We start from the raw sequence: 71334 nt of genomic DNA, 5'->3' as shown, positions 1-71334 counted from the left end.
CCACTATCACGTCTGTGCTACATAACAATAGGGGAGAGAGTGCCTTGAGTAGCTCCACCCTTCCTCCCACGTCAGTAGGACAATACACAGTGATTAGCCGCAGGTTAACGGTCCCCCATTCCACATCCACACACAGCAACCTCCCATTTATGACCCTCTGAATACTTTTCAATTTGAATGCCCATCCTTTGAAAAGAATGGCCACGCCAGAGGCTCTGTTGTTATTGTCCCCTGACCAAACAGAAGGCCATTTATCCCACCTATCTTCAAAGCTTTTATACCTCTCATGATAGGCTAAAGCACACTCTTGCAACATCAACACATCTCCCTCTCTCTGCTGGAGGTAATCAAAGACAGACTGGCATTTAACTCTGTCATTGATACCTCTGGTGTTAAGAGAAATTATGTTTAGAGCCATATTACATAAGAAAGTGGAACCAGTCTTTACAAAACACATTTCTCTTCTGTCTCACCTGTTACCTTCTTCTTTTTCTTCTTACCAGTTTCCTGCCAGCCATCCTCTGAATGAGCCTTCATCAGGGTAGCAGCAGTAAAAGCGTTCACAGAGTCCATTTCAAGGAAGGGGGTAGAGGGAGGGGTGGAGGGGTTCCAGCTGTCCCCATCACCATGCTCTCCTTCCTCCTCGCTCGGGGAGAAAACAGAGTCATTTTTCCTTTTCCTCAAGTCCAGCTCCTGGGAGCACTGAGGGGAAAGGGGTGCAGCCGATGCACCAGTCTCCTCTTCCCCCTCACCCACCAGCTGCTGCAGATCCTCCGTGATGGACTGGAACTTGAACTTGAACTTTATTGCCATATGTAACCGGTACTGGTACAATGGAATTCTTACTTACAGAAAGTCTCTCGTTTGTAAAACAAGTGTAAAAAACAAAACAAAGTGCAAACAGTGCATCAAGACAATGTACAAACAAACAATAGACAACGTGCAAGTAAACATGCAGACAGTTTGAATGTAAACAATACAGACGTGTAAACAATGACTGGAGACGTACAATAAATAAATTACAATGAGGTAGATGGTGATGGTGTAGGTGTGGTCCGAGGGGGATGGCTAAATGTGTTCGCCAGTCTCACTGCTTGTGGATAGAAGCTATTGAAGAATCTAGTGGTAAGTGACCGTATGCTCTTATATCTCTTGCCTGAGGGCAGTGGGGTGAAGAGCTCATGCCCGGGGTGGTGACTGTCCTCTGTGATGGCCAGAATTCTACCACGGCAGCGGTCCTCATAGAGCTTTTTAATCTCGGTGAGACCGCAGCCGATGATCTTCTGGGCCATCTTGACCATTCTCTGCAGTGCCTTTTTTTCTCGCGAAGAGGTGTTGCCATACCACACGGTGATCCCATTGGTGAGGACGCTCTCGATAGTGCAGCGGTAGAAGTTCACCAACACATGTATTGGCATCCCCCATCGCTTGAGGCACCTCAAGAAATAAAGGCGCTGCTGAGCCTTCTTCATGATAGAGTCAGTGTTCACAGTCCAGGTTAGATCTTTAGAGATGTGAATTCCCAAAAACCTAAAGCTGGTGACTGTTTCCACTTCCGTTCCATCAATACTGAGTGGGCTGTGAGTGTGTGGCCTGTGTCTCCGAAAGTCCACTATTAGCTCTTTCGTTTTCTTTATGTTCAAGTCCAGGTTATTGCTATGACACCACCTAAGCAGCTGTACAACTTCATCCCTGTAAGTGGACTTGTCATCATCACTGATCAGTCCTATTATAGTGGTGTCATCGGCAAACTTAATGATGCAGTTGTTGCTGTGTCTTGCTGTGCAGTCGTGAGTAAATAGGGAGTACAACCTTGGACTCAGACAGCAGCCTTGTGGGGTTCCAGTGCTCAGGGTGAGTGGTGTTGATGTTTTATTGCCTATCCGCACCACCTGTGGTCTCTCAATAAGAAAGTCCAGCAGCCAGTTACAGACAGAGTTGCACAGACCTAATCCCCTGAGCTTTGTCACCAGTTGACTGGGTATGATGGAATTGAATGCTGAACCGTAGTCCACAAACAGCATTCTCACATAAGAGTTCTTAGTGTCCAGGTGTTCCAAGGTTGTATGCAGAGCCAGGGAGACAGCATCATCCACTGATCTGTTGTTCTGGTAGGCGAACTGCAAGGGGTCCAGGGACTCTGTGATGGAGGAGTTGATGTGTGACAACACCAGCTTCTCCAGGCATTTCATCACCACAGATGTTAATGCTACTGGGCAGTAATCATTCAGGCATGTCACTTTTGTCTTTTTGGGGGTTGGAACAATAGTGTTTTTTTTAAAGCAGGTGGGGACCATGGACTGTGACAGGGAGGAGTTAAAGATGTCCGTAAACACTGTGGTCAGCTGGGCTGCACATGTCCTCAGGACGTGAGGTGGTATCCCATCAGGCCCTGCAGCCTTACGGATTTTCACCCTGCTCAGAGTCTTCTGCACGTCCTGCTCTGAGAGTTTCAGAACAAACTCGCCCTGCACACTTGGGGTCTTCTCAGCATTGCCCGTGTTCAGAGCATCAAAGTGGGCATAGAAGTTTGCCCGCTTTGGATCATTGTCCTGCTGCAGAACCCAAGTGCGCTTCAGCTTGAGGTCACGAACAGATGGCCGGACATTCTCCTTCAGGATTTTTTGGTAGACAGCAGAATTCATAGTTCCATTTACCACAGCAAGTCTTCCAGGTCCTGAAGCAGCAAAACAGCCCCAGACCATCACACTACCACCACCATATTTTACTGTTGGTATGATGTTCCTTTTCTGAAATGCTGTGTTACTTTTACGCCAGATGTAATGGGACACACACCTTCCAACTTTTGACACACAAAAGTTCAACTTTTGTCTCGTCAGTCCACAGAGTATTTTCCCAAAAGTCTTGGGGGTCATCAAGATGTTTTCTGGCTCATCAGTGGTTTTCGTCTTGGAATTCTGCCATGCAGGCCATTTTTGCCAAGTCTCTTTCTTATGGTGGAGTCATGAATACTGACCTTAACTGAGGCAAGTGAAGCCTGCAGTTCTTTGGATGTTGTTGTGGGGTTTTTTGTGACCTCTTGGATGAGTCTTCGCTGTGCTCTTGGGGTAATTTTGGTCTTTAGAAATGGCTTTATAAACTTTTCCAGACTGATAAATCTCAATCACTTTTTCACACAGGGCCATGTAGGTTTAATTTTTCCCTTAATAATAAAAACCTTCATTTAAAAACTGCATTTTGTGTTTACTTGTGCTATCTTTGTCTAATATTTCAATTTGTTTGATGATCTAAAACTTTCAGTGTGACAAACATGCAAAAAAAAAAGAAATCAGGAAGGGGGCAAACACTTTTTCACACAGCTGGCTCTGTGGCGCAATGGAGAGCGTGTTGGACTTTTAGGCCTTGATAGAATGAAGTCATTCAAAGGTTGTGGGTTCGAGTCCCACCAGAGTCATGTATCATTTTTATTGAACCTTTCGAAATCCTCTAGGGATTGGTGTTGATCAAGTCAAATACAGGACTTCTTAAGAGTCCACAGTTGAAAATGAACCAGCAGCCACAAGAAAGAAATTAGCACTGGACTGTGATCACATCACTCCTGTCCTGGAGTCTTTGCACTGGCTTCCTGTCAACTTCAAAATCCTCAAGCTCAGCTATAAGGCTCTCCATAGCTTGGCACCTCAGTACCTGTCTGGGTTATTGCCCTACTCCCCACCTCACAACCTTCGCTCTTCTAATTGTGTTTTCCTATCTGTCCTCCAGTCCATCTGGACTACACTCTATGGGTGACAGGGCCTTCTCCTGTTTTGCCCCAAAGCTCTGGATCTTTATCCCCAAGGATATCAGTCACCTTCTCTAAACTCCTTCAAATCCAGACTCAAAACCCTCTTCTTTAGAAGAGCTTTTAATGCACTATTCTTTACCCCTCTGTTCCTACTGTATTTAATACCACCATCTATTGTCTCCTCTAACTGTGTATTCTCATCCTGCTTATCTTGTGTATTTTTTTAACTTCATTGTTGTCATTCTGTAAAGTGCTTTGAAAAGCCACCTTTAAAAGCGCTATATAATGTAAAGATTATTATTATTATTAATAATGAACAGTGCATTTAACACTGAGCACATGCGGTCCTTCTTTGCAAAGGATTGCAAAGGTTGGGAATTAGCTTTTCACTCGTGTTGTTGAAGACCGTATCCTGGCTGTGTTGCAGGAAATGTCTGGATGCCATCACCGGATCAAGGAGAGGATCAGGGTTTTGGGAAGTCTTTTTGATGCCTGACACTGTGTGTTTCCTGGTTGTAACGGGTGTCATTCTGGACCAAAACAACAGAGAACACCATTGAAATCGCTGAACTGCCTAGCGGACACTTTGTCACCTTCTTCTGACCTGTAATTAATGTGATTCTCTGAAAACGTGGCACGTTGTATCTGTGCTACCTTTATGGAGGGTGACCACACTCATAAGGATCATAGATTCGATCACAAGCATCTAAAAACGAGAATGAGAAAATGACATCACGCTATAAGGCTGAATGGCACGAATTCTCCTGTTCCTTCTGCAGCAAATGTGAGTTTTTTTGCTTCTTAACACTGAGATAGTTGGAGATATTTGGCAGCTGTGGGATTCCAACTCAACCCTCAAAGAGACTGGAGCTTTAATCCAGCTCTAAACTAAAAACTGGGTGACTTGTAAGGGCTGGTAGGAGAGGAAAATAATAAATGCTTCTTTTTTGGTCTTTAGCTACTAAAAGAAAGGAAAAAATATTTGATTATTATTTATTCACCAGTTGTTTTGATCAAATTATTGTAAAGCAGTGCCATATTAAGGTATAATATGTACATGAACGTCATGTCTGAGTCGATGATGGCAGCTGAGTATCGCTGGAGGACAGTTCATCATGAGTGGGTAAGCCTGCATAATGAGGGAGAAGAGATCGGCCTCTCTGATGCAGTGCCCAGTGACACTAACCTTCTGTCCTACTGTTCTCTGCTAATGTAGAGGGTGAATGCTTATTTAGGTGAATGTAAGGTTTCATTCTTGTAAAATATTTCCGAGCACTTTTTTTGTTGCTGAAAATTAATCTTGTGCATTTGAATGAATTCCGATATTGTCACCTAATTCTATACATTGTTTCATCAGACTAGAACTTTTATAGGAGCTCAATTGCATTTATGAATTGCATAGTGATAGTATTTCTTTCCGTTTAAATACTTCAGTCAAAAATGTAGAGAAGGTGCTCCTGTTTTCACCATTATAAGAACTGTGATGCACCAGTAATATTTACTCTCACAAAAGTATTGTAATTGTATTGTTCTGTTCTGTAACAATCTTGAGTAACACAAACCTTCTGTTTTACTGCACTACACTTCTCCAGAGGCCAGTTCAGCACACAAGGATCCTCAGTCAAACAAACACTGCAATCGCTTGATAAAAGCCATTCCTCATCCTTTCTCTTAGTATTGGTGCAAGTTTTGTATCCAAAGAAGGCGATTTGACAATGAAAGGTGCAATCATCTTAAAGAGAGTCTTCATGAAGGCATGCACAGCTTAAGGCACATGAAGCTGAATCCGTGAGCTGATTGACACAAAACAATGTCACTTCACATTATCCGCAAAGCTGTTTTGCTTGTCTGACCACCTCTTCGTACTTTACAGTGAGCGCATATATTTCAGTTTCTTCTTTTGTATTTTCCTTACTATTTTACTGTCCCTTTCCCCCATGTGGAGATGTATCCACTGCCAAAACTGCTGTCTGATTATTTAAATTATCTGTAAAACTGTTACATGACTTCATCTAATTGTAAATTTATAAGACAGTCTGTGAGACATTTGTGAGAGTAGCTGAATCCCAGGGCTGGTGTGGAATCACACACAGACAGGTCTTCTGTGTGATCTGAATCCCACTGCCCAGAGCTACAGACTGGTCAAATGGTCACTATTGTAGACACGACCATCGGACAATCGGCTACAAATAATCAATATACTGATCATATTGTCACTACTGGTGTTTATTACATAAATACTATATATAAATAATAAGATAATTCCACACTCAAGTGTGTTATAAAACATTTATAAACATTTTGGGAGGCTGACATACAGTAAAGAAAGTAATACTGAAGGGCTGGAAGTCCTGGAAAGCGTTAATAGAACCTTCTTGCTTTCGACCTGGAACAGAGCCCACAACTGCCAGATCAGTGACCCCTGAGCCCAGTTCACAGAGAGGAGAACCAGGGGCTCTTCTATGTCTCTAAGAGGGCTGGGAGGAAGGATAAAAGGGGGAAATGTGACATGAGTCCAGGCTGTTCTGTCTGATATTGTTCATGTAGCAGCACTGATTGTCTGAATATCTTCTGGTTCTGGATTGTGAGGATAGAGAGCAGTACGGAGTTGAGATCCTGTCTGAGTGTGAGTCTGAGCAATGAATCTGACTGAGAAAAGAATAATGATTTTTTATTCTGCCTGAGAATTTTCCTGAGAATTTTTCCTGAGAATTTTTCTTCTTTTCCAAGTGGTGTTACATCCCCTTCAGATACTCTACACAGACTGCCAGAGAGAAGAGGAGCGAGAGATGGACAGATAAGAGCACACACAGCAAGAGACACATACGTCTTGATTTACTTTGAAGCAAGTGTTCATTTCTTTTCAGGAACAAGTTGTTTTTGAACTTCAAGAAATTCATACAACTTCTGAAAGATAAAATACAAATCTTGCTTCTCAGGACAGAAGAAATGCTGCAAAAGAATGCCAGTGATTTGTGAAAAGCAACGGGAATGTGTCCCTCTGCAGCTGTTAAACAAAGGGCTGGTGGGTCAAACGCACTCAGGGACGTGCTTCAGATTGTGATGATGTAAACATAATCTCCGCTAAAAATTGAAGGGATTTCTTCGCAAACCCTCTTGAATGTTGCAGGAAATCTTCATGTTTTACCTGTGTGCAACTAAAACAAGTAAACAATTCAGTACCTAAGTCAATGTCCAAGAAAACCATCCTCACGTGTGGAATTTTTCTTTAACTGGCTGTTGGGAGAATTCATTTATACACCCGTTGTATCCTTAGCAAAAATATTTTAAAATTAGAACACAGATTTGTTGGAGAACTTGACAATCCATGACAATCATTATTAAATGAGCATTATAGAAATGTGCGTTGATATTTTTAATATGTACCTTAATTGTAATATATATATATAATTGCTTTGATATGGATGTTCATTTGAAGGAATTGAAGAAACTATGAAGGATCGCAGAACAACCAAAGATACATTTGGGCATCTGCTATTGGTAAAGATTAACGAATACAGTAAGTGTGAAGCTTGCACATACACGAGAGAAAAAGATCAGTTTAAATTCACTTCATTAGACTGACGGTGTGTATAGCAATGGATGGTTCCGATACATCGACCTCTGGGTTATGGGCCCAGCACGCTTCTGCTGCGCCACTCTGCTGACAGCTGTCGTAGTGTGATTCAACACAACTGCTCTATCTTTGCTTTCTAAAAGTGCGCCCGAGATGAAAAGTTTCAACGGCAAACACAGACGTCACTTTGAGCACTTGGTCTTTTATAGTACGAATCATCACACGCTGCTCTACATGGGCGTGTCTTCAAGATCGTTGAGAACCAAACCTTCTGCTTTCCGAGGCAACTGATTCTTTCCTTGTTAATTCACAAATCTTCAATGGGAATCAGTGAAACGAAAACCAAACACATGTACACACTCGCGTCCAAGCCTGAAAGAAAAATGATGGAAGCATTTGAGAAATAACAAGAGTAGTCTGAACAGCTCCAGTCTATCAACTGCTCTACAAAGTGATCGCTACTTCCACACCCAGTTTATAACGCTGAAAATGATTCAGGAAGCACAGCAAAGTTCTAAAAGCAGTGGTTGAAAAGCGTCTAGATACATAAAATGACAGTTTCTCAAAAGTAAAATCTTAAGCTTTTAAATATTGTCATCCATATATTTTCGTTTTTCTCTTTTTTACATAACACGCTTTCGAGAAATAGACTGTCTTGTAATGAAGGCTGCATTAGAAAATGTGTGTCTAAATTAAAATCGGGTTTATGACTTCTGCGTTTTTCAGCTTTCTTAGCGCTTGGGTCTCGATTCAGATATTGCAATGAAAGCAACAGGGGAGTAAGTTTTCCTTTTCTAAATCAAAGGTGATCTGCTCACAAGGAAGTATAAAAACTTCAGCGTTTACTTTTTGAAGACCGCAAATTGTCGAAACACTATTGCTTCATAAGCTAATAAGTAAGGTTTCTGAGCACGCATTGTATTACTAATGCTGTTATTAATAAAAAAAAAAAAGCTTAAATTCACATAATGGAATTTGGACGGCTCAAAGTAGTCTATTCTTTGTACAACTTTACTTGCCCGCTGAGTAGAGTTTAAAGCAACGGCAGCAGAAGTAGCAGTAATAGCAACAACGTGGTTAGAGTGTCACAATACACTCTATGAAATTATTGCGGCTTCAGATCGTTTTGTTCTGTTGAAGCTGCCTACAGGCTCTGAATTGCTGACATTGGCTGTGATCTTTTTTCAGGTTTCATGTAATTCTTCACATATTTGAAATATTTAATTCGGGTTCGCCTAATACACGGTGCAAACCGTACCTGCAGCACAATGCTGTGGCACATGAAGCCGTTTTGTTTATCGGTTGTAAGGATTTAGGAGCGTACTACAAATCGAGCAAGCGAAAAGAAAATTAAACAGGAGTCACTTTTTGGATTGCTAATTCATTGTGCTCTGTTCGTCTAGGTTCAAATCCTATCCTTGTCATGGTTAAGGCCTGAGACGTGTGTGTTTTTTCTAAACGGTGTTTGCATTTGTTTCCTCTTTACTCCTGTAAACTCAGGATTTTTTTTTTCCTTGGTGGCAACAAAACGCTTCTGTAAATGGTAGACTCTGCTTTCAAATTAGCTGCACCAGGCATTCGGATACAGAAAAACACAGGGATTTAAAATTCAGGAATATGAATGGCCAATTGCTTACAGCTAGGGTTTTTACGTTTTCTTATTTAGCGATTTGTGTATCAATCTTTTAACAATTCATTAAAATGCTAACAATATGTAAAATCAAAACAACAGCACCGTTAAATGCCGGGGAGACAGGTAGTTTTTTTTTTTCATCAGATGCCAATCTCTAATGCTGTGTGTGAGAGCTTACGTACCTTTCCTTTTCTCACATTTTCTGACAACTATTCCAAAGGGGCACCCTGTCAGCTCCTAATACTTTTTAAAAGTCTGCCTGCATGTTTGATTATTGTCGTTTTATTTAGAAAAAGTTCAATATTGATCATAACTAAAGAAAATTAGGATCACGAATAAAAAAAGGGCTGAAGATACGAGTCGCTCTTGAATCAGAGCTGGGCGACACGGGCTTCTGTTCTGATATGATTGTACGAGAAGCAGGAGGAATCTCTTCTCTCCTATGGAGCATGAGCTGAATCAGGAGTGAGACATTTCGTATGCTCGTGCATATGTTAACACATGACCTACATCGTAAAACTAAATTAAAAACTAACATTAAGTTGTCAAAGACATTCATTTATATACAAACAAGAGACAGACATAGTAATGATTCTACATTAACTTGTCCTGCACTGATCAGACTAATTGAAATGTATGAAAGCCCGTTTCCGCCAGGGAGTTACAAAAAACGCGCTATGGTATCGCAGAATTCCGACTAAATAACTCAGAATTGCGACTTAGTAACTCAGAACTCCGACTTTATATCTCACATTTGCAACTTCGAAATAGCCCATATTTCATTGTCTGTCCTTTTGTTATTGTAACGGATTCGGGTTCTAGCTAGCAAGACCTGGGTTTGAGCCAATACAGTGAGGCACGAAGTAGGGTAGGAGCGGCGAGGGCACAAGCCCTAGAATCCGAATTCGTTACAATAACAAAAGGACAGACAATGAAATATGGGCTTTTCGAAGTCGCAAATGTGAGAGATAAAGTCAAAATTCTGAGTTTTTATGTCGCAATTCTATGATTCTAAGTCACAATTCTGAGATACCATAGTGCGTTTTTTTTACTCCCTGGCTGAAACGGGCTTCCATTGGTTCTCAGTGCTGCGAAGCAAAAGCAATCTCTGGAAAATCAGACAAATTATTATCAGATCATGTCAAAAGCTGATCAGTATTTCTTTACTGGGAAGCAAAGAAATGCTTGTATTACACATTTTAATATGACATGCAATTACACGTGAAAAATAGTAAAATTATTTTCATTGCGGTACATGTTGATAGAACAGCCCCCACGATAAAGGAAAGTGTGGACGGACGTGTCGCATGTTCCGTACTCTGTCTGACAGCGAGTTTAACACACTTTCCTCGGAAATTAGAAACTAATTGAACAATAAATTAATCTGAGCAAATTTTACACGTGTGGGTGATTTAATTCTGTCGAAATTGCGTGGAACTCTGCTGGGGTCAGATACACACGGGAAAGTGTTCAGGCGGCTTCACGGAGTCCCGCCTCAGACTGGAATCAGGTTCTAATTAGACGCTGAGAACAATCCGGGTCTCTGTATGTAATTGATTGTGTTGATTGAGTGGTAGTGTGATCAGGTGTGCGGTAGCAGGTCCTGCCAGTATAAAAACCTAGTCACCGCGTTCACATTTTATGCTTTCTTGCTTCAACACAGTTTTGTGGTTTACTTATTTTACTCCTGTAGCATTTGAACGGGACGTTAATTTGGCGATGCGCTCGTTTCTCTTTATGCTGTGCCTGTACACAGGGGCCGGGCTCCCCGCACTGGTCTCCGCCGGGCCGGCTGGCTGGGACTCTCGGGAATTGGCGCTCCAGGCCGACCTCCCGGCTCCTGAAGTCGCAGCCCAGTTGGAGGACTTGAACCTGGCAGATGCGCCCTCCGAAGACCTGTCTGCAAGCGAGAACGACTCGCAGTCCTTGGCTCAGACTTCCGCCGCCTTCCCGTGTCCAGAGACGCGTACTCGCCCTACTTCGACAAGGAGAAGATGAAGCCGGCAGCCGCCCCTTACCCGCCTACATCAAGAGCGTCCTGTTTCCTCCCCAGCGAGGGCGGCAGCCGGCTCGCCCGGCCATCGGGGGCACCCGAGGAGTGGCTGTGTGGTGCGACTCCAGCAGGATGTACGTGAGGGTCAGTCGGCTCCTGTTCGGCTTCAGCTGTCGGCCATCGGAGGTGACCTTGGGCAACTGCAGCGTCAGCCGAACCACACGCAGTTACTTCTACTTCATCTACGGGCTTCACGAGTGCGGTACCGAGCGATTGGTAAACGGGTCTTCATCTACAGGCAGTGTATCCATGTGAGCTGTAGGGCCAGTGTCGGGGTTGCCTTTCCTGGGAATACCCCTTCCTCTGTGACCTTGCAGGTTGTCCAGGGCTGCCTGGTGTACTCCAACACTCTCCGCTATGCCCCGCCCTCCTCCAGTGCACCTGTGCATCGCTTCATTCCCTTCTTGTGCCGGTCAAGTGCTCCTACAACAGGTAGGCAGGGCTCTGCCGCTGCTGAGAAGCTGCTGGGAAAGTGTCCAGAAGCCCCTCATCCCCTCTGTCCTGCAGGTTCCACTACTCCTACAAGGTTGGCTATGTCCCCACGTGGGCCAGGAGAAGGACCTGAAGAACAAGCACAGCTTTGTGCTGCTCACCACCAACTGTAAGCTCCTTGAGCGAGTGGCTCCTCCTGCCTGCAGGGGGTGCTGTGTGCAGGTGTAATGCTGCCTCTCTCTCTCTCCAGCCCACTGGGTCCGGCTCTCTCCTAAGGATGAGTACTTCCTGGGTCAGCCCATGTACTTCCAGGCCACTGCTTACTTTGCCACAGCGGAGCAGAGGCTGTACATCCACTCGTGTTACGTAACGGAGAAACCAGACCAGCACTCGCAGCCCCGTTTCCCTGTGATCGACAACTTGGGGTACGGCCCCTTCTTGGAGGGGAGGTGGGCAGGAGCCCTGAGAGCCTGCAGGGGTTCATCCTTGTCCTCGGGTGCATGGTGGACAGCAAGGCAGATGGCTGCCTGTCCAGGTTTGTCCCCTCCAAGCAGGAGGATGTGCTCCGCTTCACAATTGATGCCTTCCTCTTCCAGAAGAAGCTGTCCAGGAAGGTACTGCTCTCAAAGGCTGCTCAGCCTTCTTGCTCTACTGATCCATGGTCTGCTTTCACATCCATGATCTAGATGTGAACCAGACTGTGGCAGCTGTAGTGCCTAGAGCTGCCAGCTTGCCTTCACTGATGGCAGAAGGTCCTTCTCTGTCCCTCTATTGGCCTTGATCCCTTAGTGCTGTGACCTTCCCTCTTGCAGCATGAAGTGACTGAGCTGTACATGCACTGTGTCATGGCTGTGGCTCCTGCTAAAGCAACACCAGGGACCAAGTCCTGCACCTAAAACGGAGGCTAAGAGGTACTTCTGCAAGGAGCCTGCTGAGGGTGCTCTGGGACATGGCTCCTCTCCTCCAGGTGGGAGGAGCTGTATGGTGACCATGAGGTCTGTGCCTGCTGTGAGTCCAGGTGTGCTGGCAGCCGGAATGAAGGTGGGTCTGGTTCTCTATCCCTTGTGGATGCATCTCTGCCCAAGAGACAACCATGCTTGGACAACTAAGGAATGATCCCGTGCTGGAAAAAGGGACTGTTTAGATAAGTAGACTGTAGGTCTCTGGGTATAGGAGATCCCTCACTCCTGGGTGCTGCTTGTCCACAGGTACCAGGAGCCTGGTGACCAGCAGTTGGGTGGCTGTGGCACCAGTAGAAGCTCCTCTGGATGTGGGAGCTGACTGGACTGAGGATGAGGAGGGAGACCCTCAGAGCACCAGTGAGGATGTGGAGGGAGCAGAGGACTTTGGAGATGTTGGCCAGTGGACAGGTAGGGTCTGGCAGGAGGAGCTCCTGTAGGGGTGGGTGTCCTGCAGTTCAGCTGGATTGTTCTCCTTCTTCCTCCCCAAGTGCTTGAATGAAGGCACCAGCCTGGCCCTTGTGACTCTCCTGCCTCCACTCGCCTTGTAATGGCAACATTTCAATAAAGCTGTGAAAGACCCTTCTGCCTGCCCTTGTTTCTTTATGGTTTGGATGGGTTGGAGAGATTCAAGGGAAGTGAGACCCATTAATAAATTGAAGTACTGTATTTGTGGGGGTTCCACTTTCAAGAATGCTTCCTGTATTGCTGCCAATGAGGACTGAAAATGGCTGGAGTAATAAAGCATTGTACTGGGGCAGATGGCCGCACTATTCCTTTGGCAGGTCATTGTGACTTTTTTTTACTGGGGGAGAGAGAGGTGTTCAATATACTGGAAATCCTCCCGTTTCCTAGAGGGGTAGTGGTTATGGAGTGAGTTGCTACTGTAGTGCCCAGTAAGAGCGAGATCTGGTGTCCTACTCTGGGCTGCACAAACTGACTAAAATAAACACAAGGAAGGAATTGTCAACAGGGGCTTGGTGTAAAGTAGGCCTTCCTTCCTTAGCAGAGGAACAATACTGGTGTGTGAACATCAGTGAATAATGGTGCAGTTAGAATCTCGGAGGTCTTGTGTTATGGGTGTTGGTTTCACAGCAGTGGTAGTGGACAGTCATGAGAAGTACTAGGATTGAGACTGGAGGTCCCAGCACTTGATCCAGAAGACAGGTGTTCACAACCACCTCTATCAGCAGCACAGACTGTGTAGATTGAGACTGACTGCTTACTACACAAAGCCTCTCCCCTGTTTCAGTGTCCCGTGTCATGGATTTCAAGTGAATCCTAGTTTTCCTTTGTGACAACCTATAATTTGCACAAATCATGATGGCCCACTAAGGCTGTCAATTTTTAGCCCTACTGCAGTGCCCTGTTAAAGTTTCAAGGATTTAGAACAAACTATTTTATATAATGGTTCTGAAGGTGGCTTCTCAAAGCACGTGATAGAATGCCAATTAAAATACACAGGATAAAACAATTCCAATAGACTGAGGAGAAAAGTAGAAGCAGAGGGGTGAAGAATAGAACCAGTTAAGTAAAGGCTCTTCTACAGAACAAGGTGTTGAATCTGAATTTTAGTTTAGGCAAGGTGACTCTGCTATCCTTGGGTAGTGAGTTCCAGAGGTTGGGGGCATAACAGCAGAAGGCCCTGTCACCCATACAGTATATATCATTCATTTAGACCATTTTGTAATTGAACTTGGTTACAACTTCTACATTAGATACTCAAAACAAGAACATAACTCTTAGGAATTAAATTAATATCAACTGGTTGGGATAACAATTGAATTCTCAAGCTGTAATGCATTGAAGTTGAATACTCATCCAATCACTGGGGATTCAGATCTCCTGCGGGCACAAAGAAACAGTTGCAGGCTGTTGCTGTCCAATCCGTGCTGTCTGGCTAGGGGCCAGGCTGTGCTGTGCTGCTTGCGACGGTGCACTGCTGATGCTCACTGACCGGCTAGTTAGTGTTGGCTTTAACTAGCAAAGTTTGCACACAGGAGAAAAGATGACTGTGAGTCCCAGCAAGTCAGGAAGAGGACCGTTTCGTTCCTGATGAAGAGCTAGTTCTGAATAGTGGTTCAGCTGTCCACAGCTCCGACCTGTTCACGAGGCCTGCTGCTGGTTACTCTCTGGCAACCTCCGCTCTAGACTCTTAGAACAAAGGAAAGTTCTGGCACTCAGACACACTGGCCATTCCGTGGTTGTCCGGGCTGAGTCTCAGAATGGTCAGGAGGCGTGCTGCGAGAATGTCCTGCCCTTGGGAGCCTTTCTGCTCCTGGGCCGTCCCACCCTGGAATTGTCTCACACCCCTGGAATTCTCCTTTGAATTCCCTTTGGAATAGTCTTGGAGCTCTGTGTTGCCTGTTTTTACCTGGAGGAACTTCAGCTTGTTCATTGGCTGAAAGTTCCATGGGCATCAGAATCCCACGTGGGTTACTCAGCCCTACCAGTCCCTGATTGGTTGATCAAGATGAGATATGAGTCACTTACTCCTGACACTTAGGAATGCAGTCCAGATGTTCATCTGGCACTCCCTAGACAGATAGGCGCCAATGGATGCCCATTGATCATGATAGCTAGGCTTAGCTAAATGCATCCCCATTTGGGAGCTGTCCCTTATCAAAAGAAAACATCTTTAAATCAGCCTGCATGAATAGCTTGAAGAGAGAGATGGGGCCTCATTTGGGAAAGCACAGCAACACTTAATTCTGTCTTATTAACAAGCATTGCCGCTACAATTAGTAGGAAGAAAGATACAATGTTTTGAAAATGTAATATGTTTTAAAGGATTAAGGGGAAAATAAATACTATATATACGCAAACTAATTCAACTGAGCTCCTCTAAAAAATATAGCCTGAAGAATTGCCAAAGCACAATGTATCAATTTGGGTGACACTGGGGGAAAAGGATCACAACATTGAAAACCACTAGGCTTATTTTCAACAGCAAAATTTGTGCTTGATAATATTTGACAAAAAAAGGAATATTACACGCACGGAAACCAATATTTACCACTAGGGTAGAATGCAGCATAGAACAGTTGGATAGAAGGTTAGTGTAACTCTATAGTGCATCACAGAGGTCAGTCTCTTCCCCCTCATTATGCAGGCTGACTTGTTCACAGTGAACTGTCCTCCAGCGATAGTCAGCTGTAATCACTGATGCAGACATGATGTTAATACTCTGACAGCATCTTGGCTGATTTGGTTAAAGGGTTTTCCTATTAAACAGGAGATTCTGCGTTCAAATCCCACCAGTGTCTTTCTTCCTGTCTTGTCTTACAAAATGTATCACTATGGATGATTACATGCAGCTTGATTTTGTTTAATGCAAGTTTTCATTCCCTTTCTGATGGCTCTCTACAGTAATTTTTAAAAGTACTAATCGGGATGGATTACTGTACATATCCTCAATTAAGGGGAATATATAAGTAGTGACCATCCAAATTGCATTTTTGTGTGAAACACATTTCAGAAAATCGAAAACCAATTTTCAAAACTCACAATAACAAGACAAAGGCAAAACATAAGTTCACTTGCACTTTATGCATATTTACCACAACCTTGCCTTCTGATCATAAAAAGTCTTAATTTTAATGTAGCAGTTTTAAATGGGACATTCAGAACATGACATATGAGAATATATGGTTAACCGAGGATGAGCAAAGGATGATCACACTTTCTGCTTATTGCTATGAACCTACCCCTGGTTATAAAAATGTCTCAAAATTCTGACACTGAGGTGTGAGACAAAATGTAACAGGCTCTCATAATCCCGAAATACAAGAAATTTTACTGTAGCGTTTTATAAATTTGACCCTGTGAACATTGCATGTCCCTCCTTACTCATTACCAAAACATCTCAATGTCCCGGCACTATGTACATTTGTAATTACAACACTTCACTGTTTCATTTATGAGTTGTGACATTGTGAACATGGCATGTTAAAGTATATAGAAAATCTAGATCAGAACAGGCTAAATGCAATTCCTAGTGATTTATCATTTTCTTACTTTCTAAATGAAAAAAAATATTTTTTCAGTGATTATGACACTTCAGTATGACATAAAATATGCTTCAATGACAGAATAAATAATAATAATAAATAATCATGGAAAAAATACCCAAAGTGGACATTCATAGTTGTGATTATAGAATGTTAGATATCGGGTGGGTAGCTGCGTCAGCATGCGTAGGCTGCAAAGGAACAAGTAAAGGACTATTCCAGCTGAAAAGAGAAGAAAAGAATCACAATGTTTCGGCTGTGGAGCCTTCTTCAGGTGTCCGAAAGACAGGGCAGTAAGCAAAGATAATTTTCTTTTTATCTTTGCTGAATGCAGTTTATCGCTGATGACATCAAAGACATTAAGGACATTAAGGAGTTTTTACGGCTAACAGCTCCACATCAACTTCCTTTCATAACTTTCATAACTAACCTCATCAGATCCTTCAACTCTTTTCTTGGGTGAATATGGTTTTCTGGGGAGTTGCGATGTTGGGCATACAGTAACTGGACATTTCCCGGTGATTCTGACACGTGTTAAGCACTCGCATTTCCTGCAAATATTAAAATGGTAAAAGTTTCGCTGAGAAATCCAATCGACCTTTGCGAAGACAATGTTTACATCGCAACAGAAACCCGTCCTTTGGTGGACTCAAACCACCGACTTTTCAGTTAACAACCGAATGCGCCACACAGACGGAATGGTGGATTCGTGTCTCACATCACAACTTTCCGGTTAAAAAAAAATATTTTTTTGCCAGCTGGCAATATTTCTTCTGCACTGATAATCAAGAATTGAATTTAATTTCTCGCAAGCTGTGTGAATTTCTTGAAATACAAGTTTTCCAGAAAGGAAATGAATACATGCATTTAACGAAATCAAGCCCTTTGTGATAGTCCGAAATGGTACGTTATGTACCACAAGATAGGAAAAAAAACATGATTGGGATTTTAAGCTACTGTACGTGACCTATGGTACCAGACCGGGGTAAAGTTAGCTTGAAGTTCGAAAACGATTTTGGCACGCCTGTAGCGTTTACACGAAACCTCTTAGAATCGCGAGAATACTTGCTTTGTGCATAAAATACATTGTGAATGCTTTCTCAGCCTTTACTTTTTCGTTTATATTACATTTTTTTGGACCAAGCACGAATATTCTTTTGTCCATATCTTCGCAACGGAAGCACAGAACGCCTTCAAACCAAATGCATTTTAAAGACCACGACGTGGATATTTCCACAGCCTCTACATCAAAGTATCAGTGAGCTAATTATCTTTTTTTAAACCTCCGGTTTTTCATCGATGAGTAATTACGCACTAACTGGAACCCGGGGGACCGCTGTATACACAAGTTCACAACGCGAGAAATACTGTTCAATACGGCTTCATGCGAAAAACCCGTATATGACCATAGGAAGCATAACTGTGCAGTCTCCAATTACCCAGACTGTAAGCACGGGAATAAAGCTTTGTCTGAATTCTGAAACCCTTCCTTTACGTCCTGTTTTCATTCAGGTAAGAGTCAACTATATGCAAAATACTACTGACAGCAAGAAGATTAAAATATTCTTTACTCAGCAGCTTATTAAACACAGCTCCCATGATGTTCAAACCGATTTTTTACACAGAACACTGACACAGCTTTGCGTTCTGAATCTCTTTTTCTCGTGTGTTTATTTAATGTGGCACAATGTACTGGGATAGGGGTATTCTGTTCACAAACCAATAGCATTTAAACCACAGCACCCACAATGCTGCAAGTAAGTGTTTTGCACACTAAGCAGAGAGCGATGTCTTCCTCGTTAGTATAGTGGCAAGTATCCCCACCTGTCACCCGGGAGACCAGGGTTCATCAGGACATGCATTGAAGTGAAAGCAGGATGCGCTGCGACATCCACTGTGCAGACCCGCCACACTAAGAGGTGAGTGGGTCTGTTCGATCACAGCGCTAGGCGAATCCCTAAACAGTGTGCGTGGCAACAAACGAAACGGGCCTGTTTCCGCCCGGTTTCGATCCGGGGAAATCGGGCCCAGTAGTGGCGGGATCTGTACAGTGCATGTCGCAGCGCTTCAATGTGCTTCCTGATGTCCTACCCCGAGTGCAGAAAAGACAGCATCCACAGCAACAACAGCTCAGGTCTCTGCACAGGAGCTAAGCTGCCCTCATCTCCTCTGCTCTGCGGCTCCTGCGGAGTGGAGTCCTGCCTGGAGCCGTGTTTGCAGGCTGCGGCTCCCCGCGCCCTGTCTGTGCGTCGTGTCCAAGAGCTCCTGGGAGGAAGAGAGAGCCCTCCCACTCGGGGGCTTTTCCACGGTCTGTGTGAGGAGGGGCGGGTGTGTCCAGTAGCTTATCGAGCGGAAGCCTGGGGCGGCGGAGAGCTGTGATGGTGCAGACCTTGAGGTGTCACCTCTTTGTCTGCTTTCCCGCCCCCCCTCCGCCCAAACTCTGCTCCAAAGTATCCCGGCAACCCCTCACACCTGCACTTGTCACAACCTAAGGTGCGGTCATGAGACACCCATGGGGTGTCGTTCTGTTCTTGCTTATTGTTTCCTGCCCGTCGCAGGCAGGAGTCCATGCGAGGAAGATAAGCTGGACAGAGCTCAGAGGGCGCAGCTGGGTGGCTTTCCTTCTGAGTGACGTTCCTGCAACACTCTCCCGCTACTCTTGGTGCGCTCATGCCACAACACAGGAAGGCTGGAGCAGGTGGCTGTGGGCTTTGCGCACCGCCGAAATAGCTCAGTTGGGAGAGCGTTAGACTGAAGATCTAAAGATCCCGGGTTTCGGTATTTTGTTTCATCGCGCCCTTTGTTCCTCTCTCCAGCGCCCCCTGCCTAAAGTGACGCGTCCCTTTCTCAGCCCGAAACGCAAGCGAGACACCAGCAACGGTCCCTTCAGGTTTCCGTAGTGTAGCGGCTATCACGTTCGCCTAACACGCGAAAGGTCCCCGGTTCGAGACCGGGTGGAAACAGCCTCGTTTTGCACGCTCCTGTACTTCACAGAGGTCTTGAGCGACCGCTCATTTCTTCCGGTGCCTTCGTGCACTCTTGTACCAAACGCACGTTCCTTCTGTACGCGGAGCCGATCATTTGCAATTGGGCTGTGCCGACAGACCAGGACGAGCTCTGTCGGCTCAAAAGCAGCGCAGGACCTGCAAGAACAACAGAAAGATTAGGATCCAGCGGGGGCCTCTTAGTGAGCCCAAGAGCTCATCAAGAATCGGCTCCAGAAACAGGGCTGGGCGCATTGTTCCATTCTCCGCCCACTCTCGGTGTAAACAAGTCCCTCCTGGTCTCTGCTTGAAATGCACTTTCCTGCGTTTGCTTTGGTGTAACTGGCTTCCCCTGCATGGGCGAATGTGAAGAAGATCCTTAGTAAGTCATTAAAGAAAACCGAGAAGAGGTCGGAGTGGCCTCTGTCGTTCATCAACGATCCAGTCGGGCAGTACTCCTCTGTAAAGCGCCGTTCGTTCACATCGATTGGCTTTTTTTTTGCCTTCATTTGTGCGAGTAGTAAAAGCAGACGCCCCTATTCTGCCGTGACCCGGATTCGAACCGGGGTTGTTGCGGCCACAACGCAAAGTACTGACCACTATACGATCACAGCGAGTTACCGAGACACACGCGGCAGGGCGGAAAGGGCTGTGCTCTCTTCGTGTGACATAATTCGGAAAAGTCCTGACGTTGCATTTCAACTGAGCCCCAGTATACATCGACCCTTTGACACTCTGAGTGACAACTCTCTTGCGTGTTTTCTCATATTTATGTAGTTTGCTTGCATGATGCCGGGAACAGCATGGTTGTTCGCTGCCATATAGTCTAGCGGTTAGGGTTCCTGGTTTTCACCCAGGCGGTTCGACTCGGTTTTGCCTCCTGCTTTCCAAAAGATCAGCACCGTGTACGAAAGAGCCGCATTAAAACTACTCGAACGTGCAAAACGTGCATAAAGAGGGGGCGCTTGTTTCCAACCGAAACTTCTCGCGTGTGAGACGAGCTGATCATCGCTGTGGGAGGGTTACTCTGGTAGACAGGGCTGACCTTCGGCAATAGGATTTATAGTCTCCAAGATGATATTTGCACTTTCTGGAGAGGCGATTTTCTCCACTTCAGTAGCCCGATTTCGTCGATTGCGTGGAGAGGGCTGTAGAATGTGGTGCCGCCTTTCCTGCTCCGTCCATGACAGGCGTGCTGGTCTCTGGAGAGAGAGCACGGTCCATCAGCGCACTCCAATAAAGGCACTGGAAGCAGCTGAATCGCATTGGCGAAGCTCAGCGCTGGGCCGCTGGGCACGCCTTACCACCGTTTCCGTAGTGTAGTGGTTATCACGTTCGCCTCACACGCGAAAGGTCCCCGGTTCGAAACCGGGCGGAAACAGACATCTTTTGTCGCCAGGCACAAAAGGGGATTGGGGATTCGCCTAGCGCTGTGATCGAACAGACCCACTGGACCCACCTCTTAGTGTGGCGGGATCTGCACAGTGCATGTCACAGCGCATCCTGCTTTCACTTCAAGGCGCGTCCTGATGTACCCCAGTCTCCCGCGTGACAGGTGGGGACAGGTGACAGGTCCTATACTAACGAGGAAGACATCGCTCTCTCCGACCCCCGGCATCGTGTCCCGACCCACCGTGCTGGAAGCCGACGCGTGCTGTGATTCCTTTACGGAGCAGAAATGACAACCGAGGAGCCGAGAGATCATTTCAGCATTTCGCGTCTGAACGGAAAACACAAACGACCAACTCGGAATGACTTGCCTTTGACGCTTCTCAAAGCGTTCTTTGTGCATCGAACAGACCCACTCACCTCTTAGTGTGGCGGGATCTGCACAGTGCATGTCGCAGCACTTCCTGCTTTCACTTCAATGTGCTTCCTGATGTCGAGTCGTGTGCCGTGCGGAGGCTCTGAAAGGGGGAGCAATGAAAAGGTGCACGACGCTGTGAAAGAAAACAGAGAAGTGAAAGGCAGTCATTTCTCTAAGGAGGTGAAAGAAAAGCTACTCCCCGTCGGGGAATCGAACCCCGGTCTCCCGCGTGACAGGCGGGGATACTTGCCACTATACTAACGAGGAAGACATCACTCTCTCCAACCCCCGGCATCGTGTCCCGACCCAGCATGCTGGAAGCCGACGCGTGCTGTGATCCCTTTACGGAGCAGAAATGACAACCGAGGAGCCGAGAGATCATTTCAGCATTTCGCGTCTGAACGGAAAACACAAACGACCAACTCGGAATGACTTGCCTTTGACGCTTTTCAAAGTGTTCTTTGTGCACGACGACTGCGCCGCCTAGCAGATACAAATGGGTTGTACAACTTTGAACTAGCAAATGGAAGAGGGCTAAGCCCCCTCTCTTTTAGCCCAGGTTCGATCTGTCTCCCAGAATCACCAGGGCGCACACACACACACACACCCGTGCCGTTGAAGTGCTCTGCTTCATTTCTAAGGGCAACTCAATTCACTCCTACCCCGAGTGCAGAAAAGACAGCATCCACAGCAACAACAGCTCAGGTCTCTGCACAGGAGCTAAGCTGCCCTCATCTCCTCTGCTCTGCGGCTCCTGTGGAGTGGAGTCCTGCCTGGAGCCGTGTTTGCAGGCGGCGGCTCCCCGCGCCCTGTCTGTGCGTCGTGTCCAAGAGCTCCTGGGAGGAAGAGAGAGCCCTCCCACTCGGGGGCTTTTCCACGGTCTGTGTGAGGAGGGGCGGGTGTGTCCAGTAGCTTATCGAGCGGAAGCCTGGGGCGGCGGAGAGCTGTGATCGTGCAGACCTTGAGGTGTCACCTCTTTGTCTGCTTTCCCGCCCCCCCTCCGCCCAAGCTCTGCTCCAAAGAAGCCCGGCAACCCCTCACACCTGCACGTGTCACAACCTAAGGTGCGGTCATGAGACACCCATGGGGTGTCGTTCTGTTCTTGCTAATTGTTTCCTGCCCGTCGCAGGCAGGAGTCCATGCGAGGAAGATGCGCTGGACAGAGCTCAGAGGGCGCAGCTGGGTGGCTTTCCTTCTGAGTGACGTTCCTGCAACACTCTCCCGCTACTCTTGGTGCGCTCATGCCACAACACAGGAAGGCTGGAGCAGGTGGCTGTGGGCTTTGCGCACTGCTGAAATAGCTCAGCTGGGAGAGCGTTAGACTGAAGATCTAAAGGTCCCTGGTTCGATCCCGGGTTTCGGCATTTTGTTTCATCGTGCCCTTTGTTCCTCTCTCCAGCGCCCCCTGCCTAAAGTGACGCGTCCCTTTCTCAGCCCGAAACGCAAGCGAGACACCAGCAGCGGTCCCTGCAGGTTTCCGTAGTGTAGCGGCTATCACGTTCGCCTAACACGCGAAAGGTCCCCGGTCCGAGACCGGGCGGAAACAGCCTCGTTTTGCACGCTCCTGTACTTCACAGAGGTCTTGAGCGACAGCTCATTTGTTCCCAATGTATTTCCGGTGCCTTCGTGCACTCTTGTACCAAACGCACGTTCCTTTTGTACGCGGAGCCGATCATTTGCAATTGGGCTGTGCCGACAGACCAGGACGAGCTCTGTCGGCTCAAAAGCAGCGCAGGACCTGCAAGAACAACAGAAAGATTAGGATCCAGCGGGGGCCTCTTAGTGAGCCCAAGAGCTCATCAAGAATCGGCTCCAGCAACAGGGCTGGGCACATTGTTCCATTCTCCGCCCACTCTCGGTGTAAACAAGTCCCTCCTGGTCTCTGCTTGAAATGCACTTTCCTGCGTTTGCTTTGGTGTAACTGGCTTCCCCTGCATGGGCGAATGTGAAGAAGATCCTTAGTAAGTCATTGAAGAAAACCGAGAAGAGGTCGGAGTGGCCTCTGTCGTTCATCAACGATCCAGTCAGGCAGTACTCCTCTGTAAAGCGCCGTTCGTTCACATCGATTGGCTTTTTTTTTGCCTTAATTCGTGCGAGTAGTAAAAGCAGACGCCCCTATTCTGCCGTGACCCGGATTCGAACCGGGGTTGTTGCGGCCACAACGCAAAGTACTGACCACTATACGATCACAGCGAGTTACCGAGACACACGCGGCAGGGCGGAAAGGGCTGTGCTCTCTTCGTGTGACATAATTCGGAAAAGTCCTGACGTTGCATTTCAACTGAGCCCCAGTATACATCGACCCTTCGACACTCTGAGTGACAACTCTCTTGCGTGTTAGTAGTATAAAGCGACACCTTTCGTCAAACTTTTGACAGGTACCACGCCCCCTTTTCCATCCAATGGTCGTCCGCGGTGTTTGGTTGTCCCGCCCCCCAGCCATCCAATGGCGTGTTGTTATTTGTGCATGTCCCGCCCCCTCAGGAGCCAATGGTGTGGTTCGGAACCCCCACCGGCCGGTCGCCCCGGCGCCTCGGGGTCCCAAAGCCCCCAGCCGGCGCATCCCTGGGTGTGTGCGAGTGTGTATTGGTTCGGAATGGGGAGCATGTCTGCCGCGGGGTTGAGTGTGCTCTATTATAACCCTAGGAAATTGGGCAGTTACGGCGGCGCAGGGGGTCTGTTGCGGGCCGCGAGATCCCGGGGTGTGCGCGGCGCCAGCCGTGGCCGGGTGGTCGAGTGGCTGTCCGGCCAGGCTGCTTATACGCTGCACAAGCCGGCGCGCGTACGTTTTAAGAGAAACAGGACGCTGGTGTCCGAAATGGACTGGCAGTGGCAGGCCGACTTGGTGGACATGAGAGAACACCACGCGTTCAACGACGGTTTCTGTTACATCTTAATGTGTATAGACATGCTGTCTAAATACGCTTGGGCCGTGCCGCTGAAAACCAAGACTGGTGGGGCCGTGACAGGCGCTTTCCGAAATATACTGCAAGAGGGGCGTGCTCCTAAAAAGCTACAAACGGACGAGGGTAAAGAATTTCTTAACAGGACCCTCCAAAATTTTCTCAAACGTGAGAATATTGAACATTTCAATACGGCCAGCGATGTGAAGGCTAGTGTGGTCGAGAGGTTTAACAGAACTATTAAAACAAAAATGTGGAGGTACCCGACACACAAAAACACCTTTCGTTATATCGACGTCCTTTCAGATCTTATTTACGCTTATAACCATAGTTACCACACGACTATTAAACGAACCCCGGCTTCTGTTACGCCCGACAACTCCCTTGAGGTGTGGAGAACGGTCTATGACGCGCACTTTAAGAGAAAACCGTCAAAGTTTTCATTTAATGTGGGTGATCGCGTGCGGGTGTCCAAAATAAAGGGAGTGTTTGAGAAGGGATATGAACAGACCTTCACAGATGAAATTTTCATTGTCAAAGAGCGGTCCGCGGCTCTGAGACCCTATTACAAACTGCAGGACTACGCAGGCGACAATATTAAGGGTTCCTTCTATGCCGAAGAGCTACAGAAGATAAACCCGGATGTTGAGAACGTCTACCGCATCCAAACGATTTTAGCAACCAGGGGTCGTGGCAAAAACAAACAGCTTTTGGTAAAGTGGCGTGGCTGGAGCGATAAATTCAATAGTTGGGTGAAGGCTTCTGAGGTCCGAGACATATAGAGGTGGTGAAAAATGAACCCCAATGGTTTCTATGTGACGCTGGCCAGTAATTCATCCTCAAAGATGTTTCCAAAGAACACTAACGCCTGTTTCACAGAGCATCTGGCAAAGGCGATTGACCTGGACGGGGGCTGGGAAGTGGGCCTGGTCGAACTACACTATCCGAATACACTAAACACTTTTGATGAAGACAAAGTTTTTCTGTTCATCAGCGAGGAGCTCAAGACTATCTGGAGCTGTACCTTACCGAGAGGGTACTACGGCAACATCGAGCAGCTCTTGCATGAAATGAAACGGGCTGCTGAAAAATCCAAGTTATCGGCTGTAAGTCTTAAATACAACCCCATTAGCCGGTCGGTAAGGATTGTTAGTGATAAACGGTTTGTTATGCAGCTGCGTAATCGCCTAGCGCGGATGTTGGGTTTCAATTCGGGTGTAGCGGGTGTAAAATCACCGCACCCCGTCGATATGACTGGCGGATTTAACACCATGTATATATACACCGATATCATAGAACACCAGTTAGTAGGCAACGTCTACGCACCGCTTTTGCGTTGTGTGCCCTTCAGAGGCGTGGATGGTGAATTCGTCACAGTATTGTACGACAAACCCCATTACGTGCAGGTGAGCATCGACCATTTTAACAACATCACTATTGAAATAAAGACGGATCAAAACGAACACGTGTCATTTGCATTTGGAAAGGTCATCGTCAAGCTGCATTTCAGACCTGTGAAAGCGTCAAACATCTAAAAGGATGACGGTCATCAAGAGCTAGGGGATCCTTCTCTGTATACGCACTACTACAAACAACAGGCTGGTTATGGATTACCAGGATTTTCAGGGCTACCGGTTCAGTACGGCGCTGGTATCGGGGGTATTTTCAGAGCGCTATTTAGAAAAGCCGTGCCTTTTCTGAAACGCGGGTTTGAAATAGCTAAGCCGCACATGGCATCGGCAGCTAAAAACATCGCCAAAGACGTGGTCGGCAACGTTACAAGCGCGGTCATGTCTAAGGTGGCTGCACATCAGCAGGAAGGTTCGGGTCTAGCATACATCCGCAGGGGTGTCAGTAGAAAAAGACAGACGTCATCATCCCACCGTCGGGGGCCGCCGAAACCTGATAAAAGAACGGCTAAGCGCAGACAGGCAACTCATAGAAGCTTCAGGTCGACCAAGAAGAGCGTGACACACCGCAATCAACGCGACACGAAACGAGACATATTTTAAACATGGCTTTTGTTCACGGCGGGTCTGCAGAATGCGCCAAGTCGGAGCTGGACATATTTCAATTAGCACCTACCCAAACAAGCGTCGAGAAAAGCTTTTACATAGAAGTTCCACCCCTCACGGCCCTCACGGAAAACGCACCTCTGGAGTTCTACGTCGCAGGCAACGGTGAAGATTATTTAGATTTAAACAACACGCTGCTCTATTTGACCTGTAAAATAACGGAAGCAGACGGTCGGGACATTGATGCGGCAGCCCGTGTGAGCCTGGTGAACTACCCCATCGCTGCCATCTTCAGCCAGGTTGACATCACCGTAGGAGACCGATTGATCAGCCAGAGCAACAACTGCTATCCTTACAGAGCCTTTATAGAGTCGGTCCTGAACTACAGTGAAGAGACGCTGAAGACGCAGTATTCAACAGGTCTCTTTTACAAAGACACAGCCGGGGAACACGAGTCCACAATTTTGGATGGTCCCAATCAGGGGTTCCGAAAAAGAGCATCATACACGGCGCAAAGCCGAAAACTGGAGCTCCTGGGTCACATTCACGCTGACCTGTTTTTTCAGGACAAACTACTTCTGAATGGCGTAGACCTGAAAATAAAACTCACGCGAAACAGAGATGCTTTCTGCTTAATGAACAACGCCGGAGAACACAAACTGAGCGTACTCTCTGCATCTTTGTTTGTGAAAAGAGTCAGAGTGTCACCCGGGGTCAGACTGGGACACGCCGAAGCACTCCTGACGGCCAACGCTAAATACCCCATAGACCGCGTACAGATGAAAGTCTTCAGCCTGCCAGCAGGGAGCCGTGTGTGTAACCAAGAAAACCTCTTTCTCGGGCAGTTACCCAAAGTGGTCATTTTGGGGTTTGTGGACAACGCGGCATTCAGCGGCAGTTTTACCCAAAACCCCTTCAATTTTAAACACTACAACGTTAACTTTCTGGCTCTCTACGCGGACGGGGAACAAATCCCCACTAAACCGCTTCAACCAGACTTCCAGAATGGACATTGCGTCCGTGAATATTTTAATCTGGTGGAAACAGCCGGGAAGCGTCTGAAAGACAAACCAGTTCTGGTGGACCGCGAGGAGTACGCGCGCGGTTACACATTGTTCGCTTTCAACCTCAGCCCCGACGACGAGTGCACAGGACATTATTCACTTATCAAAACGGGTAATCTGAGAGCTGAAATACGCTTCGCGCTCCCGCTACCCACTACAGTTAACATGGTTGTGTACGCGCTGTTCGACAACGTGATAGAGCTGGATATGAGACGTCAAGTCATTTACGACTTCAGCTAAAAAGCACTTGGAGACCACACAACCTGCACATAAAGATGAACACCAAACAGCTGGAAGACATTCTAACCCGAGACCGCTATACCCGAGACAGTTTTCTAGGCGTGTTCCCCAGTGATGCCCTACCGAGCGAGAGACTGGCGCGGCGCCCTCTGAGTTTAATAGTTAATACTCACCCACACGACCGCCCCGGTGAACACTGGCTGGCTATTTACTTACCCGACGACGAGGGCGCAGAATTTTTCGACTCCTACGGATTTTCACCCCAAGCCTTTTTCTTTCCCAAGAACATTAATGATTTCTTAAACAGAAATGCTAACTCCATATTTTACAATAACAGATAATTGCAAGATTCTTTTGCAGTGACCTGCGGTCTACACTGCGTCTTTTTTCTATACCATAGATGTAAAGGTTTATCTTTTAGAAACATTTTAGAACTTTATTCTACGGATGCAATCCAGAATGACCGCATGGTGGAAATGTTTCTGAAAAACCGACGTCGTGTCGTGAGACGGAGACCCCTGTACCCTTTCAAGCCCTTTGAAAATACGAATGTTCAATTATGCGGGTGTTTACGACAATTTAAAACATGTCATAAATGTTAATCGGTCGTCTAAAATAAAAATGAAATCGAACCATTTCGACGTCTGTGTGGTTATTATTTAAAAAGAACACAAAACATGGATGAAAATCAACACAATATTTTTATTATACATTCGCTGTTACAGCGCTCAAGCTTTTTTTAATACATGTTACAGACAAACCATTTTTAAACATATTGCGCACGCTTTTTAATATACATTTCAAGTCATTTAACACAAACACACAGACCCAGAGAAAAAAATGTTACAAAGACAGCCATGTGGGTCTAGGTATTAATGATCGTCTCCTTTCAGCGGTTATCTTAGAGACCGGGTCGACCGTCGACAACTCTACCGGTTGTTTTAAAGTTTTGGCCGACGCGGCACACCCCGGCGGGGCAGCCTTGAATTTTTCAAGTAGCTCTCGGTTACCAGCGTTGGCTAGCAAGGTGCCCGGCACGTTGATTTCAGCCATAGCCTCCATGAACACATCCCAACCTTTTGGCTTCTTACCGCCAGCAACTGCTTGCTGCTGCGTGAGAGCCCTGACAAGATCAATCATGTGAGAGCCCTCAACGGGTGCCCCCTTGTACACAAATTCCCCCTTTTCATTCCAGGCTATTAGTGGTTCATTGCGGGCCATGGTCTTTAACAATATCTCGGCATTTCTCCGGAACCTCTGAGACACGCTGTCCAAAATATACTCAAAGTCAGCCTCGCTCGATGACGGCGGTTGCGCGAACGTACGTGATAGTTCGGTGGGTGCATTTTCCGGTAGTACAACGGTTAATGTCCCCTTTTCGGAAGTCTCCTGGCGTACTAATGTCAAATACCGTTGCAACACCTGGCTGTACAATTTCACTTTTTCATATTCGGCCAGATGCGAGTTCTGCAGAATGTCACGCATTTCATCATCCAGGCGACGGGCGGTTATTTTTCTTACATCGCTTTCGAACCCAGACCGCTCTCGGAGTCGATCGAGCTGTTTCTGAGGTACCAGGTAGATTTTTTCAGCGTGCTCCATTATCGAAGTTGTAGAAGCCCCGTAATCAGTGGTACTGCAATACTCAACAGGGCCCCGATAAAACCACCGGACTGGTTCACCAAGAGTCTCTTTCTTTTAAGAGAAAGACCCTTTCGACTCAAAGTCTTTATAAGCTTACGCTTTCTCTTCAGGGTCCCAAACTGCTTAGCAGATAACGGTATGTTCCCTTTCAAGGTATTCAAGACGATTTCAGCTATGGCCTGTACAAGATCATTTGTAGCCCCGCAGAGAATAGCTTTCCGCTGTTTGGGGGTGGCTTTTACCAGAAAATTTAAGAGAGTCAGGTTTCTCCGAACGCGTGAAGACATGACGACGCCCCGAACGTGTTTTTTCGACTGAGTCGGTGGTTGTGAGATCACCGACTTTTAGATTTTTTAAACACATAAGCCGTGGCTACATCTGGGGGGAAAAGACCTGTTCGCAAGCGATAGTCATCTGGGGTGTCGGCATTTAAATCCACCAACAAGTAACCGAAAGGTTTTTTAGTAGCGTCATCGAACGCTTCCAAAAAAAAAATTGGCTTTACCGGGGTACATCTGCCGGGACAGGGTTGTAATCTGTAGTTTATCTCTAGGGTTTTTAAACAGCACCATGTACTTTGTATTTAACGCGATGGTTCTACTTTTCCGGCCTTGACAAAACACATTTTGGACGATATACATGATGCTGAGGTTTCGGTGGTGTACGTATTTGGTAAAAGCTTTTTCTATCTCATTATTTTCACACGCAGACTCCATCAAATCATCCACTATAATCAAATTTACTCTACCCGGCGGCAGTAGCTGGTCGTCGGAAAACGACGTCGGTAGTCCTTCTATAAACTGAATGTATGGAAATTTCACAAGCAACTCGTCGTATAGAGGTTGCCAGCAGCTGTAACACCAGACTATGTTTTCGGGTTTACGAGTCATAACGGTATCACCGCTCTCCAAGAGCTGTTTTATAAAATAACTTTTACCGCAATTCGAGGGTCCGGACAAAATGCACGAAAAAGGGTGTTTTAACCTGACATCCATCGTGTTAATATCCGTAGGGCAACGATGTCAAATTTTCTTGCAGCACCCGCTTGTCGTACACCACCTTCTGGGTTTTCTTTAAGGTCCGGGTCTCAATGCGCCAATCCTTTTTAACACGCACGATCATCGGCTGTTGAATAGAAATGTGTTTAAATTCCCGGCACTCTGCATAAGGGTTAACGCCATAGTCAAAAACCAAGTCCCGCAGACTCTCAAAGTTAACTTTTTCACAATTGTTCACATTGAGCGTAATGCCTTTTACCTTTAAACAGGCTTTCCCTCCAGACAGTTTGTACCCGTACGACTTGGGTCCTGTTGACACAAACTCGGTGATGTGTTGACCAGCATCGATTTCGCTGGTCAACACACCCAAGTAGTCGCCCAGTTCCGGATTCCACTCACCCTCCCGGCTCACAAAGATAATGGAATCTGTGTCGTGGTACAGACAACGGCCTTGCAAAGCATTTAGCAGATTGTATAACTCCAAGCGGGCACAGGCGGTTGTAAAGCTAGCGATGAAAATGTTAGTGTTTGAATGGCCCGTATAGTGGTGTTTAGTGTGTTTCCACGTAACACAGGCTGTGTTTTCATCGATAAACTCGCAGGCTGACACCTCATGATATGGCGTAAATAAGTACCTGAACAATTCATCGGGGTTTCTCACAATGGTGGTCTGTGGTAAATTGTCTCTTTGCCCATACTTGCCCCACAAACTGTTCAAGGCAATTTTTGAAAGCTGTCTTTTGGCCGGATTCTTTTTAATGTTGCCGGGGTCCAGCCGGACACCCTCTTTTTCATAATATTCGCAGATATATCTTTGTTGTTTCTCGACATCTGTACACCACTCTGGAAACCCCGAAGCTTCCTGCTTCCCTTTCAGATGCAGTTTGATGTAGTCGGTAAAAAGATCGTGTGAGGCCTTTTCGAAATGCCAAATTTCGTAAATTTTACACACTCTATACCCCAGGTCTAAGGCCTTCTGTAATTCGGGGGTGCACCAGACACCAGTCAAGGCGCGATCTTCATCACCGTGCTCACAGGGGGTGGTCTGTTTTGTTTCAGCACACGTACGACACAGCGTGAAAAACAGTTTTTTGTCAATTTTGGTTGGAAGAACTGGAAAGTACAAACGTCTGGGTGGGTAAACTTTCACCTTCGCTAAACCGAAATACCGTTTTAAATCTCCAAAGTTGTTATATATTATTCGGGGATGCCCCAGTGGGTATTTTTTAGTTTTGTTCACAAACGGATACAGACTGGTTAAATCATAGTAATGAATTTTTTCACCGGGCTGCGCTGTGTAATGCAAACAAATAGCATTTGTTCTCCCCGAAAAAGCGAATCGCGCGGTTGCAGAGGCTCTGGTAACTGCGCAGCTGTTAGAAATTTACCCAAGTCTCCATTTTCAACAAGCATGTCTCTGAACTCATGCTCCCACAAAACACGCACGTTAAAACCTCTAATTTTGAGAAAATTAATTTTAACCATCGTCTTTCTGTACAACCAGCCAAAAGTAGTGTTTGTCAGCGGATTAAAATCGTTTTCACAATAACAAACGCTACAACCGTGAAAAAAGCAACCGTTGAACTCAAAGGCTGTCGGCACTCTGTCAATTACAGCATAACCATCCAGAAAATATGGGCCAACCTTGAACTCACAGGCCGTGGTTAACGTGTGTTGGATTTTAACGGGCTCTGTGTGTTCGATGTACATAAGCCACTTTAACTAACCCCCCCCCCCACACACACACACACACACACCGCATGTCTCCAAAACATCTCAAATTATCTCTAATACGTGATTTTAAAACTTTAAGACCAATCCGTTAAAGTATGAAGAACAACACCCCATCATTTGTTGCCTATTAATACCTTAAAGACTTTTACGCTTGCGATGTGTGGAAATTTATCTCAAACTTTCGAAAAAGCTGTCGCGAATGTGTTATTAAAAATAAACTGTGTCTTATTACATTATTTTAAAAACTTTAAGACCAACCCCGTGTGTTTAAAATTTATTTTCTGGGCAAACCCATCATTTGTGTTTGCGTTGTGTGTTAATACTTTTAAAGTTTAAAACTTTTAAACTGATATGTGAATACTTTTCGCTCTCGATAAAACAAGGGGGGGGGGTCATCACAACATTGGTTGTGATGCGTTTTAAAGCATCACAACCAATTGAAAAATGTCTTGTGTTATGTAGGCGTGGTTACACCATTGGCGCATATTCTTAAACGCTCCGGACTGACAGGGTCGCAGCGCGTCCTTGGAGCTGTCAGACACCGCCCCTTGTTAGGAGCTGCGGAGATGGCTTCTTTGTGTGGAGAAACAACGGGGTCTGCTACTCTACAAAGTGAAGAGGTAGGCGGCTAAAATATTTTTTCTGATCGTGGAATTGTTGTATCGGTGCTTAACGTATGTCATTTTAATACTTGGTCTTCTTTTTAGCAAAACCCGACCCCACCCTCTGCACCCTGTGACAGCAGCGGGGGTGTGAGTTCAGCTGGGGTACCAGATGTTGAAGAACTGCCGGATGCTAACGATGATACCACGCTACAAATGGTAAATATTAAGGAAAAACCTTAGCTCAAAAGTTTTTTAAGCCTTTCTTTTCTTTTTCCTTTAATAGAATAAAGAGGATGTGGACGGGTCAATCTTCAGCCTACCGGCACAACTGAATGTTTCGTGTCTATGCTTGTGTGTTCGGCCAAATGTTAATAAAGCTGATGCCCAACCAGGTTTAGCTAACGATGTCCCTAATGAGCCCGATGTTATGTCCCAGATTGTGAAAGCAGTAGTTTATTGCATCTTCAAACACTGTTTAAAGAGGGTCCTTGTTGATGACTGCCCGGCCTGTTTGATTGACCATCCTGGGCAGCGGGGTCACACATGCCTGTCTGTCGGCTACACAGATGGGTTTGAAGATGTGATGTTTGCCGCTTTAGAAATTTATAAGTCTCATAGTTTAGCCTGAATTTTATCGACTGTTCTGTACACCGCCAGGTGTCTGGGTTCGTACACCATTAGAAATGACACTGAGCGGTGCATAAAACAGTTGCTGAAAAATATAATTGAGGACCGCTCCCCATACGAGCATGTACACACCATACTTGAACAGCTGGATGAAAAATTAGTAGATGTGACTTTTGATGCGTTGCAAAAGAAACACTATTCTTATTTTTACAGACGCAAAAAAAAAGATCTATGTAAAATGTGAATACAGATTTCACTCTGTTTTACAGACCCGGGTGTGCCATCGTCCGAAGAGTGAAGAATTTCGAATGTATACGTCTGAATGCTTACTAAGAGTGCTTTACACACTTCTCTCTACAAAGCTTGATATGCAAAACAAAGAGTCGAATGCTAATATCCTTAAATTTGTTAAAGAGATAGATGTGTATGTCAAGAACTTGAGTGAAATTATTGCAGATCTGATTTTTTCAGATCAGAAATGGAAGCCTGGGGTGTAGGGGAAGCCTACAGTGTGTATTCCAAAATACAGTGTGTTTTGCACAGAACCTGTGGTAACACCATCCCGCTGATTACGCAGGCAAATGTTTTTGCTCTGCTAGATCGGATCGCCCAGTGTGGTTCGCATGGCTTTAGACATGGGGAGCGGAAGGGGGTTATGAATGCTTTTTCAGATGCCTCAAAGTTTCTCAGCAATGTTGGGGTGGTGGTTACATGTACCGAACTAATTTTCCGCACCAACATTTAATTGTTGAATGCAAACAGGAGCCGGTAACGCGTGTGTGCTGCGTTGTTTCAGTGTTTAAAACACCTACTGTTGAAATAAATCGGTTCACATTTCACATGGTGTTTGTCCTGCGAGTTCTTTCCGTGAGACTTTACGCAGTCAGTGTGTGTGTGCTTACAACCCTGCTGCTTTTGAGACACGGCTTGTGCAGCGTATAAGCAGCCTGGCCGGACAACCACTCGGCCACCCGGCCGCGGCTGGCGCCGCTCACACCCCGGGATCTCGCAGCTCACACCAGACTCTCCATGCCGCTGTAACTACCCGATTCCCTAGGTTTATAATAGAGCGCACTCAACCCCGCTGCAGACATGGTCCCCTTCCAAACCAATACACACTTTCACACACCTAAAGCGAGGGATGCGCCGTCTTTGGGCTTTGGGACCCTGAGGCTCCGGACCGACTGGCCGGGGGGGAAGGCGGGAGTTCCGACCCTTAACAACACACCATTGGCTCCTGAGGGGGCGGGACATGCACAAATAACAACACGCCATTGGCTGGCAAGGGGGCGGGACAGCCAACCACCGCTGACTCCCATTGGCTGGAAAAGGGGGCGTGGTACCTGTCAAAAGTTTGACGAAAGGTGTCGCTTTATACTACTCAGAACACATGTAAGACTTACACACAGCTTTTAATATGCTATAGTGAATTTGCAGGTATCCTGGGGAGGGAAGAGAACTGATATTAAGGAAATACATATTTAAAGGGGATGTAAGTATTAAATGTGTTTTGTCACATCTGGGTGTTAACTGAATAACTTTTTAGCATTATTTATTGTGTTTTGACTCTATACTTGTGTTTCTCAGGAGACAGCAGAAATATTGATGTTTACATTTATATTCACATATAAATGATATTGACTTAGGTACTCCACTATTTACTTGTAGTTTGACTGGTGTCAAAAGTTGAAAATCTCTGCAAACATCAAGATGTCTAAGGACGTGGAAAGAAACTCAATCACATTTAGAGAAGGTAATGTTTAGATCGGATTAATTCGAAGTGTGTCTCTGGGTGCGTTTGATCTACCAACGTTGTGTTTAACTGAAGGACACCCTGACTGAGTGTGCCATAGAAACTGACATTTTTTGTATTTTTTCTACATTCACAGATTTTTGGCTAAAGTAAAAAAAAAAAAATCATTGTCATTTTCTTGCCAGCTGGCAGTAATTCTTTTGCACTGATAAGAAAGATGAGCATTTTATCTTTCGCAATGTGTGGATTTCTTGAAAAACAAGTTGTGCCAAAAGCGAAATGAAAACTTCATTTAAACATAATGCAGAAGCATATTGTCTGTAACAATAAACTGAGGGTGAAGACAGGAAGTAAGGCACTGCTGGGATTTGAACCCAGGATTTCCTGTTTACTAGATAGACATTTTAACCAACTAAGCCACAGCGCCGGCAAAGCACTGCCCTTTTTCAGCCAGTTGGACACACTGCTCTGTTATATCTTCGTTCGGTGTGCAGTGAGCCTGCTCACTGAGCAAGTTGAGAAAGGATGTGAAATGGCTTTTATCCGCCAATTTCATTACCAGGGAGCTTAATATGCTTTTGATTATCTACAGGGTGTCTAGTGCAACACAGGCGATGGACTGCTGGGATTTGGAGCCAGGATTTCCCGTTAACTAGACAGGTGCTTTAACCAACTAAGCCACGGCGCCGGCAGAATTCTCCTCTTTTACTGCCGCTTGGACACACCGCTCGGAGACACCTGCGTTCAGTAAGCTGAGTCGGCTGGCTGAGCATGTTGCCTCCTTTACATTCGGGCCCCGACACTAAGAGAAACGTACAGAAATGGCTTTTATCGGGCACTTTTCATGTCCAATGCGCTTGACATCTCCCACGGGCGACAGAGTTCGACACTTTTCCTTTCTTTCTTTCTTCTTTCTGTACTCTTTGATGAAAAAAAAGAAACGAGTAATCATGTAAGGGAAAATGTCTTTTTTCATGGAGAAAACGTGCACCAGGAAATGTTGTGTTTAGAAGAAGTGAGTTAACATGAAAAGTGACCTAATTTACCGGAGCAAATGCTCACCTAGCAAGGTCTGCTTTACTACTAGAGAGACGTAGAGTGAAAGACGTGATAATTTCACGCCATTGTGGAACAAAACGCTATTTTCTTTAAATTATAAATCAATTAGAAATTCAGAGCGACACATAAAGGCTTTGTCTGCTTAAAAGTGATGATTTTTAAAAACTGATAAAAATTTGGAAAACATGTTTCTCACGTAGAAATTTAAGATGGGGGTGGGGTATTACTAGTAGTGGCGCTGAACTCACCATGGTGCAATTCATTTATGTGACGGACTAGTGGTTTAATGGATAACGCGTCTGATTTCGGTTTATTAGATTGTCGATTCGACTTCTACCGGGGTTGTGTGATTTAAATCAGGCTCCTCAGAAATAGATGTCCGTTATGTAAATAGACCGCACCTGAAAGCAAACGTTGGGTCTGGTTTCCTTTCTTTCCTGCATGAAATAGCAAATCGTTACAAAAAACACCAGCTAATGTCCAATAGCGTTAGTCATTTAAGCAAACATGAATATACTGTAAGGTCTTGGTACATGGGAGTGGATTTCAACCACAATTAAAAAAGGACAAATTATAATTACAGGCTTCAGACACTTTTTCATACAAAAGTGACCAAACACTCCCTAACTTTCAGGTTTGCTTGAACCTGTAACAAAAAAAGCAGTCTGAAACTTCCATTCTCTGATGTCACTGTCTCTAAAGCCGGACGTGATGTTTCACGGATGTGTAGTATGCCTTTTCTCTTGTCATGTTCATGATGATTCGCTGAATAAGCTCCTGACTTGGTGTTCTGTAGTGCGCTGTTACTTTGTTCGATTACCTATGTGGTGTACAGCTAAAACCCGACTGCGTGGTGTAATTTCCAGGTTCAGCACCAGCAGCACCTGCAAACTCATCAGCTGACCTTGACGTGATTTGAACATGCAACCTTCTGTTCTGTAGTCAGACACGCTACCATTGCGCCACGAGGTCGCTCGCCACAAGTGCTTTTAATTCCCCCAAAGAGAACAATCAGCGTCCCTGAAAAAGATTTTTTTTCATTCTCTCCTGTGTGGAGCGCCGCTCTTCCAACGAGGGTCTCTTCTTCCCCGACCACAGATTATTCTTTCCGCCCGGCTCTCTCACAGAGAGCAGACACACCGTCTCCACTGATGTGTTTACTACATCTATAGATCTGACCCCCTACAGCCCCGATATTCCTGGACAGGATATTTACCACCAGCCTCGTGAACTTCTCATCTTGACCTCTCCCAGGAGGAGCACAATTAACACAGAATCCTCTCTCCATTTAGCAAATAACACAAAACACTGTTTACCTGTCAAGACAGAAAACCGGGCTGCTCCAGGTGAGGCTTGAACTCACAACCGCAGCATGACTCCACTAATCATGTCATTTTACAAAGCCTGAACCTGGAAAGAGATTGGAAGCCGAAAAGTTATGGTGGGCCTACTCTTTCAATTGTTCCGTCAAGTCTTTTATTTGGGAGTACTTTCAATTGATGTTAATCCTTGTCCCGATACACGTTCTGGGCCATGGTGCATCTTGAATAATGTTCTTATAGGCTTCAGTTTGGAAAAGTGCGCTCTTCAGAAGCTACCAAAACCGCTAATGGTTACATAACACTTAATGCAAAAGCAACGTTCGGGTTTGAAAAAAAATATTACTTGCTATGAATACAAACACTGTTACAGGAGGCGTGTTAGGGATATTTTAGCTTAGATCATCAATTCATCTTACATTTCTTCTCCATCTATATCAACAGCGTCATTGCTACTGAGCGCTAAAGGCAGGTCCTGGCAATACAATCTTCTTTAGAAAACATTTTTAAAACTATTTCCACTACCATACGTAAAGTAAAAGATAGCGATTGCACGCAACGAATAAAATCTCTTTTCCAGGGATGTTGTAGTTAGATGCAAATTACAATAGAAAATGTATCAGCTTTAACATTTTCTTTTGGATTCACAGGACAGTCAGCATGAGTCATCAAAGAGCCTGTAGTGGCAAGAAGTTTAAAAGCGCACAAGTGATCTGTCTTTGGTCAAAGGAATTGCTGGAGCAGTAGGATGCAGAGCAATATCTAGCAGCTGTAGACGATGTTTGGGGAAGAGATAATTCTGTTTTCAGCACAGGGAGTGAGAATGAGCTCAGTCCGGCTCCCAGCAGAATCCATTCTGGTTTGGTTACTGTCAGACTGTGCGTCTGAGGCTCTTTGGATCGCAACGTGAAAAAAAAAGAACAAAAAACATTTGCTCACATCTTGTGATTTCCACGAGAGAAAGAGAAGATATCACTTTAAAAAAAATCAAAACTGAAGATTTGGATCCGGGACCTCATACTTGTTAAATGATTAAAATAATAATTATGAAAATATCATGTTGTGTTTCTGCAACATATCGTGCACAGTATGCCATTTTTTTCTAAAAATACAGTAGATTGTACTTAATAAAAATGTACAATTCACCGCTGATATAAACAGATTTGTGCTGTGTTTGCCTTTGTTAGCATTTGTTTAAAAAATAAGTTCACAATACGATAAAAAACACAGAAAGCACAAACGTAATAATATAATGATACAAAATCAATACCAAATCATAAAGCCAATTAAGTACCTATCCTTTGAAAACAGTGACATTTGTATCTACTTTTGAATTACAAATCAGACAGCGTAGTCCCTTAATTCAAAGATCAGATCTTGGCCAAAACAAGACAACCAGATGTTAGCTGAATTCGGAACAAGAGCCACTGCTTCATCGTTTATTGAGCTTTTGATCAACGTCTGAGTGAAAAAGATTCGCTATTTTAACTATTTGATTAAAGTTCACAAAAGCACCTTTCTTCGAGCTGGAGTCGAAACAGCTACTTAAGGATTCCTAACTGTTTCTAATACAGTCAGCCGCGCTACCAACTGAGCTATCGAAGGGATTTAAAGTACTCCTCTCTGGCACATATTACCCTACGTAGTGAAATATTCCGGGTACTTAAATTCCAGTTCGACATCAAGTTTCCAACTCGTTTCCTTAGTCTTGTTTACCTTGAATTTAAGCCACAAACCAGGATTCTACTGTATAATCTTCCGGGGATGTTACAAAATGTTTGATGGGGCATTAATCATTACAGGCGGAAATTCACTCCTTTTTTTTTCTCGATGCATCATATTAAACATTTCATTTGGATCGAGAAGAGGATCACCATGAGAAACAGAACAAACTGTTTGATTCCGGCTTTATTGGGAGCTGTATCACAGCTAATGCATGTAAAGCCTTCAGTATGCGATAGTGAGAGTTCAGTTATGCCAGGGAGTGGGAGTGAAGAGAACTGAAATTTAGTAAATTCATATTTAAATAGAGTGTAAATCATCAAAGTGTTCTGTCACTTAAAACTTATTACAACACTACCAGGAGTGGGGATTGAACCCACGTGGACATTTGTCCATTGGATCTTAAGTCTAACGCCTTAACCACTCGGCCATCCTGGTCTCCAGCTAGGTGCTGTTCAGTTGTTTAACATTTAAATATGATTCAACAATTAAAAAAAATTAAACCAGCGCCCTGTCACAGAAACGTACCCCGGTCACCCGCGCAACAAGCAGGGGTACTCAGCACTATACTAACGAGGAGCACTTGTCCGGAGCTGAGCGTGAGCTCTGTTTACGGTCAGCAGTCATTTCCTCTTTTCCAAAGACATTTTCGCCTGCTCTCAGTAATTAATGTCGGTTTGAAGTCTGTTCCTGTTGTCTCCACTCTTGACAAAGAGCAGCCTTTCGTAGGAGACTCCCTCTCTCAAGAAGTTTGCCATCACCCTGCAAGAGAGAAGAGCCAACCGGGATTAACAGCTTGAAGTTCGAAAAAGATGTTGGCACGCCTGTAGCGTTTACACGAAACCTCTTAGAGTTGTGAGAATACTTGCTTTGTGTATAAAATACATTGTGAATGCTTTCTCAGCCTTTACTTTTTCGTTTTTATGATATTTTTTTACCAAGCATGAATATTCTTTTGTCCATATCTCCGCAATGGAAGCACAGAATGCCTTCAAACCAAATGCATTTTAAAGACCACGCCTTGTGGATATTTCCACAGCCTTTACATCAAACTATCAGTGAGCTAATTATCTTTTTTTAAACCTCCGGTTTTTCATCGATGCGTAATCACGCACGAACTGGAACCCGGGGGACCGCTGTGTGCACACGGTCACAACGCGAGAAATACTGTTCAATACGGCTTCATGCGAAAAACCCGTATATGACCATAGGAAGCAGAACAGCGCAGTCTCCAATTACCCAGACTGTAAGCCCGGGAATAAAGCTTTGTTTGATTTCTGAAACCCTTCCTTTACGTACTGTTTTCATTCAGGTAAGGGTCAACTATATTCACAATACTACTGACAGCAGCAAGATTAAAATATTCTTTACTCAGCGGCTTATTAAAAACAGCTCCCATGATGTTCATACCGACTTTTTACACAGAACACTGACACAGCTTTGTGTTCTGAATCTCTTTTTCTTATGCTTTTATTTAATGTGGCACAATGCACTGGGATAGGGGTATTCTGTTCACAAACCAATAGCATTTAAACCAAAGCACCCACAATGCTGAAAGTAAGTGTTTTGCACACTAAGCAGGTCCTCTGACTTTTCCCAGCTTTGTTTTGGGTTGTGGAACCTTTATTTTTTTATGATTTTCTGAAGAAAACAATACAGGTAATACACTGGGATAGGTGGGTTGACTTCATGGCTCAATAGCATTTCTAATACAACAGCCATACTGCTGAAATCAAGTGTTTTACACACCAGACAGGCCCCCTAACCTTATACAACCTTGCTGTGGCTGGTCAATATAGTTGACCCTTTTTGGAAAGCTTTCTCAGCCCGAAACGCAAGCGAGACACCAGAAGGGGTGTGTGCAGGTTTCCGTAGTGTAGCGTCTATCATGTTTGCCTAACATGTGAAAGGTCCCTGGTTCAGAACCAGGTGGAAACAGCCTCTTTTTGAGTTCACAGAGGTCTTGAGCGACCGGTCATTTGTTTCCAGTGTATTTCTGGTGCCTTCATGCACTCTTGTACCAGGACCTGCAAGAACAACAGAAAGATTAGCATCCAGCGGGGGCTTCTTAGTGAGCCCAAGATCTCATCAAGAATCGGCTCCAGCAACAGGGCTGGGCGCATCGTTCCATTCTCCGACCACTCTCGGTGTAAACAAGTGCCTCCTGGTCTCTGCTTGAAATGCACTTTCCTGCGTTTGCTTTGGTGTAACTGGCTTCCCCTGCATGGGCGAATGTGAAGAAGATCCTTAGTAAGTCATTGAAGAAAACCGAGAAGAGGTCGGAGTGGCCTCTGTCGTTCATCAACGATCCCCTCAGGCAGTACTCCTCTGCAAAGCACCGTTCGTTCACATCGATCGGCTTTTTTTTGCCTTCATTCGTGCAAGTAGTAAAAGCAGACGCCCCTATTCTGCCGTGACCAGGATTCGAACCGGGGATGTTGTGGCCACAACACAAAGTACTGACCACTTTACGATCACGGCGAGTTACCGAGACACACGTGGCAGGGCAGAAAAGGCTGTGCTCTCTTCGTGTGACATAATTCGGAAAAGTCCTGACGTTGCATTTCAACTGAGCCCCAGTATACATCGAACCTTCGACACTCTGAGTGACAACTCTCTTGCGTGTTTTCTCATATTTATGTAGTTTGCTTGCATGATGCCGGGAACAGCGTGGTTGTTCGCTGCCATATGGTCTAGCGGTTAGGGTTCCTTGTTTTCACCCAGGCGGCCCGGGTTTGACTCCCGGTATGAGAACGTGTCAGTTTTGCCTCCTGCTTTCCAAAAGATCAGCACCGTGTACGAAGGAGCCGCATTAAAACCACTCGAACGTGCGAGAAGAGGGGGCGCTTGTTTCCAGCCGAAACTTCTCGCGTGTGAGACAAGCTGATCATCGCTGCAGGAGGTGGGAGGGTTACTCTGGTAGACAGGGCTGACCTTCGGCAATAGGATTTATACTCTCCAAGATGATATTTGCACTTTCTGGAGAGGCGATTTTCTCCACTTCAGTAGCCCGATTTCGTCGATTGCGTGGAGAGGGCTGTAGAATGTGGCGCCGCCTTTCCTGCTCCGTCCATGACAGGCGTGCCGGTCTCTGGAGAGAGAGCACGGTCCATCAGCGCACTCCAATAAAGGCACTGGAAGCAGCTGAATCGCATTGGCGAAGTTCAGCGCTGGGCCGCTGGGTACATCTTACCACCGTTTCCGTAGTGTAGTGTTTATCACGTTTGCCTCACACGTGAAAGGTCCCTGGTTCAAAACCGGGTGGAAACAGACTTCTTTTGTCGTCACGCACAAAAGGGGATTGGGGATTCGCCTAGCGCTGTGATCGAACAGACCCACTCACCTCTTAGTGTGGCAGGATCTGCACAGTGTATGTCGCAGCGCATCCTGCTTTCACTTCAATGCGCGCCCTGATGTACCCCGGTCTCCCGCGTGACAGGTGGGGACAGGTGACAGGTCCTATACTAACGAGGAAGACATCGCTCTCTCCGACCCCCGGCATCGTGAAAAGGTGCACGACCATAGTGCCTTTAGTGTAAATAATGTTCAATCTGAAATTAAAGAATTATTATTCAAATGATTGTTTAGGAATTGTATGCTAGAGCTTAAAAAGTATGTTCCAAGGTGCTAAATTTGTGTAGGTAACAGTTTAAATGCATTTTTCCACTGTTTACAAATCATCAGTATGGTAACCACAGCAACAGGCGCCACGTCACTGTCCACGTCTAGGTGTCTCGCCTTCGTCACAATGAGCGGTGTGACGTCACTGACAGCAACTAATACTAATATTAGTGTCTTCATGTTAATATTAGTGTGAGTGCAATCGGTAGTTTTAATATTAATGATAGTTTTCATGTGAGTATTAATGATGATAGTGCTATTGATTGTTTTAATGCTAGTATTCCTGTTAATATTAGTGATAATTACAGAGATAAGGTTAGATTATTTACACTAGTAGTCATGTTAGTTTTAGTAATAGCATTACTGTTATTATTAGTATTATTAGTGTGGCAGTATTTTGTGTCAGTGTTAGGATGATAGTGTAAGTCTTAGTGATAGTGTTACTGTTGCAATATTAGTGGTATTTGTATTAGTGTTATTTATAGTGTATTTGTAGTTATGAGTGTATGTGTCTGTTTGTGTGTGGTGTTTGTGAGGAGTGTGTGGTGTCCGTCAGTGTGTGAGTGTGTGTTTGTGGATGTGTGTCTATAAGTATTCGTAGTGTCTATGTGTGTGTCTGTGAGTGTGTGTAGTGTCTGTGTGTGAATATTTGGATGTGGGTCTTTCAGTGTGTGATAATGTGTGAGTGTGTGTGCATATATCTGTCAGTGTGTGTGAGTATGTGTATAGGTGGGCTTGGGCTCCACTGCTGTGTCTGACCCATCAACAGGTGTTGAGGTCCAGAGTCACTTGTGAGCGCTTCCTGCTTTCACTTCAATGCGTGTCCTTATGTCGAGTCGTGTGGCGTGCAGAGGCTCTGAAAGCGAGAGCAATGAAAAGGTGCACAGTGCTGTGAAAGAAGACACAGAGAAGTGAAAGGCAGTCCTTTCTCTAAGGAGGTAGAAGAAGAGTGACTCCCCGTCGGGGAATCAAACCCCGGTCTCCCGCGTGACAGGTGGGGATACTCACCACTATACTAACGAGGAAGACATCGCTCTCTCCAACCCCCGGCATCGTGTCCCGACCCACCGTGCTGGAAGCCGACACGTGCTGTGATTCCTTTACGGAGCAGAAATGACAACCGAGGAGCCGAGAGATCATTTCAGCAATTCAGCATTTCGAAAACACAAACGACCAACTCGGAATGACTTGCTTTTGACGCTTTTCAAAGCGTTCTTTGTGCACGACGACTGCGCCGCCTAGCAGATACAAATGGGTTGTACAACTTTGAAGTAGCAAATGGAAGAGGGCTAAGTCCCCTCTCTTTTAGCCCAGGTTCGATCTGTCTCCCAGAATCACCAGGGCACACACACACACTGTCTTGTTTCTCGTACACGTATAGTGTAAAAATTAAGAACCCAGGACGAAGATGTGACACTCGAACAAACTCTTTATTATTTAACCTGTAACTCCGAACCAGTTATCTCCTAAATTCACTATGGCCTGTGACCCTGAGCAACCGTTATTCCCCGCTCAGCCCTCCATCAATCAACATGCAGTTTCACTACTGACGCACACAAATATTACACCTTCTCCAGCTGTTATGAATCCCCTCTCTTCAAAGCCTGGTGTGTTTTTTTTTTGGAGATGTTATATATTTTAGAAAGAGCACTGTGACGTCAGAGACACCAGCCAGAGCGCCGGGATCAGAGAGCGAGACCGCGGGAGGCGCGCGGAGCGCACTGCGGAGAGTTATTGATCACTTATCTATCGACAACCTATTATTTCAACTGAAGAACTGTAGAATTAACGATTAACTTTACCGATTGGTGAGTACTGATTCTTTTCCCATTCTTGACCCTTTCCTATTATTTAGGAATTTAATCCTAGAGCTAGATAATTATATTCCAAGTTGATAAATGTGTTTGAGTAACAGTTGAAATGCATTTTCCATTTGTTTACAAATCATAAGTATGGTAACCACGGCAACACGCGCCACGTCACTATGCCCGGCTAGGGGTCTCGCCTTTGTCACAAAGAGCGGCGTGATGTCACGGACAGCTACTAATACAAGGGACATTTAGCCTCTGACTGTTCAATGCTGCCAAAGTGCAATTTATGTGGCTCGGAAGGACACGTTTTTAAGAACTGCCCTCACGCCTACGCCAATAAACTCAAAATGAGAAAGGATGAGGCAGTGCTTGTTTCAGCCAAACCGGCCCGAAAATCCAAAGCAAACAACAAGTCAAACAAAGAACCCTTGTTGGACAAAGACTCTCAGCCTCCAGCCAGGATCAGTCCTGCTGTGGCTCCGGGGCCGGTGGAAGAGAGATCCACTACGCCCCCACAACCGCAGACTGCACCAGACAAGCACGAGGGTTTGAAAACCCCCGAGAACAGCGAGGACCCCTCCCCACTCCTGCTCCTCAGAACGAGGGCCAGTGTGGGGCCCCCCGGTGGAGCGGGTCCAGCGAGGATACCCAGGATTCAGCGGAGCTGCTTTTCTCAGACTCTGCAAGTGCTAGAGATGTCCTCCTCTCCTCCATCCAGTCCATCACGGAGGATCTGCAACAGCTGGTGGGTGAGGGGGAAGAGGAGACTGGTGCATCGGCTGCACCCCTTTCCCCCAGGAGCTGGACTTGAGGAAAAGGAAAATGACTCTGTTTTCTCCCCGAGCGAGGAGGAAGGAGAGCATGATGATGGGGACAGCTGGAACCCCTCCACCCCTCCCTCTACCCCCTTCCTTGAAATGGACTCCGTGAACGCTTTTACTGCTGCCACCCTGATGAAGGTTCATTCAGAGGATGGCTGGCAGGAAATTGGTAAGAAGAAAAAGAAAAAGAAGTAAATCAAGAGAGATATAAAAGCTTTGCAGATAGGTGGGATAAAGGGCCTTCTGATTGGTCAGGGGACAATAACAACAGAACCTCTGGCTTGGCCATTCTTTTCAAAGGATGGGCATTCAAATTGAAAAGTATTCAGAGGGTCATAGATGGCAGGTTGCTGTGTGTGGATGTGGAATGGGGGACCGTTAACCTGCGTCTAATCACTGTGTATTGTCTTACTGACGTGGGAGGAAGGGTGGAGCTACTCAAGGCACTCTCTACCCTATTGTTATGTAGCACAGATGTGATAGTGGGAGGGGAATTGAATTCTATCTTAGAGCACACAGATAGGCAGTCTAGCTCTCCGATAAAATTGGATTCCAGCTCACTGGCCCTGCAAAACTTAGTTCAAGACTTTAAACTCTCAGACACATATAGATGTATATATCCCACAACAGCAGGATATACACGGTCAGGGAGGAATAGCAGCTCCAGAATTGACTATTGCTTTGTCTCAGAGAGAGTGAAAGTTGTTGGGGTCACTCTTCAGCCTGTCTTCTTCTCAGATCATCAGGCTTTAGGGTGTAGAGTGGAACTCCAAGGCGGGACTCTCTTTGGCCCAGGCCTCTGGAAACTCAACACAAAGCTGCTAGAGAACGAGGGGGTAGTATCCCGCTACAAGGAGAAACTATCACAGTGGCTGTCCTTGCAGTGTCTGTACGGGTCAGTAGGAGAGTGGTGGGAGGAGGTGAAGGTGAGGACAAAGGCCTTTTTCATGGCTGAGGGAAGGAAGGGTGCTGCCAGACGGAGAGGAGTGCTAGCCAGGAAACAGAGGCAGCTGCAGCGTCTCTACACGAGACAGTGGCTTGGATGTGCTCGAGGATATCACCCTTTTAAAAAAGGATGTCCGGAGCATAGCGGAAGAAAGTAGTCGAGGAGTGCTGTTAAGAAGCTGAGTGCAGTTCTTGGAAGAAAATGAGAAGTGTACTCGCTTCTTTTTCAGGAAAGTGGTAGGCTCCAAGTCTGTCATGGAAAGTGTAGTTGATGAGGAGGGAAGAGAGAGTACAGAGCTGAGTGCTATCCTCTCCTGCATCGAGGCCTTCTTGTCACGGACGTCCAAGGGGACTAACCGTGGGGAGCAGGAGGGCGGAAAAAGACCCATATGCATAGCGGCGAGATGGGAAAAAGGCCCGGGCTCAATAGTGCAAAGAGTTCAGGAATGCCGTATAGAAACCTGTGCCCTCAGGGAGCGGACGTGGGGCGCCCTGGTGCTAGGCGGGTCTCAGGAAATCCGAACGTCAGTGCTGAGCGAGGACAGAGTGCAAGACCCTGAAATATTTAGCCCAAGGGAAAGAGAGGGACAGGAAGGACAGCAGACCAGAAACTAGGGACAGGACAGAGAAGGACCGCCCTCTGGCTGCAGAGGGCGTGACACTTCTACTCAAGACTGTACAACTCTACAGAGGTAAAGGATGAAGAAATTCACTTTTTTACCTCAAAGCTAGAAAACGTTTTGAGTGAAGAAGAAAGGGAAGTACTTGAGGGGGATTTGACAGTAGAAGAGCTGAGAGGCTATGGAGAGCTTAAAGAAGGGGAAAACTCCGGGTGCTGACAGGCTCCCTAAAGGGGTGTCTGCTTTTACTACTTGCACGAATGAAGGCAAAAAAAATGCCAATCGATGTGAACGAACGGCGCTTTACAGAGGAGTACTGCCTGACTGGATCGTTGATGAACGACAGAGGCCACTCCGACCTCTTCTGGGTTTTCTTCAATGACTTACTAAGCATCTTCTTCACATTCGACCATGCAGGGGAAGCCAGGTACACCAAAGCAAACGCATGAAAGTGCATTTCAAGCAGAGACCAGGAGGGACTTGTTTACACCGAGAGTGGGCGGAGAATGGAACAATGCGCCCAGCCCTGTTGCTAGAGCCGATTCTTGATGAGATCTTGGGCTCACTAAGAGGCCCCCGCTGGATGCTAATCTTTCTGTTGTTCTTGCAGTTCCTGAGCTGCTTTTGAGCCAATAGAGCTCGTCCTGGTCTGTCGGCAGAGCCCAATTGCAAATGATCGGCTCCGTGTACAGAAGGAACGTGCGTTTGGTACAAGAGTGAATGAAGGCACAGGAAATACATTGGCAACAAATGACCGGTCGCTCAAGACCTCTGTGAAGTACAGGAGCGTGCAAAACGAGGCTGTTTCCGCCCGGTCTCGAACCGGGGACTTTTCGCGTGTTAGGCTAACGTGATAGCCGCTACGCTACGGAAACCTGCAGGGATCACTGCTGGTGTCTCGCTTGCGTTTCGGACTGAGAAAGGGACGCGTCACTTTAGGCAGGTGGCGCTGGAGAGAGGAACAAAGGGCGCGATGAAACAAAATGCCGAAACCCGGGATCGAACCAGGGACCTTTAGATCTTCAGTCTAACGCTCTCCCAACTGAGCTATTTCAGCGGTGCGCAAAGCCCACAGCCACCTGCTCCAGCCTTCCTGTGTTGTGGCATGAGCGCACCAAGAGTAGCGGGAGAGTGTTGCAGGAACGTCACTCAGAAGGAAAGCCACCCAGCTGCGCCCTCTGAGCTCTGTCCAGCGCATCTTCCTCGCATGGACTCCTGCCTGCGACGGGCAGGAAACAATTAGCAAGAACAGAACGACACCCCATGGGTGTCTCATGACCGCACCTTAGGTTGTGACACGTGCAGGTGTGAGGGGTTGCCGGGCTACTTTGGAGCAGAACTTGGGCGGAGGGGGGGCGGGAAAGCAGACAAAGAGGTGACACCTCAAGGTCTGCACGATCACAGCTCTCCGCCGCCCCAGGCTTACGCTCGATAAGCTACTGGACACACCCGCCCCTCCTCACACAGACCGTGGAAAAGCCCCCGAGTGGGAGGGCTCTCTCTTCCTCCCAGGAGCTCTTGGACACGACGCCCAGACAGGGCGCGGGGAGCCGCCGCCTGCAAACACGGCTCCTGGCAGGACTCCACTCCGCAGGAGCCGCAGAGCAGAGGAGATGAGGGCAGCTTAGCTCCTGTGCAGAGACCTGAGCTGTTGTTGCTGTGGATGCTGTCTTTTCTGCACTCGGGGTAGGAGTGAATGTTGAGTTGCCCTTAGAAATGAAGCAGAGCACTTCAACGGCACGGGTGTGTGTGTGTGTGCGCCCTGGTGATTCTGGGAGACAGATCGAACCTGGGCTAAAAGAGAGGGGGCTTAGCCCTCTTCCATTTGCTAGTTCAAAGTTGTACAACCCATTTGTATCTGCTAGGCGGCGCAGTCGTCGTCCACAAAGAACGCTTTGAAAAGCGTCAAAGGCAAGTCATTCCGAGTTGGTCGTTTGTGTTTTCCGTTCAGACGTGAAATGCTGAAATGATCTCTCGGCTCCTCGGTTGTCATTTCTGCTCCGTAAAGGGATCACAGCACGCGTCGGCTTCCAGCATGCTGGGTCGGGGACACGATGCCGGGGGTTGGAGAGAGCGATGTCTTCCTCGTTAGTATAGTGGCAAGTATCCCCGCCTGTCACGCGGGAGACTGGGGTTCGATTTCCTGACGGGGAGTAGCTTTTCTTTCACCTCCTTAGAGAAATGACTGCCTTTCACTTCTCTGTTTTCTTTCACAGCGTCGTGCACCTTTTCATTGCTCTCGCTTTCAGAGCCTCCGCACGGCACACGACTCGACATCAGGAAGCACATTGAAGTGAAAGCAGGAAGCGCTGCGACATGCACTGTGCAGATCCCGCCACACTAAGAGGTGAGTGGGTCTGTTCGATGCACAAAGAACGCTTTGAGAAGCGTCAAAGGCAAGTCATTCCGAGTTGGTCGTTTGTGTTTTCCGTTCAGACGCGAAATGCTGAAATGATCTCTCGGCTCCTCGGTTGTCATTTCTGCTCCGTAAAGGGATCACAGCACGCGTCGGCTTCCAGCACGGTGGGTCGGGACACGATGCCGGGGGTCGGAGAGAGCGATGTCTTCCTCGTTAGTAAAGGACCTGTCACCTGTCCCCACCTGTCACGCGGGAGACTGGGGTGCATCAGGACGCGCCTTGAAGTGAAAGCAGGATGCGCTGTGACATGCACTGTGCAGATCCCGCCACACTAAGAGGTGAGTGGGTCTGTTCGATCACAGCGCTAGGCGAATCCCCAATCCCCTTTTGTGCCTGGCGACAAAAGATGCCTGTTTCCGCCCGGTTTCGAACCGGGGACCTTTCGCGTGTGAGGCGAACGTGATAACCACTACACTACGGAAACGGTGGTAAGACGTGCCCAGCGGCCCAGCCCTGAGCTTCGCCAATGCGATTCAGCTGCTTCCAGTGCCTTTATTGGAGTGCGCTGATGGACCGTGCTCTCTCTCCAGAGACCAGCACGCCTGTCATGGAAGGAGCAGGAAAGGCGGCGCCACATTCTACAGCCCTCTCCACGCAATCGACGAAATCGGGCTACTGAAGAGGAGAAAATCGCCTCTCCAGAAAGTGCAAATATCATCTTGGAGACTATAAATCCTATTGCCGAAGGTCAGCCCTGTCTACCAGAGTAACCCTCCCACAGCGATGATCAGCTCGTCTCACACGCGAGAAGTTTCGGTTGGAAACAAGCGCCCCCTCTTCTCGCACGTTTTGCACGTTCGAGTAGTTTTAATGCGGCTCTTTCGTACACGGTGCTGATCTTTTGGAAAGCAGGAGGCAAAACCGAGTCGAACCGCCTGGGTGAAAACCAGGAACCCTAACCGCTAGACTATATGACAGCGAACAACCATGCTGTTCCCGGCATCATGCAAGCAAACTACATAAATATGAGAAAACACGCAAGAGAGTTGTCACTCAGAGTGTCGAAGGGTCGATGTATACTGGGGCTCAGTTGAAATGCAACGTCAGGACTTTTCCGAATTATGTCACACGAAGAGAGCACAGCCCTTTCCGCCCTGTCGCGTGTGTCTCGGTAACTCGCTGTGATCGTATAGTGGTCAGTACTTTGCATTGTGGCCGCAACAACCCCGGTTCGAATCCGGGTCACGGCAGAATAGGGGCGTCTGCTTTTACTACTCGCACGAATGAAGGCAAAAAAAAGCCAATCGACGTGAACGAACGGCGCTTTACAGAGGAGTACTGCCTGACTGGATCGTTGATGAACGACAGAGGCCACTCCGACCTCTTCTCGGTTTTCTTCAATGACTTACTAAGGATCTTCTTCACATTCGCCCATGCAGGGGAAGCCAGTTACACCAAAGCAAACGCAGGAAAGTGCATTTCAAGCAGAGACCAGGAGGGACTTGTTTACACCGAGAGTGGGCGGAGAATGGAACAATGCGCCCAGCCCTGTTGCTGGAGCCGATTCTTGATGAGCTCTTGGGCTCACTAAGAGGCCCCCGCTGGATGCTAATCTTTCTGTTGTTCTTGCAGGTCCTGCGCTGCTTTTGAGCCGACAGAGCTCGACCTGGTCTGTCGGCACAGCCCAATTGCAAATGATCGGCTCCGCGTACAGAAGGAACGTGCGTTTGGTACAAGAGTGCACGAAGGCACCGGAAATACATTGGGAACAAATGACCGGTCGCTCAAGACCTCTGTGAAGTACAGGAGCGTGCAAAACGAGGCTGTTTCCGCCCGGTCTCGAACCGGGGACCTTTCGCGTGTTAGGTGAACGTGATAGCCGCTACACTACGGAAACCTGTAGGGACTGCTGCTGGTGTCTCGCTTGCGTTTCGGGCTGAGAAAGGGACGCGTCACTTTAGGCAGGTGGCGCTGGAGAGAGGAACAAAGGGCGCGATGAAACAAAATGCCGAAACCCGGGATCGAACCAGGGACTTTTAGATCTTCAGTCTAACGCTCTCCCAACTGAGCTATTTCGGCAGTGCGCAAAGCCCACAGCCACCTGCTCCAGCCTTCCTGTGTTGTGGCATGAGCGCACCAAGAGTAGCGGGAGAGTGTTGCAGGAACGTCACTCAGAAGGAAAGCCACCCAGCTGCGCCCTCTGAGCTCTGTCCAGCGCATCTTCCTCGCATGGACTCCTGCCTGCGACGGGCAGGAAACAATTAGCAAGAACAGAACGACACCCCATGGGTGTCTCATGACCGCACCTTAGGTTGTGACACGTGCAGGTGTGAGGGGTTGCCGGGCTACTTTGGAGCAGAGCTTGGGCGGAGGGGGGGCGGGAAAGCAGACAAAGAGGTGACACCTCAAGGTCTGCACGATCACAGCTCTCCGCCGCCCCAGGCTTCCGCTCGATAAGCTACTGGACACACCCGCCCCTCCTCACACAGACCGTGGAAAAGCCCCCGAGTGGGAGGGCTCGCTCTTCCTCCCAGGAGCTCTTGGACACGACGCCCAGACAGGGCGCAGGGAGCCGCCGCCTGCAAACACGGCTCCAGGTAGGACTCCACTCCGCAGGAGCCGCAGAGCAGAGGAGATGAGGGCAGCTTAGCTCCTGTGCAGAGACCTGAGCTGTTGTTGCTGTGGATGCTGTCTTTTCTGCACTCGGGGTAGGAGTGAATGTTGAGTTGCCCTTAGAAATGAAGCAGAGCACTTCAACGGCACGGGTGTGTGTGTGTGTGCGCCCTGGTGATTCTGGGAGACAGATCGAACCTGGGCTAAAAGAGAGGGGGCTTAGCCCTCTTCCATTTGCTAGTTCAAAGTTGTACAACCCCATTGTATCTGCTAGGCGGCGCAGTCGTCGTGCACAAAGAACACTTTGAAAAGCGTCAAAGGCAAGTCATTCCGAGTTGGTCGTTTGTGTTTTCCGTTCAGACGCGAAATGCTGACATGATCTCTCGGCTCCTCGGTTGTCATTTCTGCTCCGTAAAGGGATCACAGCACGCGTCGGCTTCCAGCATGCTGGGTCGGGACACGATGGCGGGGGTTGGAGAGCTCGATGTCTTCCTCGTTAGTATAGTGGCAAGTATCCCCGCCTGTCACGCGGGAGACCGGGGTTCGATTCCCCGACGGCGAGTAGCTTTTCTTTCACCTCCTTAGAGAAATGACTGCCTTTCACTTCTCTGTTTTCTTTCACAGCGTCGTGCACCTTTTCATTGCTCTCGCTTTCAGAGCCTCCGCACGGCAGTCGACTCGACATCAGGAAGCACATTGAAGTGAAAGCAGGAAGCGCTGCGACATGCACTGTGCAGATCCCGCCACACTAAGAGGTGAGTGGGTCTGTTCGATGCACAAAGAACGCTTTGAGAAGCGTCAAAGGCAAGTCATTCCGAGTTGGTCGTTTGTGTTTTCCGTTCAGACGCGAAATGCTGAAATGATCTCTCGGCTCCTCGGTTGTCATTTCTGCTCCGTAAAGGAATCACAGCACGCGTCGGCTTCCAGCACGGTGGGTCGGGACACGATGCCGGGGGTCGGAGAGAGCGATGTCTTCCTCGTTAGTATAGGACCTGTCACCTGTCCCCACCTGTCACGCGGGAGACTGGGGTGCATCAGGACGCGCCTTGAAGTGAAAGCAGGATGCGCTGTGACATGCACTGTGCAGATCCCGCCACACTAAGAGGTGGGTCCAGTGGGTCTGTTCGATCACAGCGCTAGGCGAATCCCCAATCCCCTTTTGTGCCTGGCGACAAAAGATGCCTGTTTCCGCCCGGTTTCGAACCGGGGACCTTTCGCGTGTGAGGCGAACGTGTTAACCACTACACTACGGAAACGGTGGTAAGACGTGCCCAGTGGCCCAGCCCTGAGCTTCGCCAATGCGATTCAGCTGCTTCCAGTGCCTTTATTGGAGTGCGCTGATGGACCGTGCTCTCTCTCCAGAGACCAGCACGCCTGTCATGGAAGGAGCAGGAAAGGCGGCGCCACATTCTACAGCCCTCTCCACGCAATCGACGAAATCGGGCTACTGAAGTGGAGAAAATCGCCTCTCCAGAAAGTGCAAATATCATCTTGGAGACTATAAATCCTATTGCCGAAGGTCAGCCCTGTCTACCAGAGTAACCCTCCCACAGCGATGATCAGCTCGTCTCACACGCGAGAAGTTTCGGTTGGAAACAAGCGCCCCCTCTTCTCGCACGTTTTGCACGTTCGAGTAGTTTTAATGCGGCTCTTTCGTACACGGTGCTGATCTTTTGGAAAGCAGGAGGCAAAACCGAGTCGAACCGCCTGGGTGAAAACCAGGAACCCTAACCGCTAGACTATATGGCAGCGAACAACCATGCTGTTCCCGGCATCATGCAAGCAAACTACATAAATATGAGAAAACACGCAAGAGAGTTGTCACTCAGAGTGTCGAAGGGTCGATGTATACTGGGGCTCAGTTGAAATCCAACGTCAGGACTTTTCCGAATTATGTCACACGAAGAGAGCACAGCCCTTTCCACCCTGCCGCGTGTGTCTCGGTAACTCGCTGTGATCGTATAGTGGTCAGTACTTTGCGTTGTGGCCGCAACAACCCCGGTTCGAATCCGGGTCACGGCAGAATAGTTGCGTCTGCTTTTACTACTCGCACGAATGAAGGCAAGAAAAAGCCAATCGATGTGAACGAACGGCGCTTTACAGAGGAGTACTGCCTGACTGGATCGTTGATGAACGACAGAGGCCACTCCGACCTCTTCTCGGTTTTCTTCAATGACTTACTAAGGATCTTCTTCACATTCGCCCATGCAGGGGAAGCCAGTTACACCAAAGCAAACGCAGGAAAGTGCATTTCAAGCAGAGACCAGGAGGGACTTGTTTACACCGAGAGTGGGCGGAGAATGGAACAAAGGGTTTGTGTGTCAATTGTTTCGAATTAATTTCGAACGCAAAGAAAAGTAGTTTTCTTCCAAGAAATCACACATTTGTCGCATCCTCCATACTATACTTCTCTCTTGTAGTAGTAAAGCATTTTGATTTAAACTGAACAATATATTAAATGTTTCATCTATACACTTACGATTAACATAGGCAGTCTTGAACGGATTGCGGAAATCAAATATACAGATGGATTCAGAGTGTGCTTTCCAACTTTTGTGTAACATTTTCCTTTGATAGGGCGGAGTTGTTTTTAAAATCTGGATTAAATAAAAAGGAATACACGTCACGTCAGTGTAAAACAGCTTTCCTTCATGGGGAACAACAGTTGTGTTCCATATTTCTAATTATTTTGGTTTCAAGATAGCAATTTAGTATGAAACATAAAAGCCAGCTGGATAAATCTGTTACACGTCATTTACAATGGTCTTTCAACTAATAGCCCGTGCAGGGATCAAACCCCAACTGTTGTTGCGAGTTGCATAAGGCTCTGCAACATGCAGATGAGAAACTAACCTCCGCTTCTTCATTATATACACAGTGAGCTATATTTGCGAGCCTACTGCCCCCTGCGGGCTCTGTATTTGATTGCGGTACAAGACCGGCCGTGGAGGTAAAGAGAGACGGGTGTGTACATTAAAAGGCTCATAGCGTCCCTGGGAAGGTTCAAACCACCACCCTTTTTGTTAACAACCGAGCCACAAAGACTCATGTACAGCTTAACACTCCTCGGTCTCAGTGAAAGTGAAAATTTCTGGAGAATCATTTGTCAATTTCCCTACGGGATTAATAAAGTATTATCTATCTCTCTTAAAGGAAAATCGCCAACAGTGGCCGATATCTATTAGAGTTTTTTTCATTCTATACTGCAATTTCTGAAGGGTACAGGCTTGGGAATTGGACCTTATGGTGAAGGCTGCGGGCTCAGCAGCAGCAGAACCTGATCAGTATCGGTTGACTCCGATATACTTTGACAACTTAACTTCTGGATTTAGAGACATTTACCTTAGTGTCGGTATACTAAGATGTTTTGGTAACGAGGAAGGAGGGACAAAGCAAATTGGCAGAATGTGTGCTATTTTGTTGACTACAAGTCTTCACATGCCAGAGGGTCAATATTAAAAAAAAAACGTAACAGTATAATCTCTTGTACTTCACAATTTAATAGTGTCTGTTACATTGTGTCTCACACCTCAGTGTCAGAATTGTGAGACGAGTTTGTAATCAGGAGGGAGGGCAATAGCAATTCAGCAGAAATTGCATTCACCTTTTCCCAATGCATTCTCACATGCCATTTTCTCACATGCCATGCTCAGAGGGTCATATTTTTAAAATGGTATCATAAAATGTCCTGAAGTTCAGGATTTTGACAGTCTGTTATATTGTGTCTCACACCTTGATGTCAGAAATATGAGACGATTTTAAAATCAGGAGGGAGGGCCCTAGAAATATAGCAAACATTGCATTTACCATTTGACAATGTATTCTCTCATGCCATGTTCAGAGGGTTGTATTTAAAAAACGGTACAGTACAATGTCCTGAAGTTCAGGATTTTGATAGTCTTTTCCATTGTCTCTCACACATCTGTGTCAGAATTTTTAGACATTTTTATAACCAGGAGGTAGGTTCGATCACCCTCTGCTCATCCTCAGTTAACCATATAGTCTCATATGCCATGTTCTAAATGTCCCATTTAAAACTGCTATATTAAAATTTCTTGTAAAATGCAAGAGTTTGAGACTTTTTATGATCAGAAGGCAAGGTCGTGGAAAATATGCAGGAAGTGCCAGTGAATTTACGTTTTGCCTTTGTCTTATTTACTCGTGGTATAACATGCCAGTTTGTTTTATTGTGAGTTGTGTTTCTGAAATGTGTTTCATACAAATATGCAATTTGGACAGTCTCTACTTACATATTCCCCTTTACTGAGGAAATGTACAATAATACATCCGGATAAGTATTTTTAAAAATGACTGTAGAGAGCCATCTACAGGCGAAAGACGACATAACATCACAGCAGTAGCATTTAAGATGGAACGAAAAACACAAAGCAGCAGCTGGTGAATAAGAAGCCAACTCCAGCCTCGTTAATGCAATAGCATTAGGTGAGGTGGAAAAATATTTCTTGCTCTGAATCTTAACATTTTTATAGGAGGTGTTCTAGGACCTCTTGCCTCAGAAAAAAAACTGCCAGTACATCAATTATTTCTACTCAATCAATAGCAGCAGTGTTATCAGTACTGAGCCCTAAATGTAGGTCCTATCATCATATAAAAAGTCGAAAGTATCGACTGCATTCAACTGATAAAATGTATCTTCTATGAGAGTTATATCTTTATCCAAAATACATCGGAAACAAATTTGCACGTTTTTTGGGGGGGATCCTGAAGACTGAGACTCAAAACTTTTTTTTTCCTTCTTTCCAGGAGGAAGGATTATTCAGATGCAAACATTGTCCCAAAATCGATGTACTCTTTATTGATATTCAAATCGTCAAATTCTTCATCTGAATGTCGATATTGAAATATGATATTGTACAAATTGTGGTTTTCTTTTTAAAGCAAATTTTATGCTTTAAATTAAATAAATTGTATTTATTATGAATGTGCCGGAATTTTTTCAGTACTTTAGAGGGTTCTGCCATTTTAAATGTTATGCTGTTCCTGTCCGATTTATCAAATGTGTCATTTAAATCTCCCGTCATTTCTATATCAGCCTGAAGGCCTTGAAGTAAAGATTGCAATTCATCCAAAAATGCAATTCATCCAAAAAAAGTTTCCCACTGGTGATACATACAAGGAAATGACTGTACATTTTCCCCCCAAATCAACAAATTTAAAATCAAATACCTCCCTCATCTGCAGGTGGAGAGAATAATGTCAGAATAAATACAGGTTTAAAAGTCAGGAGCATTGATCGTCCTATTTTAAAATGACACTAAAATGCTCACAATATATTAAAAAGCTCTGTAAAATAATAAAAAAATAAAACAAGGTAAAAAGAAATAATACACAGTTATAAAGCTCAGGAATTATCAATGGGAAGTTACAATGGGTTGATATGATTTAAAAAATAAAATGTTTGAAAAAATCCACTTACAATATGCTAAAAATGGCAAGAATACTTAAAACAGGTGTGTAAAATTGTAAAAAATAAATAAAAAAAGTTAAAAATAAATCCTAAATGGGTTTAAAATTCAGGAATGTGATTGGTCAGATGCTTACAATGAGTGTTGTTGGTGTTTCGTGTGATTTACCGAAATGAAAAAAATATTCAATTTAAAAACGGCAAGAGCTCGTATGAAAAAAAAGTTCTTAAGTATCTTTGTTGTAACAGCTGCGCCAGAACTAGTGTTCATATACATCAGAAAAGTAGCTGAACTTGACTGGTTTATATTCAGTTATATGCATTGGGGACGAAAAGGAGACTTACATGGATTTTATTAGGTTTGAGGAATCAGAAAATAATTTTTTACATGTTTATGCCTACGAGCAGAAATAACTTCCTGCTTTCAGCACTTTTATTGTTTCTGCTTGTAACCTCGAACAGAGAAACCCAGTACTGACTCATAGAAACGCCCCGGAGTTTCTGTGTTTCTGGGATTTAAGAGGGATGTACTGTATGAAGACAATAAAGGGAGTTTTTTTTCCCGCTGTAGAGTATGAAGGCGGTTTGATGAGTCTGGAGGGAGGAGACACGCATTCCGCACGGGGAGCGCAGAACAACGAGTTTCACCTGCAGCTCGCCGAGTCCTGTCCTATATAACCGCTGAGCCTGGGACACACTGAGTCTCTAACCAGTGTTTGAGATGTAAAGGGTTGAACCCAGAAGTCGAGAGTGGAGTTTTTGTATAAGTGGGAATAAGGTTTTGGTGGGTTTGGTTAAGGGAATAGGGTTTTGGTGGGTTTGGTGCACAGATGAGGTTTCGGTTTAGGTTTAGTTTGCTTTTGACACATTTGTAACGGCCATGGCGGCCTGTAGAGTCGGCATGTGCTGTTACTTTTGCGCACATTTGGTGTATAAGGGTGGTGAGGTTTCGGCTCACTCGGGTGATATTTCATGGTTGGACTTTTCAAGGAAGGTATTACAGAAAGGATTAAGGCATTTGATGTCAAATGCTTAATCACTTTGCTGAAGGGAATTGGTTTTGACATTAGTTTCAATCGGTGAAGTTACTGGAAGAATTTTGGATGAAAATAGAGGAGGAAAAAAAGATGTGGGCCTGATTAGAATGTTTGAATGGCAGAAGCTGATGGATCTTTCTAATGTGGTGTGAGCCTGGTCAGTACCTGGATGTGAGACCTCCTGGGAAAAACCAAGGTTGCTGCTGGAAGAGGTGTTAGTGGGGCCAGCAGGGGGTGCTCACCCTGTGGTCTGTGTGGGTCCTAATGCCCCAGTATAGTGACGGGGAAACTATACTGTAAACAGGCGCCGTCCTTCGGATGAGACTTAAAACCGAGGTCCTGACTCGCTGTGGTCATTAAAAATCCCAGGGCGTTTCTCGAAAAGAGTAGGGGTGTAACCCCGGCGTCCTGGCCAAATTTCCCATTAGCCCTTACCAATCACGGCCTCCTAATAATCCCCCTCTATGAATTGGCTACATTACTCTGCTCTCCTCCCCACTGAAAGCTGATGTGTGGTGAGCGTTCTGGCACAGTATGGCTGCCATCACATCATCCAGGTGGATGCTGCACACTGGTGGTGGTGGAGGGGAGTCCCCATTACCTGTAAAGCGCTTTGAGTGGAGTGTCCAGAAAAGCGCTATATAAGTGTAAGCAATTATTATTAATTAATAGGACTGTGACTGTTTGCATGTTTAATGAGATGGTGATGAAGGAAGATGTTGTTACATGGTTGTCTAAGTATTGTTTAGTGAAAGGTGAGCTTCAGAAAGTCTTGGATGATGATGGCATCTGGAACTGTGCATGGAGAGTACCTGTTTCATTGCATGAAGACAAAAAATGGTTATGGTGGATTTAAACACATTCCTTCTTTGATTGAATTAGGTGAAAATAGAGGCCTTGTGTTCTACCAAGGGCAGCCAAAACCGTGCAGGAGATGTGGGGAGATGGGTCACTTTGTGGATGCCTGTACAAAGGTGGTGTGTGGTAAGTGCAAGGAAATTGGACATGCATATACTGAATGTACAAGCGTGAGGAAATGTAATCTCTGTGAGTGTGAAGGTCATGTGTTTAAAGACTGTCCAAATTCCTTTGCAAATAGAACAAAACTGGGAAGACCATTGCTCTTCCAATAGCCTGCCACCTGTGGAGGCTGAAAGTGCTCAAATGAAATGTACAGAACAGAGGGTGCAGTCTAAAAGAGACATTGGATTTAGAAAATGATTGAACTCCGAGTAGAAGAGTGAGGGAAGATCATTTTCCGAGTCCTCAAGTAGGTTCTCCCATGGGTTTAGATGTCTCTAATATATGTGATCTTACTTACCAAGCTTTAGAACCAAAGACTCAAGGAGGGCAGGTGGTGAAATATCCTATGGATTGTGGGGGTGGTGGAGGAGGACACAATTAAAGCAAAAGGGGGGGGGGAGGCCTGTTGGGTAGGTGTCATCTACTGAATGATTGTAGCCAGAGCTTTTAGTCTCCCCTGGTCCTACTTTAAGTATGGCTCTTAATATTGTGTCAATAAATGTGAGAAGCATTCGCTCCAAGTTAAGGGCAAGGACTATACTATCATTTGTGAGGAAGGTAAATGCTGATATTGTGTTGTTACAGGAGTGTGGGTTACCCTTTAAAACTGCTATAAGGATATGGAAGAACTGTGGACATTGGACCCATCAATCTGGAGTGGGTCCAAAGAAAATAAATCTGACGGTATAGCTGTTCTAATTAAAAATAAGATGGTAGAGGTACGTCAGCACCTTGTAATGAAACCAGGGAGAGCACTGGTGGTGTATCTGGGTTTCATGAATGTCTAATTTAAACTCTTAAATATATATTGTCTGAGTTGCTCACATGACAGATATGTCCTAATTCAGGGACTGAGTATATTGATTGGGATGGGAACCAGTGGTTTTAGCTGGGGATTTTAATTCTCTTTTAGAAAGAGAAGGCAGAATGAGGGGCGAGAGGCGGGTCCAATTTGATAAATCATCAATATTATTGCAAACATTATGTAAAGATTTTAAACTGAAAGATGGCTTCAAACTTCATAGTCAGGGGAGGGCAGGTTTCACATGGGACTAGTCTAATGGGACCCAAGCCTCACGCATTTTGTTTTGATACGTGATTTTACTTGCAAGACCACAGGCCTAACCCCTGTTTTTTTTTCTCTGACCATTGTCTGCTGTCATGTACAATTTTTATTCCAACGGCTGTTACTGTGGGGAAGGGTGTGTGGAAGCTCGATATTTTGCTTCTGGAAGGTGAGGAAGTGACACACAGGTTCAGGGAAAGATATAAGGAATGGCAGTCTTTGTATGACCTGTTTGGCACAAGAGCACAGTGGCTGACCCGCTCTGACCCCCAGCTTCTCTCCCTGTCTGTGTCTCATGGAGTTAGACTACAAGCTGTGCAAACTTCCAAATCTGTAACATCATTTCAAGGGTGTATGATAGATCATTCACAAGATCAAATGGCTATTTATTATTGTAAGAACTGTAGTTCACTACTGTTCTTTTGACTCTTGAGCTTGCATTATACAGCCGTTGAGTGCATTTAGAACCTAAGAGATATCCAACTGATTCAACCTGTCTAATGAATGTTAAATGGGTTGTGACTTTTGGCAAAGTTTTTTGCAACATTATTTGTTTCATGAATACCATTCATCTCTATAACAATTTTCCTGTACCCTGAACATATGTTTTAAATTGCTTGATCCCATTTGGTGCAACCTTTCCGTTGTACTCTTAATGTGTTGTTTGCATTAGGAGTGTGTTAAATAAGCAGAAAAGAAGCCCGTTTCTTCTACTGCTTCTGATCTTATATAGTGGTCAGAATCTCTCATCCAAAAGCTGATGAGTGGGAGGGGGGGAAATTAGTGCAATTAAATTAGATCAATTAAAGGACAACAACCAGAAACACTGGTTCTCACACTGAACACATTCTCCTTCAATAATCTTTTTTACCAACAGGTGAGTGGAGTTGCCATGGGCACCAGAATGGGACCCAGCTATGCCAATATCTTTGTTGGCTGGGTAGAAGAACGCTTCTTCGCTTCCTACACTGGCTATGTCCCTGACCTCTACAAGCGATATATTGATGACTGCGTCAGTGCCGCCACATGCTCCAACAATCAACTTAAGTGCTTCCTGCACCATTTCACCAACTTCCACCTGTCCCTCGAATATATAATTAACATATCTTCCACTACTCTTCCGTTTCTGGACATCAACTTCTCCATCAACTACCCCAGACTCTCCACTTCTGTTTATTACAAACCCACGGATTCACACAGCTATCTCTTGTATAGCTCATTTCACCCCAAACATACTAAAAATTCTCTCCCTTTTTCACAGTTCCTTCGGCTACAACAAATATGCAGTGACGACGTCGACTCCCAGAACCAAACCCTCAAAATGTACTCCTTTTTCATCAACAGAGGATACCCCAGCAGTGTTATTGACAGGGCCCTTGCCCGAGCCAAAAACACCCCTCGGACCATCAACCCAATCAGGAACTCCCACCGTAACAACCGCATTCCTTTGGTGCTTCCCTAACACACTTCCTATATGCAGGACTGTTAACGACAACTTTTCCATCCTACAGGATGATCCCTCCATTGGGGCCCTCTTTTCTGACCGCCCCATCATCTCATATCGCCAATCACCTAATCTGCGCAACCTTCGTGTTCACACCTCCCTTGACCGCTCTCAGCAACCATCCACACCAGGTATTTTCCCCTGCAACAGAGCTCGCTGTATCGCCTGCAAGTACACATCCAACACCACACTCATTCAAGGCCCCTCAGGACAATTCTGGATCACCCAGATGGCATCTTGTACCTCCAGCAACCTTATTTACTGTATCTCTTGCAGTAAATGCCCAGTTTCTCTCTATATTGGAGAAACAGGAAGGAGACTTGGAGACCGCTTCAGAGAACATGTCAGGGCTGTGAAGATTGAAGATCTCTCCAAAAACCATTGTTTCTCATTTCACCTCTGATGGCCATGACCACTCTAATCTCTCCGTCTGTGTTCTCAAAGATGGTTTTCTGAACTCATACATTAGAAAGACTACCGAAACCAAACTTATCCTGCAGCTAGGATCACACCTTCCCCCTTCTCTAAACAACAGACTACTATTCTACTAAGTTTTTCTCCATTCATTGGAAGTTTCATTTCACACCTCTCAACACCTTTTCTGACTTCACACCTCTTGATTGGCCTCTCTTTCTGTCCCCTGCTCCCGCCTCTCACCCCTCCTCCCTCCCAGCCTTTGTTCTCCCACTACATTACCTTTGCCTACTGCCTTCTCTCTCTCACACCTGAAGAAGGCTCCATGGCCGAAACATTGTTTTCTCTCTTCTTTTTTTCAGCATGGAATAAACCTATTACTTGTTCCTTAACAACCGGAAACAATATCTTCGGTCTTTCCAGAGCTGTAAGTAGTCATTCCAAGTTTATTAACTTGTCTCTGTGCTTGTATGTACTCTTCCATAGCCACTGATGTTATTTACAACAGCTATTTTAAAAAAGTAAATTTGCATTCTTTTGGACTTCTTTCTAAAGAATTGGCACATTTGGCAGAGCGGTGGCTCTGTGGCTAAGGATCTGCACCTGTGGCTGGAAGGTTGCTGGTTTACATCCCACGGTCGGCAGAGGAATCCTACTCCATTGGGCTCCTGAACAAGGCCCTTAACCCCAACTGCTCCAGGGGTGCCGTATAAATGGCTGACCCTGCGCTCTGACCCCCAGCTACTCTCCCTGTATGTGTATCTCAAGGAGAGCAAGCTGGGGTATGCAAAATAGGAATTCCTAATGCAAGAAATTGTATATGGTCAATACAGTGATCATATCTTATTGGCACATGGTAATCTCCAAGGAACAAGTAATAGGTTTATTCCATGCTGAAAAGAGAAGAAGAAAACACAATGTTTTGACCATGGAGACTTCTTCAGTTATGATTTGATTTTTTACAATCATACCCACACAAACTTTGGAATTTTTAAAAATCTTGCAAACACAACCCAGATATGTTGACTTTTAAAAAACAAAAACAATTTGGGGGTATTTTTTTAAAGAAACACATACTTCTTTTCTAGTTTTTTTTATGTGGCTTTGACTGTCAGAAATCCTCAGTGAAAAGGTATGCAGATCCTATGCAGATGCAGGAGCAAGTAGTTATTGAGACAGGTGAACAATCCAGAACGTCAGGTGAGATTGTTAGGTGAAAGGTAGATCGAAATACTTGAAGTACAGAGAGAAGCAAACAATCCAAATCGGAAGGTGAGGTCCAAGGTCCAGAGGCAAAAGGGAGTTCAGTAACCAGTAAGCGAGATTCAGAGTAAACGCGAGGTAGAGCTCTCAAAGAGAAGACTCAATACCGAGTAGCGGGAAGCGGGTTTGAATGGTTAAAACAATGCTGCTTGCCGCACAGTAGAGCATGTGCTGGTGGATTAACACATGTTATTATTAACCCGCTGCTGGTACTGGTTAGTTCTTTTGTGAGTTGATCTCCCCGGGCTGGTGGTCGTGACATTGACAGAATGCTGTTTTGTGATTGATGCTATATCAAAATATAGGGTCCCTCAAAAATTAAACACAGAAATAAAAATATTTAATGGACTTGTACATCTGTTGCACTCCTACACTATTAACATCCAGTGGGTGTTGAATTTCAATTATGTTTCCACTTCATTCAGATGTGTTCCCTATTTTTCAGATTGTTGGCAATGCCACATGTTAAAGGAGGACAGAGGAGTAGGATGCCAGACCTGTGGTCAAGGGCTGGTGGAGTAGGGAGTGAGATCAAAGAATTTCTGAAGTTTTCTAAGATAGAAAAAAAAATTAGGTGGCATGACAATATGTGGTCAACACTGTCAAACAGAGTCCTTGGAGAGGATTGCTGCAGCAACAGGAAATGGTTATCAGTGATTTGGCATGAAGATAGAAAAAAAGTAAGAATCCAAGTGCTTAGGGCGCAGAAGGAGGTGAGTATTGGTAAGGATTCAAAACCAGATGACAGTACACAATCTATAGTCCATATTTCAAGTCAAAGTGAGGGACATAGTTTGGAAGGCAACACAGAGCTCAGAAGTTCATCAGGAGATACAGAAGATGCATGGGCTGCACACGGCAGCACAGACAGTGGTGACATGTTTGAAGGAGAAAAAATCTGTGTAGAATCAGAAAAAAAGCCTGAAGAGCACAGTGAATATTCCCAGGGGGAAAGCTTACCTGGGACATCACCTCAGGATAAAAAGGGATTAAGAAAGATTATGTCTGTGCCTAAAACTTTCCAAGTATGTCTGAAGGCTGAACAATGGAGAATAATACCACCTTTAAAAGGTACATCTAAACTAAGATGATCATGGACCCATATCTTATATAGAGAGTTCAGGAAGATAAATCCTTGCTGCCCAATAGCCTTCAAATACCAATACATCAGGAAAGAGAACAGTAGAAAAAAAACTTTTTTATAATTATAGCAGTCTGTACTTTCAGTTCCTACCTTCAGTACCTTCAGTTCAGTACTTTCAGTTCCTGTAGTGTAAAATACACAATGACAACAAGACACAAACCAATGGGCAATGATGACATCACAATTGATGTTGTACGAGTAGGGCAAATACAACACAGTGAAAGGGAAACACAATTTCGACAGGCACGTCAGCCTTATCGTTGAAAGATTGCCCGTGCCCTCACAAAAGGAATCAGCAATGTGTACTAGAGGCAGCTGAACAGAACTCCGCTTGCTGAAATTGCAGCAGCCAATTTATCTAGGGCTCACAAGCAAGTATTAAACTTGCTCGGCAAGTTCGGCATTTCATTTATTCTGCGGAAACATCGTATCGGAATGAACTGCCCGAGATAAAAGAGTAATTGCGGCTTCAGGTTGTTTTTACAGAGCATTGCGTTGTTCTGTTCATGCTGACTACATGCTTAAAAGTAGTCATTTACTGCAAGCGTTGCTTTTCCAGGTTTTTCTGAAATTCCTCGCATGTGAGCCAGCACTAAAATATTTCATTCCCGTCGCTGAATACATCGTGGAAACGGTATTTGCAACAGAATGCTGTCACACATGAAACCTCTTTGTTATTCGGTTCTTTAGTTTGAAAATGAAAATAAAACGGGGGTCACTTCATAGGCTTGAAAGAAGTCCAAGCAGCATAAAAACCCATGAATTCTCACAAATTGCATTGTGCAATACTAATCACTGGCGACAGTTATGTTCTCTGACTATTGAGACTCCCACATTGCAAGTTTTTTTTGAAGACTTTGAAACAGGCATGGGTGGGGTTTGAAACCACAATCTTCAGTTTAGGAATCCAACGCCTTACCATCTGGCCACTGCAACTTTGAGTAAACATGGGAATAATGTTGTTCAAATTATTTTTTTTCTGAATCTGGTTTACATCGCCTGGAGGTAGCAACAACAATAAAAGGGATACTTAACAAGGAGATACGCTGTAGCAGTGTGACTCCAACAGATGCTCCTGAAGAGGCTGGAGGTTTAAGCCAGCTCCTTAGAGCGCTCGGCCGCGTTACTATCAACAGCGGCTCTTCAGCTCTTGTTGTTTGACCTAGTGGTTTTATAAGGCGTGGAAACGACCGCAACTTCGTTTTCTGAGATGCTTTCTCTCACGTGGTGAAATCTCAACCTCTTTGACATCTCTGGCTATAGTTTTTCTGTAGAGCACATCTGCTTATAGTGCCCTTGAAGGCATTTTATTTTTACAGGAAGACGCATTCCATAACAATCTCCCCTGTTTTAGAAATGCTTCATAAGGCGTGTTTGATTCAATGGACAAACAGTATACTAATTGTACAATGCAGATCTATGCGGCATTCGTATTGGATTTGAGTGGGATTCTGAAATACTTCTTGAAAAGGTATTCAGATTTTCTTGAACCTATAATAAAAACACAGACCTGAAACTCCCTAGCTTCCAATCTCTGATGTTGCTGTCCTTAAACTCGGACGTGATGTTCTGCAGACGTGCAGTGTCCCTTTACTGTCGTTGTTTTCAAAACGACCTCCGTTGTCGGGCGCAGTTAATGTGGAACTGGCCTGACTGCACAGGAAAGTACAGAATGATAAAATGTTTCTACGGCTCAAAATGTCCCTTTAGACCCTCGTCATGTCTCTTTGAGGAACAGGTAGGTAGAGAGGTTTAACAGATGCACATGATGTTTCACACGGGGTGTTACCTGTTGTAGTGTTTCAAAAGATGTGTTAGCGGACCACAGATTATCTTGAAAAGATTTGGGTTTGCACTGGCTGGGATTCAAACCTGACTCAATTATTTGGAAGGCGCCTGTACTACCAACGCACTTCTGAGAAGCACCTGCAAATTATCACAATCCTCTCTCTCACCTACAAAGTTATGGAGACACAGACGTCCAATGAAAGCTCAAGGCTCCACTCAAGGCTTTATTCACTCAAGCCTCCACTCTTTTGTTGTGATGTCATTTTAATTAATATTAGCTTTGATAAGGTGTCATTTTTGCCTCTTAAAGGTAAAGTCTGCTCCTTTCTTCCTGGTATAGAAAGAACGTGTTCCATCTTTGTTTAAAAACACCAGTAAAAGTAAATTATTGAGCTCTACCGCCTGTGTGCATTGACAAGACATCTCAAAAGGACATATTAAATAAGAACACGATCCTTTCTGTTACCATTCCTGTGGTTGGGGCGTCGTTTCACCCTTTTACGTTAAATCATCAGCACTGCTGTTTTTCTATGCATAGTTTAATCAAGAGCACTTAAAAGATGCAAAAAGCTTTCAAATAAAATAGAATTTTAAAGACAGTCGAGTAAGGAAGTAGAAAAAAAGCACTCCCCCATCTGGGAATCAACCACCGTCGCCCATGTAACTGGATGCAAAAATAACAGATTAATTTGTGCCCAGTCTCTTGAAGCTTCGATGCGATTATTTTTCCTTCCTTATTTTTTAATTCCTATGAATTTACTCTGTAGTAGAAGAAACGCGAAAGTGGGAAACTGCAGGCATTCTTCATGAGTGGTGTGATCAGTGAGCATTTGCACATCTCTAAGTCTGTTCCATAACCTTTTTCATCGGGGATGTAGCTCAGTGGTAGAGCGCATGCTTTGCATGTATGAGGTCCCGGGTTCAATCCCTGGCATCTCCGGGTGCTTTATATTACAGTACTCACATCGCAATCTTCTGTTGAGTGAGAACTCTTTGCTTGTGTTCAGAGAGAGGCAGGTTTACACAATTAAATGCAGGCACACTCAACGTGTTGCAGAGTTGCGCTGCTGTTTTAAATGTACCTCTTTTAGTTCTGTTAAATCCTAAATTATTTGAACTAATAATATACTATAATAATATACAGTAAATATACTGATCCACATAAGAAGTGCTTTCGGTTTCTGATCATTTTTATTGAGCGCTGCTCTAAACTTTACATTTGCTCGGGCTAGTTTTCCCCATGAAAAAAAGACATATCCCTAACATAGAATATGTGAATATGGAATATAGAATATGGAGATCATCTCCAGCTTTGAGCTCAACTACAACAAGAAGTCATGCTAAATGAAGTATAGTAAGTAGACATCGCCAGACAACAGAACGAGAGAGTAGAAGGCAGGAATATATCTGTGTAGTTAATAAAATAGTTAAAACAATATAAAAACGTCTCTTTATTAAGACACACAACATGGCGACGAGAGATGAATGCTTGACGGACTCAAAGCGAGCAGAACACTGCAGATTTTAGTTCTCTTGCTGGTAGAAACGAACTTTTGAATTTTCGGACTTTTCGTTTAGCTTGCGCCATGGAAGATATGGCAGCCGCACCAAGAAGCTTTGCTTATGCCCAGCTTTTTCCACCGCCTCTACTGAACCTCGGAGCTCCGGATTTGTATACGGAATACAAGATATGGAGTCGTACAGATTTTTTTTTTAAATAGCCAGTGGATCTACAGAAGCTTAGGATGCCGTGAGACGTGCTACATTACTGCACTGTATCGGGGCTCCAGTGCAGCGGATTTTCGCCAACCTCCCTGTAGAAAAAGGTACACATGAACAGACTGTAGCTGCCTTAGACGCTTACTTTACACCGCGGAGAAATGTGGTTTTGGAACGGCATAAATTTAGGCAGAGAACTCAGGACGAATCTGTTGATGTTTTTGTGACTGTACTAAGAGAACTGGCTAAATCGTGTGACTTTGGAGTATTGGAAACTGACATGCTAAGAGATCAACTTGTGGAAAAATGTGCACATAAGAGACTATAAATTGCTGCAGGAGGAAGGGCTGACTTTAGAAATTGCTCTTACAGTCGCTAGAATTCATGAAGCAGCTCAAGCAGAATCAAGAATGCTTTCTGACCACAGTGACAAAGTGACACTGAACGGGGCGCTCGCTCATACTTTACAAACAAAAGCCGAGCAGCAGGGCGCAGTCATGCTAGAGAAATAGAAGAACAGGGGACGGCTGACATTACATGTTACAGGTGCGGACTAACAACGCACAAAGCAGATGAATGCGGAGCGTGAACAGCAAAATGTCTACACTGTAAGAAAACAGGACATTATGCACGAGTGTGTAGAAAGAGACGCTTCTCATCAGGAAAATAAATTTAATACAAATAAGGAAGGGACAAAACTGCGAGCAGTTCAAGAACCTTCTTCAGACACAGATGAATTTGTTAATTCCACTGACCCTGAAGGTAAAGAACTGTTCAAATAAATGGCCAAGAGATAAAAATGGTGATAGATACAGGAAGTCAAATAAACTTCATTGGAGTAGAACTTTTCAAGAAAGTGTTTGCACACAGAACTAAGCCTCAGCAGACTAAGAAGAAAAATTATGCCTATGCACATATGAGTCCACTTAAGTGTGTTGGCTACTTCGAGGCACAGCTGAAATGGCAGAAAAATGTAATAAAGGACAAAGTCTTTGTAGTTGAAGGAAATATAGAAGTGTTGTTGAGAAGAAAAGCATGTTTTGATCTGAAGATTCTGAATGTAGGAGACACTGTCAATGCGGTTGACCAGTCTTCAGAGAGGTTTAAGCGGTTAGCACAGGAATATGAGTCACTCTTTAAAGGCTTAGGACAGATCAAGGGGTTACAGTCACAAGGTTACAGTAGATGAGAAAGTTTCACCAGTAGCTCAAAGTCTGAGACAAATACCCTATCCAATGATAGAAGCTGTTAATCAAGAGTTAGATAAAATGTTGGATGATGGAATTATTAAAGACGTGAATGAAGGTGCAGAATCTCAAATATTCTGATAATACCTAAAAAAGACACCAAGGAAGTGAGACTGTTTGTGGATCTGCGAGAAGTGAATAAAGCAGTTATCAGAGAGAGACATCCAGTACCAATGGTTGGCAGCATATTGCAAGCAGTGCAAGGAGCCAAAGTTTTTGCAAAGTTAGATGTTCGAAAAGGATTCTGGCAAGTTAAGTTGGCCCTGGGATCAAGACACCTTACTACCTTCACCACACACAGGGGTTGTTACCATTTCAGAGTAGTTGCTTTTGGCTTGTCTAGTGCCCCAGAGGCCTATCAGAAGGCTATGGACTCAATGTTGTGTGAAATGCCAGGTGTTTTATGGTATATGTATGATGTTGTAGTAAATGCGGAAAATGAAGAACAACTAGAACAGAGGCTCAGGCAAGTATTCCAAAGATTCCAAGACAGAGGCTTAACTTTAAATAAAGATAAGTGTATATTTGGCCTGAAAGAGATCGAGATACTGGGACATTTGGTCACTGCAGAAGGAATAAAACCAGACCCGAAAAAGGTGGCAGCTGTTTGCAGTGCACCGAGACCTGAGAATGTTGCGCTTCTGCACTTGTTCTTAGGCACTTGTGGATTTTTGATTAAATTAATTCCTAATTATGCAGATATATCAGAACCCCTTAGAAAACTAACGAGGAAAGGACAGAAGTGGGAATGGAGATCGGAAACTGAGAAAGCCTTTGCCGAGTTGAAAAGAGCACTTGTAACTGAACCGTGTCTGGCATACTTCAAACTAGATGCGTCACCAGTAGTGATCAGTGACGCGAGTCCTGTAGGACTTGGAGCAGTATTGCTACAAAGACCAGAAGAAGCCAGTGGCATATGCAAGTCGCTCACTTACCCCAACAGAAAGGCATTACTCGCAAATAGAGCATGAAGCCTTGGGTTGTGTTTGGGCAGTGGAACATTTTAGGACATATTTATGGGGAGGCAAGTTCACACTTCAAACAGATCATAAACCCCTCATTTACATGTTCAATCCCAAAAAGGCAACATTGTTACCACCCAGGATACAAAGACTTGGATTGAGATTACGGCCATATGATTACAAAATTGAACACATAGTAGGGAAAACCAGTGTCGCAGACTCATTGTCACGTCTTCCTTTACCAGACACAGAAGACACTGGTTATGTAGACACCTATGTTGATAGAGTGCTTTCAATCAGCACTTATGAACTGCATGCACTGACATTTGAGGAACTTAAGCAAGCCACAAACGAAGATGACACATTGAAATTGTTGATGTCCATATTGGAAAAAGGACAATGGCCTAATCCAATTCCAGAAGAACTTCAGCCATACCACTGGTGTAGGTTGGAGTTATCTACATATGATGGACTGCTTTTAAGAGGACAGAGGATTGTGTTACAGAAAACAAAAATCAGACAAGCATTGAAAATAGCACATGAGACACATCAGGGTGTGGTTCGTACAAAACAGTACCTGAGAAGGAAATTTTACTGGCCCAACATGGACAGTGATGTTGAAAGACTAGTCAGGAATTGTTCCACTTGTGTGTTGAATCAGCCATTGTAGGAGGATCAACCTCTCCAACCACTTGAATTACCACCAAGGCCTTGGACAAAATTGGGCATTGATCTGGTAGGTCCCATTCAGAATGAATACATATTGATTCTCACAGACTATTATACCTCTTACCCTGAGGTGGTAGTTGTATCAGACATATCTTCAGCCACAGTTATTAGAGAGCTGATGAACATCTTTGCATGATTTGGTTATCCAATAGAGGTAGTAACAGATAATGGCAGGCAATTCATAGGACAGTTGTTTGAATAATTTCTGACTAACTGTGGAATTAAACACATCCGTGCATCACCTTACTATCCGAGCAGTAATGGCAAAATTTAAAGATTTAAATTTTGCCATTATCACAGATACCTGAAAAAGGCCTTGAGAGCAGCTGCGACAGAAGGA

The 71334-nt window shown here is 45.4% G+C and overlaps 13 non-coding genes across 13 annotated transcripts; 5 read left to right on the top strand and 8 right to left on the bottom strand.

The window, feature by feature from the left end:
* Nucleotides 1-19299: 19299 nt before the first annotated feature.
* On the top strand, nucleotides 19300-19372 carry trnav-aac (transfer RNA valine (anticodon AAC)). Its single transcript has one exon. It is a non-coding gene; the product is annotated as a tRNA-Val (tRNA).
* Nucleotides 19373-19935: 563 nt separating this feature from the next.
* trnah-gug (transfer RNA histidin (anticodon GUG)) lies at nucleotides 19936-20007 on the bottom strand. Its single transcript has one exon. It is a non-coding gene; the product is annotated as a tRNA-His (tRNA).
* Nucleotides 20008-20701: 694 nt separating this feature from the next.
* Nucleotides 20702-20774, top strand: trnav-cac (transfer RNA valine (anticodon CAC)). The gene has a single exon. It is a non-coding gene; the product is annotated as a tRNA-Val (tRNA).
* A 621-nt stretch (nucleotides 20775-21395) lies between these two features.
* Nucleotides 21396-21467, bottom strand: trnad-guc (transfer RNA aspartic acid (anticodon GUC)). The gene has a single exon. It is a non-coding gene; the product is annotated as a tRNA-Asp (tRNA).
* A 1024-nt stretch (nucleotides 21468-22491) lies between these two features.
* trnaf-gaa (transfer RNA phenylalanine (anticodon GAA)) lies at nucleotides 22492-22564 on the top strand. The gene has a single exon. It is a non-coding gene; the product is annotated as a tRNA-Phe (tRNA).
* A 757-nt stretch (nucleotides 22565-23321) lies between these two features.
* Nucleotides 23322-23393, bottom strand: trnah-gug (transfer RNA histidin (anticodon GUG)). Its single transcript has one exon. It is a non-coding gene; the product is annotated as a tRNA-His (tRNA).
* A 15845-nt stretch (nucleotides 23394-39238) lies between these two features.
* trnal-uaa (transfer RNA leucine (anticodon UAA)) lies at nucleotides 39239-39321 on the bottom strand. The gene has a single exon. It is a non-coding gene; the product is annotated as a tRNA-Leu (tRNA).
* An 8364-nt stretch (nucleotides 39322-47685) lies between these two features.
* trnaf-gaa (transfer RNA phenylalanine (anticodon GAA)) lies at nucleotides 47686-47758 on the bottom strand. Its single transcript has one exon. It is a non-coding gene; the product is annotated as a tRNA-Phe (tRNA).
* A 1713-nt stretch (nucleotides 47759-49471) lies between these two features.
* trnav-cac (transfer RNA valine (anticodon CAC)) lies at nucleotides 49472-49544 on the bottom strand. The gene has a single exon. It is a non-coding gene; the product is annotated as a tRNA-Val (tRNA).
* A 1522-nt stretch (nucleotides 49545-51066) lies between these two features.
* On the bottom strand, nucleotides 51067-51139 carry trnaf-gaa (transfer RNA phenylalanine (anticodon GAA)). The gene has a single exon. It is a non-coding gene; the product is annotated as a tRNA-Phe (tRNA).
* A 1717-nt stretch (nucleotides 51140-52856) lies between these two features.
* trnav-cac (transfer RNA valine (anticodon CAC)) lies at nucleotides 52857-52929 on the bottom strand. The gene has a single exon. It is a non-coding gene; the product is annotated as a tRNA-Val (tRNA).
* Nucleotides 52930-53623: 694 nt separating this feature from the next.
* On the top strand, nucleotides 53624-53695 carry trnah-gug (transfer RNA histidin (anticodon GUG)). Its single transcript has one exon. It is a non-coding gene; the product is annotated as a tRNA-His (tRNA).
* Nucleotides 53696-67205: 13510 nt separating this feature from the next.
* Nucleotides 67206-67277, top strand: trnaa-ugc (transfer RNA alanine (anticodon UGC)). Its single transcript has one exon. It is a non-coding gene; the product is annotated as a tRNA-Ala (tRNA).
* The last annotated feature ends 4057 nt before the right edge of the window (nucleotides 67278-71334 follow it).

This window comes from Lepisosteus platostomus, chromosome 5 (genome assembly GCF_059453375.1).
Source record: "Lepisosteus platostomus isolate fLepPlt1 chromosome 5, fLepPlt1.hap1, whole genome shotgun sequence".
NCBI lineage: Eukaryota > Metazoa > Chordata > Actinopteri > Semionotiformes > Lepisosteidae > Lepisosteus > Lepisosteus platostomus.
The sequence above is the reverse complement of the archived record's forward strand: the minus strand, read 5'-3'. Positions and strand labels throughout refer to the sequence as shown.